At 42.0% G+C, this 60,948-nt stretch overlaps 2 protein-coding genes across 2 annotated transcripts; one reads left to right on the forward strand and one right to left on the reverse strand.

Annotated features, from left to right (window-relative positions):
• The first annotated feature begins 11,775 nt into the window (after nt 1–11,775).
• AGR2 (anterior gradient 2, protein disulphide isomerase family member) lies at nt 11,776–21,413 on the forward strand. Its single transcript, XM_075557588.1, has 7 exons — nt 11,776–11,918; nt 12,146–12,209; nt 12,329–12,381; nt 13,520–13,593; nt 15,741–15,804; nt 19,441–19,524; nt 21,200–21,413. The coding sequence occupies exons 1-7, from the start codon at nt 11,780–11,782 to the stop codon at nt 21,247–21,249; spliced, it is 528 nt and encodes a 175-aa protein (XP_075413703.1). The 5' UTR covers nt 11,776–11,779; the 3' UTR covers nt 21,250–21,413.
• A 7,868-nt stretch (nt 21,414–29,281) lies between these two features.
• Nucleotides 29,282–57,648, reverse strand: TSPAN13 (tetraspanin 13). The gene is made up of 6 exons (XM_075558335.1): nt 57,340–57,648; nt 39,909–40,076; nt 39,251–39,331; nt 38,579–38,692; nt 35,250–35,363; nt 29,282–30,325 (listed from the first exon to the last, which is right to left on the reverse strand). The coding sequence occupies exons 1-6, from the start codon at nt 57,400–57,402 to the stop codon at nt 30,251–30,253; spliced, it is 615 nt and encodes a 204-aa protein (XP_075414450.1). The 5' UTR covers nt 57,403–57,648; the 3' UTR covers nt 29,282–30,250.
• Nucleotides 57,649–60,948: the final 3,300 nt, after the last annotated feature.

Below are 60,948 nucleotides of genomic sequence, written 5' to 3' on the forward strand. Positions count from 1 at the left end.
TTTCCAAAATGTTATACTGAGTTCCACAGCTGAACTACTTTATTTCCTTCTCCATTGTAATTAGGGGAGTCACTCATCTGTGTTTTAAAAATGAATCTGGCCTGTAAATGATACATATATTGAAGAGGCCACCTTGCTCCTGTAAGCATTGCAAAGAAATATTTTTTGTTTTTGTTGAAGGGAGCCTAAGAAGAACGAGTGAAAAAATAATCCGGGAATAACTTTCAAACCATAAATAAATTCCTATGTATTTTTACGTGTTCAAAGCCCCCAAACCATGCTGGTGTTGATTCTAGTATTTTAAACCAAGTAGCCTTAGTGATTCAATATGGAAATCTGTGGGCATCTATATTTTAATCCCTGGATAAATTCAGACACCCCCCACCCAAGCCATCGTTGCAGTCTCAATGAATTCACCAAATCCATCAAATGATTTCACATTACAATAATTAGTGGTAGATTTACTTATACTTAGCCAAAGTCTGTCATATGGCAATCCAATAAAAAATAGGAATAACCGAAAACTGGTTTAACTGTAATTAAGATACACTTCTAAAATTACATCCTCCTGATTCATTGAATTGGAAATCATTTTTCCTTTATCATGCAGCACCTAAAAACCTACACACAATAGACAAATGTGCTCTTTTACTATAAGCACAGGGTAGAGAAAATGCAATGTGTTGAACAGAGTGAAGCTTAGTCTTCAAATGATGACGAGGTCTTAAAGAAATCAGGAAGAAAATCAATGTGACAACTTTCTCCTTTGTTTGCTTTCTGGGCTGGCCCATTGCTGAAGACTATGAGAATAAAGTTATTACAGAATGAGTCAGATAGAAACATATGCAAACAGAAGAATATTGAGCACATAAGTATGTGTTATTCTGTCATTGGTACTTAACTCTAAGCAGTGAACAAAAAAATTTATTTAAAAAATTGTCCTACAAGATCGATCTATGAAAGCAATAAATAATTGCATTTATTTAATAGCATTAATTGCAATTTTTTAAAAATTGAAAACTCAGGTGTATGTGTATGTTTTAACTCAAGTTCTGATTTTTGAAACCAGAGAAACAATATGACAAAATCAATTGATATAAAAATCGCACACAAGCAGACTCTTTAAAGGCTACTTTGGAATCATAGATCTCAGAAAGGATAGCCTGATATCCCAAGAACTTTATTTGTGTGCATAAAAATTGAAATCTTGGAAAACTACTTATTATTTTACAGATTAAAAATTATAAACAGTATACTACTTTCCTGTTGAGTCTAGTTTGTGCATAGCAAAATGTGGGGGACTTGCTGTGGATTCAAAGATGAAACATGGAAAAGGTTCTGATTCTTTTTAATGCACTAAGGCTAACTAAGAACTGCTGTGCGCTTGCTCTGACTTACCTATGAGTTATTAAAGACACAGTAAAGAATTGATCCCGTTCCTAACTGGGGGACTGCCTGTGTTGATCTATATCTGTATTCATAGTACACTGCTATTCAGTTATCATTTTCTTTCCTACAAAACACATGCCATTTCTTTAAATACTTTTATTGGGGGCTCTTACATCTCTTAACACAATCCATACATTCCTCCAGTGTGTCAAGCACATTTGCACATATGCCGCCATCATCATTTTCAAAGCATTTTCTTCCCACTTGGGCCCCTGAAATCAGCTCCCCATTTCTTCCCCCCTCCTTCCCCCGCACACCCTTCCTCAAGAAACCCTTGATAAGTTATGGATTATTTTTTTCCATATCTTACTTTGTCCTCCATCACCCCTCACCCACTTTCCCATTGTCCGTCATATGACTAGATATTAAGATAGAAACCGCTAGTCATGACCACGCTGCCATCTATTCACTTTTAGCAGGAAAGAGTGATCTAAATAAGGTCCCCGGTGCCATAGTGGTTACATGGTAGGCTGCGAACCTCCAGGTCAGCAGTTCAAAACCAGCAGCCCCTCCACAGGAGAAAGATAAGATTTTCTACTACCTTAAAGATTTACTATCTTATTTAAAAAAAAAATTTTAAAGAATACACAGCTAAAAGAATGAAGCTAACTCTTCTTGACATGATTGAACATGGATGAAGTGCCAATAAAACTTTTTAAAAAGGGAAAAGAATGAAAAAGAGTTAAAGTCTTGGAAACCCACAGGGGCAAAAGGTGCAAAAATGAAAAAAATTATCAGGAAAAATTTCCTTAAAAAATAAAGAAAGAAATTTCCTAGAATTTAAGTCAAAATAAAACTATCTCAGAAGATAGAGTTAAGCTCTGGAAAACCAGGCCTCCCCTGATGGCGTCTCTGCTTGTTCAGAGCCCCACCCCAAGAGTGGCTGAGTCATCTTACAATATTGACTCTAGGGTCATACTCCAGCTGCTAAGGACACGTTTCCTTAACGCCTGTGAAACCTATGTTCATATGTGGCTACAGTACTTAATAAACCCAGATTTCTTTTAGTGACCCCATTCATTAGTCACACATTACTTCGATGGGAAGCTTTAATTATGTCCTCAGACTGTCCACTTCAAATTAAAAAATTGATGTTTTGTTTATAAATGCCCAACTCACAGTGGCCCTATAGGAGAGGTAGAAGTGCCCCTGTGAGCTTCCGAGACTGTAACTTTATTTTTTCCTAAACCATTTTATTAGGAGCTAATCCAGAGATCATATCATTCCATAGTTTCATCACATCAAACAGGATTGTACAATTGCTACCAAAAACAAGAGACTGTGACTTTCTATAGGAGCAGAAAGCACCATCTTTCTCCCACTGGTGTTTTCGAACTACGTGCCTTGCGGTTCAGGATCTCCTCGATGGCCGTGAGAATTAGAAATGCCCATCTTCAAAAAGATAAGGATTCATAGAGAAACTGCCTTGGACTTATGACTTTATTGACTCCTTATTCCTCTGTCCCAATAGTTCCCTATTTTAAACTTCAGGAAGATCTAAGTTTTCAATTTAATACACTAGTTTTCAACAAAGAAGCTAGAAAAAAATTTTTTTTCTACAAACAGAAGTCCTTCTGGAACATTCAGCAAAAACTAAATGGAAATAAACTCTTCCTACATGTTACAGCTCCTGGTTTTACTGAAAGTTTATCGAACAATTCAGCTCTCCATTCAGCAACCTACGCGTTATGTGCTTCATGATATTAATTATCAAAAAAGTCAAACTCACTGCCATTGACTCCATGTAGACCCATATCCTATAGGGCAGGGTAGAATGCCCCTGAGTTTTGGGAGTGGAAACGCCATCTTTCGCCCACAGAGCTGCTCGTGTAAGCACGACGGGACCACAATGCTCTGTTTTCTGTGATTCCCTGTTTCCATTCCTCCTCCCTCCCTGCCTTTTCCTGCCTCTGAGCTTTGTTTTGGAGCAATCCCAACTCTCTTAAAGGTGCCTTGGTGGTGTAGTGGGTACGTGTTGGGCGGCCACCCTCAGAGTCAGTCGTTTCGACCCACCAGCAGCTCTGTGGCAAAGAGACCGGGCTTCCTACTCCGTACATAGGTACCATTTTGGAAAGGCCTATCAGTCAGCATTGACTCGTTTGGCAGTGAGACAACTCTCTTGGTCTCATCAGGTTGACTGGTATAAGGATTACCTTTCGTATGGTGTTATTGTTTGCTTTGCCGCTCTAGGATTTGGCTGAAAGCGGATTCTTGAAAGCTGGTTCCGTTTCAGGTTTGAAGCGTCTGTATAAGGGCCATAGCCTGGATGGTTCCAGCAGGTACTATCAGACCAGCTAGTCTGGTCTTTTCTGTGACTTTGAATTTTTTTAACATTTTATTGGGGACTTATACAACTCTTACCACAATCCATACACATACATACATCAATTGTATAAAGCTCTCTAGGACCTTCTATTGTGGCCCAGTGAGAGTGGGTGGTTGTGGTACCCGGACATCACCGGGTTCTGGTCTCAGGCAAGTAGAGGCTTTGTTTCACCTGATCCATTGGCCTTTGGAATGAATTCGTTCCTTGAAGTTCCTGATTTTCTGCACTCTTCTCCACTTTGGGTGGGGTGCAGGGGGGCCTATTTTTGCATCTGTTCTCTGAAAATTGGGATCTGATGCCTGTACCACTTGCCTGTCTGTTGTGGCAATCTATTCTCAAGTGGAAGGTCATTTTCATAGGACTGCTTCTTAGTGCTTCCCTCCAACAGCAAGTAGCTGTATGACAGGGGTAGGGCCTGAACTAGTTTCAATTTATGTATATGGTTATCTCAAGAAATGGCCGTGTCTCTTTTTATCTGTATGCCTTTAAATCTATGTTTTGTATCATTTGCTACAAAAATGTAAATGCAAGTAAAAAATAAAAGTATTTCTACTAGCATCTCAGTTCATAGTTGTACAGGCTTATGCCTTACAAAACATGTTTAAATATGTTGCTAGGATCCATGAATGGTTTCAGTTCTCCCGGTAATATGCTTGTCTTACTCTTGTGAAGATCTCTTAAAAGCCAACAACAACAGAAAAAAACAGTGGCTTCTGAGAAGATCTGCTCAGCCAGTTCCCTTCAAGGGAGAGAAGCAGACTCGGAAGCTTCTGGCAATTGCTTGGGGAGATTTAGTTCTCGGGGGTGGGGGGAAGGGGTGTCTTGAAAGACTTTCATGAAGACAGAGGTCAGTCCTGGGCGCGCTTTGACGAAATCTGAAAACCGAATTGGTGAGAAAGAGACCAGGAAACTTGAACTAATCCCTTTTCCCCACCCCAACAATGCACCTGCGCATTCTAAGAGGTGCGTTCCTTTGGAAGAGCTCATCTCCCACCCACTCTGACCTCGCCCACTTCATAGTTGCTGTTGGTGTCGTCCCCCAACTCAAACCACATTGTAAAAGAACACACTCTGAATTCCTCAAGGATGCCAACGCTGCCGTTGGGGCATGGTGTATAAATCACAGACAGAATTCTCTGATTAGGAAACCAGGAACATCACCTACAGAGCAGGTGTAGAGACTTAGATGAAGAATGTGTTGGAAAAGCTTCATGTTTGGATATTCTTGTTTGAAGATCTCTATGATTTTATAGCAATACATTTTTACTTACCCCTGCAGGTTGGACAAATATTTGATGGAGAAGTTTATTTTATATATTTGAGGATTTAGTCAAGTTCGTCAAGTTCTTAGTGTATATGGGTTGCCCGATAAGTACTAATTATTAAGTCATCAACTTGTACACAAAAATAGAAAATAAAATGCTTTAAAATATGGTTGAATAAAAATTTTCAACACAAAAAAGTGACAAAAATGCCTAAAATAAAAGAAAAAATCTTTAAAATTAACTTCATCTAGTAGGACCACTGTTATGCTCATTCATATCAAGTTTAGTTTTGTTAATCAAGCATTATTTTATGAATCACCAGATGAAGTTCAACTCAAAGGATAGGGTATCTGTCTAATTGCAACCCATTCTTACAAAGGCAGGCAAATCCCAAACAACACACACATGGCTGAAAGCAGGAAAGTTTGATAACACGTTAGAAAAAGCCCTCACCCATGTATCTCAAGGCTCATTCATATCATCTACAAAACCCTAGTTGCCTCACACTAAGATTACAGTATTGAAGCCCTTATGCCGTCACCATCTGTGGCCAATGAGTTCCGTAATGACTGCCTTTTTGCTGTGAGTTAGTGACTCTGATCCAAACTGGGATTGTATGGACACGAGATTAGGTCACTCACTCACTCACTGCCATCAAATCAATGTGCATAGGGACCCTATAGGACAAGGAAGAACTGCCCCTGTGAGTGTCTGATGAAGATCAAAGATTGCAGCCTTCAGTATGGATTAAAAATCAATGTAAAACAGACCAAATCCCGACAACTCGACCAATCGGTAACATAGATGGAGAAAAGGTTGAAGTGGTCAAGGATTTTGTCTGACTTGGATCCACAGTCAATGCCCATGGAAGCAGTAGGCCTAAGATCAATAGATGAGTTGCATGAGGTACATCTGCTCCACAGACCTTTGTAGAGTATTGAAAAGCAAGGATGTTACTTTGAGGACTAAGGTGCGCCTGACCCAAGCCATGGTGACTTCAATTGTCTCTGATGCATGTGAAAGTTAGACACTGAATAAGGAAGACTGGAGAAGAAGCCATGCATTTGAAGTGTGGAGGTGAAGGAGAATTTCAAAAGTACCGTGCCTGGACTGCTGAAAGTATAAATAAAAAATAGATAAATAAAGGGACAAAGTGATCTGTCATGGAAGAAGTACAGCCAGAGTGGAGGTAAAGATGGCAAAACTTCATCTTACATACTTTGGACATGTTGCCAGGGACATCAGTGCCAGAAGGACATTATGTTTGGTTGAGTGGAAGGGGAGCCAAAAAGAGGAAGGTTCTCAAGAAGATGGATGGACACAGTGGCTGCATCAATGGGTTCAGGAATAGAAACAATTTTAAGGATGGCACAGGACCAGGCATGGGGTCATCATGGGTTCTAGCTGACTGGATGGTACCTAACAACAACAATTCATCAAAGGAATCCTGACGGCGCTGTCAAGTAAACATTGCAAATTCCAAGACTGGCAGTTCCAATCAACCAGTTGCTCCACAGAAGAAAATTGAAGTTACTTATTCCCATGAAGATTTACAGCTTCAGTAATCCTATCTGGGGTCTCTCTGAGACAGAGTTGGCTCAGTGGTTAATGGATGGAAAGATCATCTATGAGAGAATGCTGGTAAAAGGACGGAGACTGGAAATCTAGTCTCAAATCCTACCCATGTTCCACTCTGAACACAGTGACCAGAGGGTTCCCCCTCTCCCACAAAGTAGTTATGAGACCTTCTTCAAGCCATTAATTTTTTTCAATATCTTTATTTGCTCATGGACAAAGCAAAAGGTTTGAATTGAATCATAAGGGCTGAATAAGGAGCCCTGGTGGCGTCCTTGTTACAGATTGGGCTTTGATCCACACAGTTTGAAACCACCAGCCACTGTGAGGGAGAAAGACTGGGCTTTCTACTCCTGTCAACAGTTACAGTCTCAGAAACCCACTGGGGTGGGGCTGGGGGTTCTCTATGAGTCAGCAATGGCTTGCTGGCAGTGCTTTGGTTTGAGAAGAGCTAAGTCGACTAAAGGATCATACACAGACCTCTCTAGGTTTAAAGGAGCCCGAGTGTGTGCAGGACTGCTCATCGGAAGGGTTCAGGTCTACCAACTGCTCCGTGGGAGAAAGATGCAACAGTCTGTCTGTGTCGATAGTGACAGCCCCAGGAACCACCGAGAACAGGGCTGCTCTAGCCTATGGGGTCAGAAAGGCTTCCACAGCAGTTGGATTGGTTTTGTTTCCATTTTAAGAGTTTAACTCAATCATTATTTTCAGTCAAAGTTGAAAAAAAATCATTATTTGGGGAGTCACTAATTTGTCCATAGAATTTAAGACTCAACAACAAACAGCAAAACTCCCCAATATCAAATACTTCAAAACATTGTGAAATATAATGATCCTAACTAATTTTCAAAAATCACATCTATAGGACTTGCATCTCCTGTCAAACTTCTTTGCTCTGGAGCCTGTCGTCCCGGGTGTTTCCAGATTCCCGACAGCCCCATGAGCTTAAAGACCATCATGATTATTGCAAACTTTATTGATGAAAAAATTATAGGCCTTCCTGTCTAGATCTGAAAACCAGCTAGATGCCTTCCTGCACACCAAACAGGGACATTTTCCATGACATGAGAAAATCACTGTGATATGTTTCTGAACTCTTAGGGAGGACGTTGCTGTGTACATCCAATGGCCATGATTATAAGCTCGTGGCGTTCAGATGTCCCTTTTTAATAACTTCCTCAGCTTTGAAATATTGTGGGGAGATAGATTTTTTCTTTAAAATGCCTATCATGAACATACATTTTTTGGCAGAAAGAAGGATACCATGGAAAATAATGCATACAGGCTTTGTCATTCTAAGGATTAGAATTCTGAATCAACTTGTGTGTGCTTTCAATGAATAAATGCAGGCTGCCCAAGGAGGAGGGGAAGGGAAAAAACTTACAAACCACAAACCCCAGCCAATCAGGGAGAGACAGATCAGCCTTCAGGCAAATCAAATTTCTTCATTTCAAGCTTACCTGGAGTTGGCATTCTGCCCATCTTTTTCAAGTCTCTTTGCAATATACTTTCACAAACAGTCAAAAGCAGGCATACAGAAAAGCATCCCTTTTGAAAGACAATTCTGAAAGCAAAGAACTCTTTCGCCCCCGGAAGTCAACCATTGGGAAAAGGGGAGGCGAGCGTCCAAGTTCGCAACAGGTAAATACAGGTCTAGTGGGTGGGATTGGGGTGTGCTCTGGGGCATAAATAGAGGCTCAGACTTCACTGACACAGTCTGAAGGTTGGACCGTATCCTGGCCGGCGTGCACAAGTCAGGTGGGTGTGGAAATCCAGGTAAGACTCCTGAAAGCAGCTCGGGACAGGCACCTGCTACAATGAGCTCTGGCCTCTGGCTGCTTTGAAAAGTTTCGGGCAAGGATCTCTGGGAGGAGAATGTGGTAGCTCTCCCGGCAATGAAGTAGCAGGTAGAGAGGGCAATCAGGAATTTCCACCCAAGGGTTTCTTGGGCTTCTTTTGCAGGAAGTGGGCAAGAGGGATCCGGATTCAAGCTGACAAAATGCTACTTTCCTGACCTGGTTTCTCTTTGGGGCAAAAGGAGGCTTAAGGGAGTGAACTCTAAGAGTTTGCAAGCCTGAGAGAGTGCCAGTCCATCCAGTCGCCATCAGACCGCTGCTGCTCTCCCCCCCATCCTCCCCTTCCCACCCCCACCCCACCCCCGCTCCTGAAATGGATAGACAGCGGCTCAGATTGCCCACTTGAAATGTATTATTACCAACGAGAAAACAGTGCTTTTGCTCTGTCTGATGTAAAAATGGGCTCGAAGCTCCAGGAGTAGTGTATTAGAGGAGAGAGCTGGCAGCTTCCCTGCAGCGTTGATAAACAGACACCCAAACCTGCTGCTAGTTCCTTTCTTGTTAGAGACCAAGGAAAAAGCGCCAGCAAAAGGCTGGTTTCACAAGGCGTGTCTCTCCAAATCAAGAGCGTCCAGCCTGTTAGCATCCTGTTTTGAGCGGGTTCAGGGGATTAAGCAAGAAGTTTACAGAGCAGAGTCTACCCGGATTATGAAAACGTGGTAGGCAGAATCTCAGAAAGTTAGCCCAGAGCAGGATGTTTGTACAGCCGCGTTACATTAGCCTCCTTGAGTGATCCGCCCTAGAACCTGAGTGTATGATTTCAATTGTTCTCATCTGAAAGCTGCGGGGTGATTTTGAGAGGTTCTAATAGCCGCTTGCAAAGCAAGATCTGCCAGTGGACTGAATAAGTAGAATCCTTCACCATCAATTTGCTATTACATTTTCAAATGTTTATTTTCTACAGATGCTGCTGTTATAAATAAAACACAAGATCCAATGTCGATCAATACTGATTGATATATTCAGTTATTTGCATTTCTGGTTGAGTTAATAATCCAAAAGTAGAATTATTCTCACCGAGAAGTTCTTGGTTTGGGATTTCCTCTTTTCCATTGATAAGAAATCTTCACGCAGAAGGCCGGGAAGTGCTGGCCAACAGTGGGCTTGGGTTGTTTCTGCGGAATTTGTGGTTAGGTGCTATCCAGGGCATTTCAGCTCAGCGTGACCCCCGGTGACCACGCAGCACTGCCTCGTGGGACTTCTAGGCTGTCCTTTTAATGCGAGCAGATTGCCAGCTCTTTTCTTCTGAGGCAAGGCTGGGGGTACGCGTCTGGACAACCAGCCTTCCAGTTAGCAACCAAGTGCTTAACCTTTGGGCTACTAGGGACCCTCGTAGAATGCTAGGAACTATTTCCTCCCACTTTTATTGTGAAGTGGGTGAAGGTTCACAGAGCAGATTACTGTCTCATTCAGCAATTCTTATCTATTGTGTTTGAAACAAACTCGTGTGCGTGTGTGTGTGTGTGTGTGTGTGTGTGTGTGTCATTTCTGCCTCTTTAGAGATGTACTCAATACACAAAGTATTTCTCGGCTTCTTGCTTTCCTGTTTTCATAGGCAAGATGGTTTGCGGTTACAAACAATGGCTTGGGAAATAATTGGTTAGTTCAATACTGGGCGCCAGTGGAATTTGATATTTTAGCAAGGACTTTTAAAAAATCAGTGTTTGGTAAAGATCCCTGGTAAACCTATGGGACCATGAGAAGCATTCTCCCTGAGAAAGTCTAAGGAGTGGTAAGCCATTGGGCTTCCTTTGCAGAGTTTATTTGATCACATAAGAATTAAGTGTAGGTACTGGAAAGGAAAAAGGAATGAACAGTCACAGTGGGGTTTGTTTTTCTGTTTCGTGAGTCACATCGAATATTTTTGTACATAAAGTACATGCCCACAGCCACCTCTCCTGGCAGCCCCAGGCAGAGAGTCACTGAAAGGAACTCACGTGGTCCATTCTGTTGGAGCTAATAGAGTGTCTGTATACATGTCAGACCGAAGAAGAGAATTAGAGGATACGAGTCATCAATTAAGTGACAAAGCTGGCAGGTTCTAAATAAAGTAAGCAATTGTTTTACTCCACTCTCATTTCTTAATGCAATGTTCCCATGTTAACTGAAGGTTGAAGAACTGTGTATGTTTAGGATGAGAACATGGGAACCACACAGCAAAACAGTCAACGCTCTCTCTCTCTCTCTCTCTCTCTCTCTGTTTGAGTTTCTTACTTAGACAGGGAGGCATTGGGGAAGTGAAAAAAAGCAGAGAATGCATAAGGTGCCTCCAAGTACAATATCATTTTAAACACAATGTTTCAATAGAAGATGCATAAGTGCCTTGGGTATGGCGCCCTGGTGGTTAATAATTAAACACCGGGCTGCTAAATGCAAGGTCAGCAGTTCAAGCCCACCAACAGTTCACAGGAGAAAGATGAGGCTTTCTAGTCCTTGAAGTCTCAGAATCCTACAGGGCAGTTCTCCCCTGTCCTATCGGATCACCATGAGTCATTGACTCTGTGACAGTGAGCTTGTTTGTTTTTCACTTTTTAGATACTGGATATGTAATATATGCCGAGTGAAACCTGTAAGAGCCAGAATTTTACGACACTGCCTTGTTTTCTTGGGTCTTGAAAGCTTTGTTCCTTTGATGGCGTGTCCTTTTACCACTTTTCTGCTGTTCATTTCAGTGGAAGATATTTTAATTTTCCTTCTCTAAAGGGTTTCTCTCTTATACAGGTTCCAGCTTTTGCAGGTTTCACTGTGTATATTATTTATTTTGTTAGACTATATATTTATATATTATATTTATTCTACTACATATTTAAAATTCATCTATATTACCAGTTAAGATCGATTATCTCTATATGTCTTTATACAGAGATTTCTATATAGATTTCTATCTCTATATGAATCTACACCTTTATACCTATAGCATATAGACCTATCTAGAGACGGGAGAGACAGACGCTTGCACATACCACATTTTCTTAGAATAATCTTGTGGTAGATAGCCCTTCGTGATGATCGCATGTGCTCAGTCATAGCAGAACCTCGGTTTCTGCTGTATCCCACTGTTGGGGTGCCATCTGAAGACACTCCAAGCCAAACTCACTGCCATCGAGTCAATGCTGACTCATAGTGACCCCGGTGAGTTTCTGAGACTAACGGGTAACCAGAGTAGAAAGCCTAGTCTTTCTCCCAAGGAGCTGCTGGTGGTTTCGAACTGCCCACCAGGCAGATCACAGCCCAACACATAACCACTACACTGACAAGGGCTAATTCAGCCTTGCTTCACTAACTTTGTTTCCCTTATCAGCTCTGTCATGGAGAAGATATTGGTGTCAGCAGTCTTGCTCCTTGTGGCCCTCTCGTATACCCTAGCCAAGGATACAACAGTGAAACCTGGAGCTAAGAAGGACACAAAAGACCCCCGGCCCAAACTACCTCAGACCCTGTCCAGAGGTAGGAGGCAACTTCTTGTTAGTTTCCAGTCTTTGCTGTGACTTGTGTGAAGACTGTATTTTGATATGTGTCCTAGATTTGACACAATTTGTATCTGTTTCTATTTTCTCTGGGGACTTTTCTTCTCTAGTATGGTGTGTATCTTTATTGCAGTTTTTCCATTGTTTGTCAACAGATTTGGGTCTGAATCCATATTGCTTTATGTTGACTGGTTCCTTTTGTTCTAGGTTGGGGTGATCAACTCATCTGGACCCAGACATATGAAGAAGCTTTGTATAAATCCAAGACTAGGTAAAAAACAAGACTCCAAAGAACTCTTGCCAGTGCTCTCAAGAGCGCCCTCTAGTGATCTTGAACAATACATGAAATCCTACTCATTAACATGTATTCCATCTTCTTGTTTCTTAAAGCAACAAGCCCTTGATGATTATCCATCACTTGGATGAATGTCCTCACAGTCAAGGTAATTTCTTCTTCAAAATATAATCTTGATGCGTTTTTAGCTTTAGGGGCAGAGTTAAAACTAGTCATCTTTTTAGCCTTAAGAGTTAGCTCAGTTGAGTGAAAAATACTATTTTATGTTGAATTTTTAGATATTGTCACATATCATTTAACCATGTCTTTATAATTTGAAAAAACAGACTATCATAATTTCAGGGCCAATGAAGATTCTCTAAGGCCCCACACTTTAATGGTTTGCTGTCCTGGCTTTGGAAATTACTAATTTTTTTTCACAACTGCCTTGTATTTTCTTTTCGTCTTAGGTACTGTAGTTAGTGTGTCTGTACTTTACCAACCCCATGTCTTATCTCGAATAATGGTGACCTGAGTAGGCTCCCTACAGTCATATTCTCCACCCAGAATCCGAAGCATAAATCGAGGCTTCTAAATCCTGTTTCCAAGTTGTTTTCATCAGAGGTGAAATTAAATCCAAATTCCTAGCCACAGCCTACAAGGCTGCATATGAACAGGCCTTAGGCTGTCCACCAATCCCTATCCATCTCCCCTTGCGATCTCCACTCCACGCAGCCTGCTTCTGCTCCATTCCTCAGGCATCACAGCTCACTCTCCTTTCAGGGCTCTGGCTCTGCAGTTCCCGCTACATAATGTGACCGACCCCCAGATCTTAGAATTGATCACCCTTCCAATGTCCCCTCATAAGGAAAATCGTCCCCTGGCCTTTTCATAGCTTCTAGACCCCTCGTTTTGTTGTCTTTTTCTTCAGAGTACACATCTTCCACCTGAAACTGATGTGTATGTATTTGTTCACTTGCTTATGGTCTTTCTCCCACCCAAGGGTTTCAGTCCTATGCAAAAAGTCCAATGTGGTTTTGTTTGTTTTTCACTTGAACCTGAGTTCAGAGAACAGTGCCCACCACATAATAGTCATTGAGTAAAGAGGGACTGAAAAAAAAACTAAGTAGTTGAATAGATGAATGTGGGATTGTAAAAAAAAAGGCAGAGTCAATCTAGAGGTACCATGTCACTGAAAGGGAAACATAGAATTGTGTATGAAAATAGAGTTCAACTTAAAATAAGACAGAGACAAATGGTTTTAAATGATGGCGCTGGAGTGTGTGATGCCTTTCATTTTCTCATAGCTTTAAAGAAAGTGTTTGCTGAAAATAAAGAAATCCAAAAGTTGGCGGAGCAGTTTGTCCTTCTAAACCTAGTGGTAAGTTTGCTGCTCATAATCACCGACATTTGCCCATGCGTCACTGTCGAAATGGAGGGGTCTGTTCATCTCCGCCTGTGTCTTCACCTTTGTCACACTGCATCAACTGGGGTGGGTCGCTTCCAAATATTCCAGCTCAGAAATTGGAAACAGAAAGGCTATTGTATGTTTTTAATCTACCTTGCATGCCTACACTTTTATTTGGTAATTAATCATTTTAGGGTCTCTGAAACGTATTCCCCTGTGATCAGAATTCTCTCTGTTGCTGTAATAATTGGAAAATGTGTAGATACCACGCCTCATGCACACATGTCCTTTGCTCCTCCTACAGTGCTCGGTCGCTCCAAGCCCACTCTAACGCCTGGTCTCCTCTTTCCAAAGAAGGGACAGTTCTCCGGCTGTCTGCATCTAACTATAACTAACTTTAAAGCCCCTTTTTTTTGGCATGCCTTTTTCCTACTCTGCATAAAACCAGGGTTAACTTTCCTCCCCAAAGGCTAAAGCCATAAAAGAAGTAAATGCATTAACCTTATGCTCTCTTCCCCCTCCAGCTCCTCCTCTCTGTTCCTGCCTCTTCCTCTACAGTTGGCAGTTCGTCCTCATTTCCCATCCGCTGGCTTCTCTTTCTCTTCCCTCCCTGCAATGTTATTGACTTGGTGAAGCTGTCCTTGATGTGCTTCTCTCTTTATAATTTATGCTCTATCTAGCCAGCCTGATGCACACCCACGGTGACTCAATACAAACACACTGATAACTTCCGTCTCTTACCCAAACACTCAACCCCAGCTCGGCTGTGTGCCCCCATGCTCCAGAGACCCATCAGTAGCTTAAACCCAACATGCTCAACACTGAAGGCATTCCCTTGCTCCAGGCTTTTCAAATGGCTCGGCTTTCACAATCCCCCTTTCTCACTAAAAGTGACCCCATTTTACACTAGCCTCCTGGCCAACCACAGTGGCCAACCAGTCAAGAAGCCCTTTGCTTCTAAATTCTGGACATGCCTGCTATTAGTCACTTCCTTGTAGGCTCAGAACCACTATTTTCATGTTATGCATTTTCACTTTAGCCTAGTTTACTGCAGTATTACTGAACGGTTTCATTTCTATGAGACAAACCCCACAGAATCCCCGCAAAGACAGAGCAGGAATCATTGTCTCTTCTGAAGTCTCCCTGGCAGTGCTCATCTGCGTCTGAGCGCATGGAAACCCTGTGTGCAAGGCATTCCTGGAAGCAGCTTTCCATACCGTACCTTCTCCCACCACTGTCTTCATCACACGCCCTGCACTGCAGTCCTTCTGAGCACTTGGTCCTATCAGAAAGTGCTCAGCTTGTTCTCCCGGTGCCTCGGGGCATGCTCTTTTCCTGCCTGCAGTAGGTTTCTTCCATTCCATGTAGCTGATGCCTATTGCTTTTTTATTAACCCAACTTTACCCACTTCAGAAATTCTTACTGCAACCTGCAGACTGGGTCCCAGGCCCTGTTCTTGTGGCCCACTGCACTGGCATCTACTTTATTCTATCTCACCCATGGAGCCTCGATGTTAACTTTTCTGCATGGATCTTCTAATAGACTGCATTCATTAAACATCAAACTGTATCTTGCCAAGTATATATTTAAAATGCTAAAGGAAGAATGGATAGAGAGATGTTCAAGGCAATCCTATTATTGGAATTTGTCCATACCTGATATTTCCTTTTTTTAAATTAATTGATCTCGTTTCTACTTTATTCATGATATCTTCCTCACACTATAAACAAAACCCTGTCCATTCTGAGTCCATTCTGATTCACAGGACTGTCTCATAAAGTGCCCGAGGCTGTCATACTGATTTATGTATTTAAGACATGCTTCAGGGCGCCGTCCCTCTCAGAAGGTGGGTTTGAACAGCTGACATTGCGCATTACACAAGAGTGCACCCAGGCCCCTCCTGAAAGGTTTTGTTCTTTAGCACATACATTCAGCTCTTCTGCACATTCTACTTTTCCATCTATAGTAAAAAATCTTTGTGGATAAAATGTGCCTTATGGTACCTTGAGGTTCCTGACCCAACGCTTGATGGTTTTCTGAACTAACAAGTTTTAAAATAAGTAACGTGTAAATGCATGAAAAAAATGACTTTTTTTTCCTTTCTTTTTTTTAAATCTTAGTATGAAACCACTGACAAGCACCTTTCCCCTGATGGTCAGTATGTGCCCAGGATTATGTTCATTGGTAAGTGGAAGTGACAATGAGATGAAACACGTGCTAAAGAAACAAGCAACACCCTATCCCTCCTCTGTCCTTCTCCTCTCACCCACTGCCCCACCTTGACCAATGTAACTGAGCTCTGGTAAGAGTATACCATTTCTTTAAATCTCACAACTTATTTATATTCTACTACCTTTTTCCATGGATGCCTTTGTTCCCCCTCAACTGCTAGTTTCTTTCACTTGCTGCCACATTTAAGAAAGCTCTCCATCATGAAGCTAATTCGGACACACGGCCAGCGTCCAGGACAGAGTAGCACTGCCCTTTTTGGGTTTCAACAGCAGACAGCCTCATATTTCTCCCAAGGAGCAGCTGGTGGGTTAGAACCACTGACCTTGTGGTTAGTAACTCAATGGAACCTTGTTAACGCCCTGAATGTGTTCATCGTTTTTCCTGAACACATCTCATCTGAAAGTATGAATGAATTCTTAATCAAGCCAAGTTTCAACTCATACATTGGAATTTCTTCCTTGACGTTTTTAATATGTTTTTTGTTAAAGTGAAGAATATGAGCTGGGAGGTAAAAAATACAAAGGTGAAGGAGCCGTCCCATGCTCCCTCTGGCCTCCAGTACTTCCCATGGGGTTCCTTCTGCTGGGCAGCTTTTCCTGCTTGTCTCTGTCCCTCCAAGCTGAGTGGTTAACTCCTCGCTCCTCACTGTCACTCACTCACTGGGTCAATGCCCCACTGCATGCTCTGGGAACCCCATGTTCTTACACTGGTAGCACATTCCTCGTGTATCAGGTTGCATTTATTGAGCAATTCATAAATATTTGAAATGTGCTTATCTTCCATGACCATCTAAGTTCAGGAACCATATCTTTTTCTGCTCACCATGCTATTCCCACCATGACATTGTGCTAAGTAGCCTCTCCATACACACGTGTGGAATGGCGTGATGAATGACTTGAGCTTGGCTTTGATAGACGTCACAATAATTTTTCAGGACAATCAATAATTTAATCAATCGCATAGCGGAACTCATACTAGTCAAGTAGTTCACCTGTTTAATTCATGTGCTTAATTATATGTGTAATATGGGAAAGAAAAACAAGTGAAAGGGGGAAAGACGGCTTATCAAAAGCACTAATTTAATCGTGCTTTCTGTTATTAAATATTAATCTATTATTTAGTAATGCTAAATCATAGACAGGTTTGTTAGGCTTTAGACCATTTAGCCAGTAACCAGGAGGTGTTGAGCCTCCTCAGCCTTGGGAAGAGTAGAGCTGTGAATCATAAGGTTTGCAATGGCTGACTTGGACATCCAGGCCTTTCCTCCAAGGTGCCTCTGAGTGGGCCTGAACCTCCAACCTGAGCAGCTTAGCATATTGATCATACATACGTGTTCTTAAATTAAAAGGACTTTCCATTTAAGAGATCATCTGGTCACATCCTGTGCAGGAACTCTTTGTATAGTACAGTAGAAACCCAGACCTTGACACGAATCCGGTCTAGAAGGAGCATCAAGATCTGATGCAGTCGAGTTCCCAATCCATTTCCCCACAAGAAATCACTGAAATGGATTAATCCATTCTCGATCACCAAGTTGCTATCCCACCCTTGCCTATTTATACAAAACATGACACCGAAATGTCTAAGTAAATAAATTCAGAGTTAAATGATATTATTTAAATATGAAACACATTTAAAAAGTTTTTAACAACTAGAGTCTGGCCCATACCTTGAGACTGATGAGGATCTGGATCTGTGGACACGGATGTGGAGAGGAGATAAGGAGAGTCATTGTTTGGAAGAGGAAGTCCCTTCCATAAAATCCACTGGGAGCTGGTTTTAGGAGTTTTTCCCTTCTTTGCCTTTTATCAATAGGACCTGGCTGGCTTTCTCTTAAAAACAAAAAAATCTGTCTAATGTGGTCTGCTGTTGGTGTCACTTTACCTGTTTTCTAAAAGGGTTTACTAAATTAGCATCAATATTGACAACACAGTTAACCAGTTCTTTATCCTGATGATTCTTTTCAAAAAATTCTTTCTCAGGACCCATATTTTATCCAAAAACAAAGCACAAAAACTAAGAAAGTTATAGCAAAACGCTTGGAACACAGCTGCAAAAGGTTTAAACAACACGTACTAACCACGCCAACTAACGCTGACTGACCGAAACTGCTTTCGTTTGCAAAAAATCACGTGCATCGGGTCAGATTCTGATGTTCAGTTCAAGCTCCAATGCAAAAACATTCTCGACATTTCACGTCGAAATCCAATTATGTCAAGTACTGGTGCGGTCGAGTCCCCGGCTCTCCAGTATCCCTGTCTGAGAAGCTTGTAACTCACACCCCAGGCCTTCAGTCCTCAGAACTGGCTTTGAGGCAGCCTGCCCTAACTCAGCAGTTCTCCATTCAGCTTGTACATCAGAATCACCTGCAGGGCTATTTCTTAAATGCTAACACCCACCAGGGCATGTTTCAGACCAGTCAGACTAGAAAAGCAGGGGAAAGAGGACGGGGCCCAAGGTTTAGGATTTTGAAGTGTCTCCAGGTTCTTCCCATGGGCAGCTAGGTTTGTGAATCACTGGGTGGGTAGCAAAGCCTTGTGTTGATTCATTACAAAGATCCAATCGGGTCATTGTATCCACGGCACCCACAGAAGCCTCCTTGTAGGCCTTAGGTCTAAGTGCTGGTGCTGAGGCACCCAAAGCAGGCTTATCAAAGGTGGCTCTCTGGGTCCTCATCCAACCTTCCTCACGCATCACATCGCTCTTCCAGGGTACATGGTCTTATTAGACTTCTTCAAGCATTTCTCTCAAAAGGAAACATTTGTAAACACTCCTCCAGTGTGATACTTCTCTGAGACTCCTCCTTTAGTGCACCTTATTTTTAATACACTTTCTAAACAGGCAGTCACATATGCATATGCATACACATATACATACCGATACATGTACCTTAAATCATTTTATTGGGGGCTCTTACAGCTCTTATAGCATGTACCTTATTTTTAACCCCCCTCCTCTCAATAATTTGATAACTTAAACATAAACATAAAAATAGATTTTAAGTTAGAGAAATCTATGCCCATGCAAAGGCAGTCTCTATTTTAAATGTAGCCCATTAACAATTAAAAAAATAGAGGGACAAAACATGGCTATTTGGTCTTTGCTATTCTTAAGGGATTGTATTCTTTAACTCACTAAAAGCCCTTTTATTTTAAAGACCAGCATTGGATGTGTGTTCCTAATCATCTAGGTTGCTCTTGGTAGTACATCTCAACTATAGTGTAGTCACTTAAGAGTTTAAAATAATCCTGAAGTAGAGAATGCCAAGATTTTCACCAAAAAAAAACAAAAAAAACAACCATCCAACCAAGCTCCCTAGCTCCCAATCCAAATTTTTCTGGTGTCGGGTTGCTATAGAGAGGAGAACAGTAGGTCTCAAAATGTTCTTCACGAATAGCACCATGCAGCTGTGACTGTTCTCGGCATGCTTTAGCCACCAGGGGGGTGGCGGCAGGGGGGCAGAAGGAATGGAGCAGTCTGCACCGAAGGGACACAGCGTGCTCCCCCTGGACCAGGGGAGGGAAGCTGCGCTGTGTGCGAGGGGCGGCTTGGAAACAAAGCCCCTCATTCCTGTTGCGCTCTTTGCAGATCCATCCCTGACTGTGAGAGCGGACATCACTGGAAGATACTCAAATCGTCTCTATGCTTATGAGCCTTCCGATGCAGCACTCTGTAAGTGTCTCCTTTCAGCAGCCCCATTTCGGCAGTCATGGAAGTAAGAGGCAAATCAGACAGGTTAGAAAAAACTGCTCTGGGACACCAGAGACGCCATTTGAACCCTCACTAGCCTATGTCCTTGGGCAAGTCACACTGGCCCTCCACCAAAGACGAATGACTTCGATTAGGCAGCTTCTTCTTTAAAGGACTTCTATGACCTTACATAAGCACAGCCGCTTTTCAAGCTGTCTCTCAGGCAAAGCAGCAGAGATCCTACCCAGTAATGAGTGCAAACGGTGTTGTGGTCTACATACAATTTACTTCAACTTTCTGAAGTTTAAGTTTAGAAATCAATGGGAATAGTTGGCCACCCGCTTTCCATGATATACCCAATACCTGTTGCCATCAGTTCCAAAGTAAACCCACCGCCATGGACTTGATGACTCTGCTACCCTCTAGGACCGAGTAGAGTGGAGCTGTAACATTCAGAGGCTGTAAAGTCTTTATAGAAGCAAACACATCTTTCTCCTGAGAAGGGTTTGAACCATCAACCTTTCAGCTAGCAGCTGAGTTCCTAACCAGCTGGAGATTTAAGGCAGAGAAGGTACCCAACGTGGCATCTGATGAGTCCCCCTGGGAAGAACATTTGGTTTCATCCTAGGAAGCAATTGAGATCATTTTAATAGTGATGGTGTCCACCTTGAACTGTGCTGTCTAATTTGGCAGCCATTGGTAACATGTGCCTGTTGAAAATCCCTTGGTCACATGAGCCACATGTGAAGGGCTCACCAGCCTACACTGATGATTTTCATCGTCCCTAAAATTTCTGTTGGGCAGCAGACTCAGAACCTTGTGTTGGGCAGCAGGGTGAGGTTGTGTCAGGCAACAGAACCTTCTGTCTACTAGCAATATTCATTAGCAATGTCTACAAGAGATGCTGGGAGGATTAGGGTCCCTCACCTTCCAAGTAGTAGCCATTCTCCAGATAGTAGCAAACGTCTTAATAAAACTCCAGACTCCTTAAAATCAGCTGCCTTGCCCAGGTATTATCATAGTGCCTGGTAGAATGCATGTATAACAAGTGGAAGGAATAAACCATGGGCAGCTCATCTTAATAATCCTATGGATCGTTTTAATTAAATGCCCCAGACAGCACAGTCATCAGTAGTTTGGACACTGCAGCAGCAGTAGCTCCACCACTTATTAGCAGTGGTGTCTGGAGCAAGCGTCCCTGTATCTATTTCATCATTTCTGATACATAGACTATTGATCGTTTTGTGAGGACTCAATGAAGTTATATGTGTAAAGCACTTGGTTTGCTATCACTTATAACTGTGTCACCTACTTCCAAAATACGTGGTATTCATTACTGACAGTGAGCCGATGTTTTATGACTTAAAATTTACTCTTCAGATCATCAAAATTATTTTCTGCTAGTGGAGTTGTTAAGGGAGCTGTTCTAGAGTAAGGGGCGTGGAATAAGGGGAATGAATGAGAAAGGCAAACTGTATACAACAAAATCTATTTTGAATAATGTTAGGGGGGAGATGACTACCAACTGTTCATCCTATGAGAAAAACAAAATCAAAACACATTAAACCATGAACAAAGCACCCAGGTTTGAAGAGTGACTAACACTGCCAAAATAGTCACTGATGACATACTGATTCTTAATTTTTCCTTCTATTAGTGAGTGACAACATGAAGAAAGCTCTCAAGTTGCTGAAGACTGAACTGTAAAGAAAATTAAAAGCTGCAAGCTCTTCCCACATCAGGCCTTAAAATTTGTGAACCAGAGGATTTTAGCAGCACGTAGAGAAAGCAGTAGCACTGGTTGGCATCTGATTATAGTTTAATTTAGTAACAGCTATTTTATTTGTTGTTTTGTTTTTAATTTGGTTTTCAGTATGTGTACATGAAAACAATATATACTACCATGAGTTATAATTTTTAAAAAAATAAATCCTTTTTTGGGGTGTTCAAACTCAGCATTTTCTTTTGTTCCAGCTTGGTCTCTTACAGAAAGGTTATTTTTCTATTTTCTATTCATCAAATATGACTATTGGACACATGAAGGCTGTTCTAGGAAGGCATGAAGCAAAGCTAGCTCCATCAGGGAAAATTAAAATCTCACCACACTCCAACTTCTCATTGTTCCACTACAGGTAGACCAGCTTTGAAAATGGGAGGTGGAGGTGGGGGGTGGCATGAGATAGACATGAGCCAAACAACAAAATGCTTTAGATAAGACTATGGAGAAAGGCATGTGGAGAATCCCAAGTACCTCCTTGGAGATAACCCTTCTCCACTCTAGCCAGACACTCCATCTCACGCTAACTAGGAATGCAATTTTCAATTAGATTTTGCCCAACAACACACTTAACGCTCTCAGGTAGCCTCTGGCTGGCAGCCTACTTCAGTAGACTGACCAACCAATGGTGGGAGAGTCGGCCCAGTAACATCTGCACCCAAACCACTGAGAATCTGCCTTAGAACAGATGCAGCCTCTCAAAGCTCTACGGTGCCAACAAGGAATCAACTCCATTCGGCTGGAAGACAGGGAGGGTCTCAGTGCTCCCGTCGTCCATGTCAATATGTGACAGGCTGAATGTCAGTGTTGCCATGGTGATAAGGCAGATCTCACAGGTCACTACTTAGATTTAGGAAAGTTCAAAAGGTTGTGGTCTAGAAAGCATAAAACTGTTTGTAGCTACTTCTAATGATCTATCGTGCCTAACAAAACAATGTGTGTTCTTTCTGCACCGTGTATGTCGCCTCAGTTCCATGGGGCTCTATCACAGCCCCACTGACGTCCTCGGCCCCCGAGGGCTGTCGCGTCCATTTGTCGGCTGGAGTGTTGCTCCTCATGTGCTTGTCTTTGCTTTCTTTGGTTCGACCCTTTCCGAATACACCCACTGACATCAGGACCTATTCCAGGGAGGACGGTATGTCTTCAGTGTCCTTGTAGCTCTCACTGCGGACTGTCCACAAGGTACGCGTTCACAGATGCTATTTTTAACTGAATGACAAATCCACAGTGAATTATCATCAGAGGAAATCCACTCCCTTTTCTGAAGTAGATAACCTGTAACTGCTAAAAAAAGGCAAGAGACTGCACTTAGGACACGATGGCGGCTTAGAGGCAGAAAAATGAGGCTTTCTCTCTGTGCGCATACATTTAGAATAACCTCTACATAAACACAACAACACTGATTATTTTTAATAGGTTTGATGTGAGAGAAAAAATGCCAAGCCTTTAAAACATATTCAATGACACAATGTTATTTTAACACCACCTAGACTTTTGAAATCTAAATAAATCTTGGGGGAAATCGAATGTTCAAGTGGCAAGGGAAACGTGTTTCCCCTGAAAACTGTGAAAACAACACAGAACAAGCATCACCGGTGTGGACCGACTCTGACCCAGCTCCTACTTTAGCCAAAGGAAAGCATCAACAATCCTCCATGAGGATCACAATGACCACACTGAAATGTCATTTTTTAAAAATCGGTAGCCTCCAGATATAATAGTCAGAGAGCATAAGAACAAAAAGTCCAACGTGTTGTCAACACAATGGTAGTGTTTATGGAGAAAGTGTCCCCCAAACCAATCCATGCTACGTCACAAATGCATACAAACATGGAACTCGGCAGGTTGGAAATCAAAAAATACAAGAACATAAACAGTTGCTTTAAGCCTGTTCAACAAAATCTCTTTATTGTCCTCTGACAAGCTTACATTGTTTAAATAAACTTGAAGTAAAAACATTCCTTGGCTTTTTTTTTTTAAATCATTGTATTAAGGGCTCGTACAGTTCATCACAATCCATATATCTATCCACTGTGTAAAGCACATTTGTACATTTATTGCCATCATCATTCTCAAAACATATTTTCCATCTGAGCCCCTGGTATAAGCTCCTCATTCTTTCCCCCCTCCCTCCCTGCCCCTCCTCCCACACTTACCCTTGATAATTTATAAATTATTTTGTCATATCTTACACTGTCCAACATCTCCCTTCACCCAATCAGTTCCCCCTTTCTACCCCACCTTCCTAGTATCACCATTCTCACCACTGGTCTTAAAGGGTTCATCTGTCCTGGATTCCGTTTCTGGTTCCTATCTATACCAGTGTACATCCTCTGGTCTAGCCATATTTGTAAGGTAGAATTGGGATCATGATAGTGGGGGGGAAGCACTTACCAACTAGAGGAAAGTTGTATGTATCATCATTGCTACATTGCACCCTGACTGGCTTGTCTCTTCCCTAGACCCTTCTGTAAAGGGGTGTCCAGTTGCCTACAGATGGGCTTTGGGTCACCACTCCGTACTCCCCCTTATTCACAATGACATGATTTTGTTGTTGTTTGATGCCTGACACCTGATCCCTTCGACATCTCATGATCACACCAGATGTGTGCTTTGTTGCTTCTAAGCTAAATGGCTGCTTGTTTACCTTCAAGACTTTAAGATCTCTGATGCCATGTCTTTTGATAGCAGGATACCATCAGCTTTCTTCACTATATTTGCTTATGCACCCATTTGTCTTCAGCAATCATTTCGGGAAGGTGAGCATCATTCAATGCGAGGTTTACTAATAGAACTAAGTATTCTTGCATTGAGGGATTACTTGAGTGGAGGCCCAATGTCCATCTGCTACCATAATATTAAATGTATAAAAATATACACATAGATCTATTTCCCCATTATCATATAAAAATATATCTACATCTGTATATGCCTGTATTTAGACCTCGATAAATGCCCTTTGCTTCCTAGCTCTATTTATTTTCACTTTCCTCTTGTCCCACGATCATGCTCAGTCTCTATTTGGGTTTCAGCAATTCCTCTTGATTACATTGCCCTTGATCAAGCCATACCAGGCTTCTTACATCCTCCTCACCACTGATTTTGGATCACTTGTTCCCTTGTCCTTGGGTTTGTTAATATCACATCCTTTCCTCTACTTCCCCCTCTTCCATGCCCACCCCCTACCACCCCCCCACCCCCACCACCCCAGAACCATCAATCCCATTGATTTCCCCTCCAGATTGTTTACCAGCCTATCTTACCTAGATAGACCTGCAGAGATAATATGCACAAAAACAAGACAGAGAAAAACAAAGCAACAACAAAAAACCAATGACAAAAAAAAAAAAAAAAAGAAAAGCCTGTAAATAGTTCAAAGTCTGTTGACCTTTTGGAGTGTATCTGATGGGGTGCCATGCCCTGGACCCAGAGTCTATTTTTGGTACTCCCTCAGGACTTCATTGTTCTGCTCCCCTTGCTGTTCTGTTGCACACCCTTGGTATGGTGGGGTCAGATCAGATGCAATTTCCACACTGTGTCTCCAGTGTTGTCCCCTGTAGGGCTATGAAGGATGTCATGCCTCATAGTGGAGGCGGCCATGTGGTCCTCGCTGTGCATTGGCTATGCTGAGCAGAGATACCTTCCTCAAGGCTTGGTAAGCCAGGATGTGCTCCACTCTCTCTTCCTCCCCCTTCAGTTGCAAACTGTGCTCTGATCAGACATGTCCCTCTCCCTGAGCTGTAGCTTCAGTGCTGTCCTCTGAAGTAAATTCTTCTGGGGAGAAGGACAGTTGTACATATAGTTGGGACTGGGGCTGGCCCCTCAGACCTCTCTACTGGTTCCCTGCTTAATGCTGGTATGTTGCATTCACATCTTGGATCACCGGGTTGAAGTCTGGTTCCTCTTTCCTTGTGGAGATATAAAAATACGCTCCCCTTGGGTGGGTTAGTTCCTTCTTCCACAGCTACCTATTTCTTTTTTATTTTTGATCTTACAACAGAAAAGTGGAAGAGAACTAGAACACTATTAGTTGCTATATAATTAATCAATTCCAACTTATGGACCCATGGCTGCAGAACAGAACTGATCGCCTTGTAGGGTTTTCTATGCTGTGGCATTTCAAAGTCGATTGCCAACCCTGTTTTCCACGGCATCTCTGGGTGAGTTTGAACCTCCAACCTTTTGACAAGTAGCCAAGCACTCAACCATTTCCACCACTGAGGACTCTTGTTGGGAAGGTTAGAATGGAATGTTTCAAACAGCTGGACAGAAATGTTGATAACATCAACCACAACATAATTTACAGAGATAATGTGTATGCTTGATAAAAACAATGTTCAACCTATTTTAGATGTGCAATCACCTTTAAATAACCATTTACTACTGTCCCTCTTCTTTTTTTTTTTACAGTCAGTAACATTGAATGCCTTTTGAGGCCTCTTTCTGTCCCCCATGAAAATGAAGTTAGAGGAACAGAAAAACTCTAAGGGAAGAGTAGAACTTTGCTTCAACAGGAGCCAGATATCAAAGTCCAAATAAATTTAGCCAAATGTATTAAGGGGAGCCCTGGTGGCACAGGGAGTTAAGCACTGGATCACCTAGTCTAAGGGTCAGCAGTTCAAACCCACCAGTTGGCTTGGCAGGAGAAGATCTGGCAACCTGCACCCATTAAAAAGTCACTGTCGCAGAAACCCTAGTGAGCTGGTAATGGGTACTCTTCTTAAAAGGTCACTCAACACATTGTAACCTTAACTATCTATATTAAGCAAGATCTTAAAAGCAGAAAAAGTGGCTGCACCTTTAAGTGAGGTCAGTTATTTGATATGTGTATTTTAATTCTTCAAGTCATCTGAAGATGAATTCCAAAGCTGGTTTTTCTCCAGAAAGTAGATGAGAAGAGGCAAGAACAATGCATGGTTGCGAAATTGGATTTTTTTTTTTCTGGTCTTACTGTCCCAGGAGATATATTTCAGTGGCTACAATTGTCCTGTTGTCATCTGACATTCAAGAAGTTCAGCACTAAGAATTCTATTGTCTGCTCCATCTCCATCCCTCCCTCCTCTTCCTTCTACTCCTGGTAGAGCTGAGGTACAGACTGAAGGGAAGTGCTATTTCCCTGTGAGTTTTTGAGAAAACATTTACCAATACCACACAGTCTAATTACATTTGGATCCAGGTATAATAGTTCCCAAACACCAAGTACAAGCCAACTTCACACAAATCCCCTCAATTATCCAGAAACCGGGAAGAGCTGACCTTCCACTTTCTGACCATCTCTAATAAAGAATACAGTCGACGTGTGAGTGATTACATTTTCCAGTCACAATACCGGGGCTCTCTTTTCTCCTGTGACACACTATATAGAAATGCCACTTTAACTTTATTTAGCACCAGCTACAGGGTAAAGCGGTTTCCAGGGTTTATTCAGTTTATTTTCAAAAGAATAAACATAAACTGTAAACAAATCTTAAGAGGAATTGAGGTTTTTGTGTGTTTTTTTGCTGAAGAAAACTTAAAACTAAAAGCCACACTTTCCCTTCCTTCTCTGAGAGGTTCCATCCAGCACCTTGTTGAACATGCAGAACTGGCTTCCGTTCCAAAGGCCGGGTGGCGTCTATAACAAAGTATCTGCAATGAATTTCATCAAAAGGCGCTGAGACTTTGTAAGTTACAGCCTGCCAAATTTTTCCCATTTTGTATTAACATTTTATTTGCTAGCTAAAATACCACCCTTAGCAACGAGACTGACAGAGCAAATGTTCTCAAACATTCTTCTAAATGTAGTAAGTAGCTTAGTTCCCTTTTAAAAGAAGTGCTAGGCTTAAGAGCAGTGGATTATGGGAATGGCCTTCCAACCCCGTGCTGGAATTCCAGGGCAGACCTTGATCCCCCTCAGCACGTTTCTGGGCAGAACCTCTGCCCTCAGATCAGCTACTCAAGCGATCCATTTAGGATTCCGGAAGAACCCGTGCAGTCTTTCCAGCAGGGGTTACGATACATGGTGAAATCGAGCCATTTGCACCTCTGTTCGCAGACACAAAGACCTCCTCGCAGGGCTGGGGAATCTGCCCTCTTCAGACACCTCAGAGGAGTGACAGTCCAGGTGAGCTTGACAAGGCTGCCCAAGGGCTTGAAATATGTTTTCAGTGGCTACTCGTCAGTTATTACCCATTCTTATACTCCAGTTATTTCCGTCGGCCGGAAGATCCACCCTTTGCAGACTTTGCTTTTGAACTTGGCTGACCTCATTAGGTAAGGCCATGGAAACTGGAGCACACAATCCAAGGCTATGCTTCTCTCTGGAGAACAGATTAAATTACAATCTTTTGGCCTTCAAGTTATTATAAAAAAAATAATCAAACTGGCTCCATTTTGAAGGCTGGAGGTACATGCTACGCGTGAGAAGGTTTTGTGAGACGGCAGAATAAAGCCCACTGCACAGACCCTGGCTTCTATCGGGAAAGGTGTCCTAGGAAGACAACCCAGCCTCTCGTGAGAACTTCGAAACACAGAACGATGGATGCAATCAGTGCAGAAGTGCATCCTGCTGACATGGCAAATGCTTTGTTTTGTAAAGTTGACCCTCGAGCTACCAGGCCTCCAGCTCCCCCCATACAACTGAAAATCAGTGTGTAACTTTTGACTCCCTCAAAACTTAACTACCAACAGGTCTGCCCTTAGCTAAAAGCCTTCCCATTGATCAATACATATTTTGTATTTTACACGTGGTAAACACTGTGCCCACACAAAAGCAGCAGTTTCATTATGGAGGAAATAGGTACTTTGCAAAAAGGGTAAGGTTTTCTTTCACACGTCCCGGTACAGCTGACTCCTGGCGACCCCACAGAGCAGGGCAGATCTGTCCCCGGGTGGGCTCCCGAGACTGCACCACCTCGGGAGTAGAGGCTGTGTCTTAAACTGCTGAGCTAGCAGTGAGCGGCCTGACGCATAACCAGTGCACCACCGGGGCGCTCACAGTTCACTCTTCACAACAGTCCTTCAGCTACATTGGTGGGCAATTTCCATGTACAATACACACCAAGCGATCTTTCTTGACCCGTCCTGGCTCCTCTCTGTTTCTGGGAGGATGTCCAGCATCGCTAGGAGCACAGTGAATGACAGTGGAGAACCACTCCAAAGCCAGACCACCCGCTGCCATCGAGTTGCAAAAGACTCATAAGGAAGCACGAAAGGGGCCACTTGTTACCGCTGCACACGATTTACTGTACTGCTCACGTGGAGATGATTAATCTAGGTGTAACTGGACCTGTGCAGTTCAGCCTCGGTTGTTTACAGGTCCAGTATATCCTCACCACGCATTTTAGAAAAAATAAAAGTAACAAACAGGTGAAATAGAGAATGTCTAAGTGAAAGACAAAATTCAAAAACCTTCCTTCCTTCATCTGATACCTGTAATCATTTTATAGTGTAAGTGGAAATACTCTTAAGGCGGCCCAGAGCTCAAAATAACATCGCAATAATACACAGTTTGGGAGATTATGCTAACACTTAGCTAGTATTGCAAAAAAATCACAGGAATGATACTTCCCTAAAATGTCCCAAAATTCTATAGATCAACCGCTCACCTGCTTTGTCTAAAATCTATCAAGAATAGTACCAACAACATCATGCACTGCACAAAATGCAAGATGATAAATTAGTAATTTTTGATGACAAACTTACATATTTTCCACACATAAATACAAATAACTTCCCTTTCAGAGATTCTTTCTCAGCACAGTAATGAAATTTAAAATTAACTTCATGAAAGGATGTATGAGTGACTAGCAATAGACTTTGGTGCTGGAAGTTTAGTCCCATACTGATTACACATTAAAATGAAAACATCCACCTCTAAGCCAATATGAACTCAAATCAGAAAGGGGAAAAAAAATCCATTTCACTGAATTCACTTACCACCTTTCATCATCTTCTTTTAAGTCAACAGCCATAAACATAAAGAAGGGTTCTATTCTTTAATTGTTAAACTTAATATACAACACTATTTCAAATTATGAACAGTCACATTCAAATATGCTCATATCTGACATATCGTTGTTACAATACTGAGAAAATTCATGAAAAGGGTATTTAACCATTTGTTAGAATCAAATATCTTTTTGCTACATGGGCCCACATAGTCATAGTAACATGTTTAAAAATACAGTCATTTGGACTTCAAATTATTATAAAAGAATAATCAGGGTTACATATGCTTTCTGAAGTATGCACGCATAATCCGTTTTGAAGGGTGAGGGTAAATGTTACACATTAGAGAATGTTTCAAGAGATTCTTCTTTGTTGCATTGACTTGTTAAAGACACAATGGAAGCCAACGCTTTTCTAAAAGACACAGCTAACTTCTATACCACAACAGTGTAATCATAAAAGATACCAGAACTAAAGTATCACTTTCAGACTAACCAATTTCACCACAACACACCTTGCCTAGGAGACCAGAAAAAAAAACCCAGGGAATTTGGATTTCCCTTACGGAATTTAACATAATGGAATTTCAAACATTCTGGTTTTAAAACACTTCAATTCTTTTCCGGCAGGATCTATCTACACAGCACAGAGCTACAGAAAATTATTCCAGTGAAATAGGTATCTAGAGACAACACATGATTAACACAATGGTGCCACACAAAGGTTTTCCGCAGGTAAAAATGCTAAGAAAGGCCACAGTGGACAGTGCAGACACTGTGAATCCAGCAGGTTTCAGGTACAACGAAGAATCAGAGAGACCACAAGTTTCTTTTCTTTCAGCAATGGAAACAGAAACAGAAAAAAAAAATTGAGACACCTAAGAGTCAAAATAATATGATCCCACTGTCAGTAATGTAGTTTCCAGGCATCATTTCAATTAAACAGGCTAATTAACTTAAAAGTTACGAGATCTGAAAATGACCGATTCTCCTTATTTTCTTATCAAAGGAATGCGCTAGGATTAGCACGGGGGTCTTTCTGGTTCCTGTATCTGTAGGTCAGCCAGACGCCCAGGATCTGAAACGGAAAGAAGGTGGGGAATGAATAGAGAAAATAGCAAGAGGGTCATTTATTCAGTACGACATCACTTATCAGGAAGATAATCTGAAGCACTTTGCATCATTTGTTCGAGGAGAGAGGTTTATTTTTCCTTTCTGGAATGCAGTAAACAGACCATATGAGAGGACTGAGGAAATAAATTAATATGAACACCGTGTGAGGCTGAATTTTGACACACCCTCCCAAAATAAAATACCCACGTTCTAATCTCCAGAACCTACAAATGTTGCATTGCAAAAGGGACTTTGCAGATCTGATTAAGTTAAGGGTGTTGTGATGGGGAAAGCAGGTTAACTAATCCAGGTGAGACCAGTGATAGAACAAGAAGAGGAAGGAGGGTCAAAGTCAGTAACAGCAAGCCAGTGATGTGGAGATGGAAGGTGAGCGAGCCTAAGAGAGAAGATACTATGCTGCTGCCGTTGAAGATGAAGAAAATGGTCATGAACTGAAGCACGGAAGTGGACTCTAGACACCGGAAAAGACCAGGGAAATAGGTTCCTTTTAGGGTCTTTGGAAGAAACACACCTTGAAAGACTTGATTTCTAGAAAGATAAAAAATAATTGTCATGCTTTGAGTTATAAACTTTACAGTAGCATTAGGAAATTAATAAAAAACCTGAATGGTCTGGGTAGTTAAACTATCACATATTTGGGAAATTCAGAAACAAACTGTGATCACAAAATTTATGCAGCAGTAAAGACACTACTAAATCAATTTGCCAACACAAACAATTTAAAATGTTATAGTTCCATGCCCCTCTAAAGGCATAAAACTCGATAACAAAAAAGACAAGTTGTTATTGTACCATTTCCCTAGTGGGTTTATGAGGAAAAGTTAATCAATATAGCCTAAGTTTTCAGAGACGTGTTCTTCCTGCTATTGCTATTTTAAAGGTGCCTTTTAAAATAAGAAATTCTAAATTTGTAGAAAAAGGTACAAAATTCTAATGGCACAAAATTATTTTCGTGTGATTTTTCTACTCTAGATATGTGTGGTGTGTTCATCTGAATTTTGTTCATTTGATTTCTTTGCCACCACTAGCCATTTAATTACTTGTAAAAAATTTAGAGTAAGTCATAACTTTCTCCAATGACCATGGCAATAACTGACAATATTTATAGCAAACACGCACATTGACAAAAACTGTGGTTTGAGAGTCAAATTACAAACAGTAAGCCTAATTTGAAGTCAGCCTAATTTTAGGAAGGAGAAATCTTCTTTGCAAGCCCATGTGCAGGGAAGGAAAGGGGATTCATTTAACCAAGACTTACACTGTACAGTGTGACAGGCAATATACAAGATCTGCCCCTGTGGGTTTCTGAGATTATAAATTTTTACAGGAGCAAAAGCCTCATCTTTCTCCTGTGGACTACCTGGTGCATTTGAACCAATGACTTTGTGAGTTAGCAGGCGTATATGTGACCACCAGAGCTCCATCTGGCTCATATTTAAAATAGTGTGTGAGTTGTAGATTAAAATGTGAACTTAATCCTAATGACTTTTGTCTATATTCTCGTGTGTGATAATTCGATGTGTCACTGGCTGGTGTCATGCTGACATTCAACCATCCCCTCCGTCCTGGTGATTCACTGGTACCATACTGAACTCCACACATGCTGTTACACAGGTACTTCTGTAAGCCATCCCCTGTCCACCCTCAGATCCCCACCAACTGCTCAGGAGTCATTTCCTGAACTTCCCTTCAGAAATGCTGCAACATACAAAGCTTCAAGTTAGAACTCTGCACGTCAACTATTATCCCTCTATAGTGTACATGTACATTAATGTCAATGTACATATAAATCATAAGGAAATCAAGCGTTTAGGTAAATTAAATACTCATAATCTACAGTGATATATTACCAATATAGAATTATTTAAATTAAGCTGTAAATGACAAAAAGAGAAAAATCATTATCTAACTCTTCCCTCACAACGAAAATGTAAAACAAAAACATCAGGCAATTACAACATTTTAATATTACAAAGAGACTCAAGACTTAGAAGATTTTCATGAAGAGCTCACTGAGGATAGGGGTGCGACAGTGAGGTGTGATGAAGAGGATGGTACCCAGTTATCACAAAGAATAGCATCTTGGGTCTTAAAGGATGATCTCCAAACACGCAGTCATCAAAGTGAGGCATCAACTAAGTCTGGGCATGGTAGATGGAAGGATCATAAATAATAAAAGCCCAAGAAAGAAATATTACAGTATGAGTTGCCAATTTGCAGCTAGCAATGGGGCGGGGGGGGGGGGGCAATGGGAGCCCAAACTCAACGATCGGGGCCCTACATGGACTAAAGTTCTGGTGAATCCCCACTGACCACGGTCCAGGGGCGTGAGTAACCTTGCTGTCACAAAGAAAGCATTGTCAACTTGACTGTGGGAGATAGAATATCTGAGCATTTGGTCTCCTTTTTGATCCACTTGAAATTTGTTCCAGTTTTTTATATTTCTTGTTGTTTTTTTCTTGATTGTGGATTTTTTTCCCCTCTGCTTATTTTAATATTGTTGTTAGTAATATATATATTTGATGTTTCCATTTTTCTGGTATGCTTTCCAATATATGAAATCCAGGATATAGACAAATCTATAGAGAGAGTTAAGGCTTATTGGGGATACAGGAGGGGAGGCTGGAGGGAATGAATACAGGAAGGAAAATATAACTAGGGAAAAAAAGATGTAGGGTTTTAAACTCTGACTAGACATAAACAGAAATTATCTGTTGGTTCCAGAAGCTTAAGCCCAATGTGCAGCAGGTCAAGAGAGTATAATTCATAACTCAGAAATGTTAATGTAGTGAAATGTTAAGTCTGTGTTAAGTAAGGAAAAAAACAAAAGAAAATATGTCAAAATAGAAATCATGGTTCTTCCTGAGAAAAGTACAGAAAGAAAAGTACATGGTTTTTTTAAGTACAGAAAGAATACATAGCACTCTTTGGAAGAATTCTCTTAGAACACAAATCAGTGCACTACATCCAACTCACAAAGTAAGTTATCATTTCCTAATTATATAGTAAATGAAAAATGTCAAAGTAGGAAGAGAAGTCAGGGGGAAAAAAAGAGGAATTAGAATAAAATATAATGCATATGTGTATGTATGTAATACATTATAATATGTATTATAGAATACATACTATTATATTCTAGAATATAATAGTATATATTCATTACATTATATCAGATGTCGATATGAAGAGGCTTCAAAAACTTAGTAAAAAATTGTCATTACTTAATACCGTGAAGTTTCTGAAGTTGCCTTGTATGTATGTATGTGTTTGTGTGTGTGTGTGCGTGCGTGTGTGCATACACACACTGGGATGAGACTGGGCTTCCTAAACATAAAATAAACAACATAGTACAAAAACCAGTAGCTGGAAAGTAAGATCTTTTCTAAATTAGAGAGAGCGATATGGAAGCAGTGCAAAGAACGGGAGTGCAGCAAAGCTGAAGAAGGTAGAGAGTGGGAGGGGACAGATGGAGAGAGAAGATGACGTGAAGAGAACAAGGAAGGAGCGCCACAGGGAGGGGCCGGGGTATGAGCCTGCCCCTCTCACGCCCAGCCTGTGCTGTGCTTCCTGCGTGTATCCCCCCTAAGCTACTCGATGGTGTCCTGACAAGAAATGTACGCATGTGCAGCGTCATGCAACTCCGACTCACGGTGACCCTGTGCCGCAGGGTTTCCAAAGCCGTCCAACTTTACCAAAGCAGACTGACTGTCACATCCTTCTCCAGGTAGCGCCTGGTAGGACTGAAACACTGACCCTTCTGTTATGTTTGTGTATGTGTTCTGTCTAGTAACAAATGGAAGTATTACACAAAGTAAGTAATATGAATGTCCCACCTAGTCTAAAATTAAATTGTAAATGTTTAATTTAGAAAAATACCCGTTATGCTGTGGAGCTGATGGTGCCTCAATGCAACCCTACCAGCGAGACTAGAATAGACTAGGCCCACAGTTTCCAAAATTGTAATCTGTACAGGAACAGGCTGACATTAATCTTTCTTCCCTCAGAGTGGCTGGTGGTTTTGATCAACCACCAACCTTCTGGCTGGCAGCCAAGTGCTTAAACACTTGGGTTCCCACCCAGCATGAGCTAAACCATCATTTACCAGAAAACTAGAAGAGATCTAAAAAATAATCCAGTCCAACTTCCTCATTGTATTTTACAAAAAGGGGAATTGATAAAGCATTACATATTACATATTGTTACAAAGTTCATGTGAATTCTCAATGGAAGTATCTATCGATACATTCCACTGCTTGAGTGCGTGGTAGCTATATCACTGTCAATTTGAGAGGATTATGAAGGAAGGGATGGAGTCTAGTTTGTCAATCGGATCATAGCCAATGAGGCTTCTTTGTGGGCATGGCCTTCTCTTAAGAATTCTGGGAAATCTGGTACTTGCTGCTTGGAGGTGGAAGACATCTCTCTCTCTCTGTCATGCCCTGGAAGACATAGCAGCTAACAAGACACATGGACCCCCCCCCCCCCCCGATTCAGCCCTGGCTGCTGGAGAAGCCATGCAGAGACCCCTGTCAGCACTGAGATGTTTCCAATGACACTGGTCCAAAGACTTTCTACCCACTGGCCTGTGAGCTTCTACATTCAGCATCATTGCCGGTGTTTTGTGAGTCTGAAGATGACATATGGGCTAATTTCTGGCTTATTGACTTGGTCTGGACTGGACTGGGATGTTTTCTCATTGTTCAATTGCTCTTGTATATAAATATCTTTCTTATACACATGTGTGTCCATGGAGTTGTTTCTCTAGGCTGCCCAGATGAACACAAGTGCCTTGCTGTGTGAGACATCATGCCCTATGTAAACAGGGATCCTATCCCGAAGGTGGGCAAATAGCCGTCGGTCTGACCTACCTCTGTAAAACTGAAGAAGAGGCCAATGCCACCAACGAATCGCAAAACTTCCCCAGCATATGCCTCTATTATTGGAGCACACGGTGAGCAGGGATGGCCACTTTCCACACAGTTCTGTAGCAAATAAAGAAGAGGATTTCTATTTCAATACACATTTATGACAAGCATATAAAAACTAAAGAACTTTTATTAATTTTAATAGGGTCTGGAGGTATTAATTCCAATCTGGGACCTAAGTTCTTTGTTCTGCCCTGAGGGTCCTGTGGTAAGCAGCACTCTAAGACCGTCCTCAAGCTCCTGTCTCAGCCCCACTAGAAACAAAACACAACCCATTGCCGTTAAGTCAATTCCGACCCATAGTGACCCTAGATAGGGTTTCCAAAGCAGTCAATCCTTACAGGCACAGATAGCCTCTTCATTCTACCAGGCAGCAGTGGGTGGATTTGAACTGCTAACCTTGTGGTTTATAGTCCAATGTTTAGCCAGCGTTTTCTTTGGAACTTCTATAATGCTTCACTTGCATGCAGGTAAGTCTCGTGACTGATGGAATAATCTCTCCTGATTTCATGGCACCTTCTCCGACTCCATGCTAGCAGACTGGGGAGGGATGCTCATGTTGGATCTAAGAGGGCCCTGCAGTTAGGAACTGAAAGCAGCCTCTGGAAGCTGAGACAGCAGTTCTACACACACATGAACTGAGTTCTACCAGCAAGCAGTGAGTGTGGAAGGAGGTCCTCCGTCTCAGAGGTCACTGCAGTCCCACAGTCAGCAACTGGATTTCAAGCTGGTGAGACCCTGAGCAGAGAGAGGCACTAGCTACCGCATAACTGGACTCAGGGTCCCCGGGAACCATGAGAAAATAAACAAATACTTTAAGCCACTGTTTGTGTTACACAGGTGGTACACTTGGTTACAAAGCCAGAGAAAACCAAGACGGGCCTCTATACCAAGAAGAAAAAGAGCCCTGGTGGCACAGGGGGTTAAGCATTGGGCTACTAACTTCAAGATACGGTGGTTCAAGTCCATCAGCCATCCCACAGGACCACCATCAGCCTGTCTGCGCCTACAAAAATGCAGTCTTAGAAACTCTGGAGGCAGCAGTTCTAGTGTGCCTTCTGGGTCACTATGAGTCAAATCAACTTGAGGATGGCGGGTTAGATTTTCAGTATCAACACAAAGAGAGAAAGATAGAAATGCCACAAAAGCAGCTTCACTGAGGGAATTTCCAGTGGAGCTTCCGAAAGCTACTCACTGGACCTTCCTCAAACTCTAAACCTGTGAGAACTTCCCGAAAGGGCCAAGCCCCGGGGTCATCCTCCCATGTCGTGGTGAGAACTGGGAGTTCAGAGCCTGATAAAGATTCCTGTAACTGATATTACATCTAGGTTAGCTCCCAAAGAGTAAAGATAGGAGGTTGTGTGTGACCAGGTGTGCTGTGAAATACTTAATATAGCCTTCCTAACCCTATTCTTCCGGAGCCCTGGTAGGGTATGGGTTGGGTTATGAGTCACAAGGTCAGCAGTTCAAGTACCCTAGGTGCTCAACAGAAGAAAGATGAGGCTCTCTGTTCCCATAAAGATTTACAGCTTCAGAAGCACAAGGAACAATTCTACCCTGTCCTATAAGGTCACTATGAACCTGCATTAACTCAATGGCACTGAGTGGAACAAAACTCTGTGACTCCTTCACAATGACTGGGTAGAGTCACACAAATGTGGTGTTCATGGCCAACAAAGGGAACTGAACAGCCCTAGGAATGCAAATAAGGTATATGAAATCCCTGTGGAGGTGGGGCCATGTAAATAAGGTGTACCAAACTCTACCGAGGAAATCAATCTGTTTCCCTATCCCCTATGCTTAAAAAAAGAAAGTCAATTTTGGGGGTGGGAGGAACACCTCACTACTGTAAGGAGAGAAGAGCAATGAGTGCCCTTTAGACCCAGGATCCTGAACCCAGAACCTGAGAGATACGGGAGAGGGAGAAAGAGCTGTAACTGACCAACTATGATGCATGATGGTGAGACTCAGCAACAGCATGTACAACACAAAACCTTCAGTAGCAGAACCAGAAGATCCACAAGAGAGAGTGCAGTGGATTTCCTAGTCCACAAAGCTAGAAAGCTGAGCACCTTTGGGCAGAAGGCTTGCTTTCAGAGTGGAGTGTGTCTGGGCAATTGATAGAGCTAGGCCTTCTAACCCATGATTACAAGAGTTGAGTACCTGGGCGCCAAAGCTTACAGCCAGAGAAGAGTGCCTTTGGGCCCTTATCAGTAATTAAAGAACTTTGAATATGCGCTGGAGTGGGGCAGAAGTCAACCCAGCAGGGCACCCAGGGAGGACCTAGAGACCAAGGGCCAGGGAGAGGACTGCCTGTGGGTATAAACAAAATGCTGTCCTGGCTGAAGAACTGTATCCCGAGTCATTCCTAATCCTGAGTTGTAACCTGGTACTTCTGTAAAACCCCGTAACTGTGAGTGTGGCCACTGCACCAATTTCAGCAATTATCAAATTCAGCAGAGAATAGAGTCATGAAAGAGACAGCTGGTGTCAGAAGGGGTAAAAGGTTGGTGAGCTCTGGGCTGACACTGGCAGTGACTCATCTCCCTCCTTATGAAGTTAGAGCATGTCAGTGTTCCACCAAGTCATTTTTACAGGGTGGGCGAGAGTCTTGCTTATCCTGCACACTGGGTTAAGAAGCCCAGCTTGGTATAAATCATTCTCTTCCTATCATCTCGATATGGCTTGAACCAAGATACTTAGACACCTTCTCTGAATCACTAAGGCTGATGTGCGGCTATTTCTCTTGTACAGCTTATTCTAAGAGTTAGGGTAAACTTGGAAGAAGCCAGGAGCAATAATTTAATAATCAGAAACATCTGTATATATCGGGATCCTAAAATATCTAGCATTCTTGGGAGTAGATCTCTGGTGCTCAATTGTGTACATGGAAATAGAGTGCAATTCAGCGTTAGAAAGTCCATTTTGAATGTACGGATGTGTTTTATACAATTGATGTATGTATATGTGTGGATTCTGATAAGAGTTGTATGAGCCCCTAATAAAATGTAAAAAAAAGAAAATGATTAAGGCAAAGAATGTACAGAAGTGCTTTATACAATTGATGTATGTATATGTATGGATTGTGATAAGAGTTATATGAGCCCCTAATAAAATGTTTAAAATAAATTAAAAAAAAATAAAATCAGATTTTAAGAAAAAAAAATAAAGCATCGATTCACCAAAAAAAAAGAAAGTCCATTTCTCCCAAGTTAATCATTATCCACTTATCTACAATGCATGTCTAATAATTATTTTATACTTTGACTTACAGCCAAACAGGTGTCATTTCGGTTATAACTTCGGAACCCGCAGCAGTTTAAATTTCTTTGGATGTCATTTCGAGCACTTGCTGTATTATTCCAACCAACTTCCAGAAGCTGACCCTGTACAAGGCATTTATGATTCACATTAAAATATGTCATCCTATATGAAGTACATAAAGTTAGAGCTCCTGATTTTTTAAGAAAGGAGTAGACTTAAAATAAATATTCTTTATAAGACCACTAAATCTTTTCAAAAGTTTATTACTCATCCTTCAATGAAAATGAAGGCACTGCTTCTATCTCAAGAATGAAAAAGTCTCCATTGTTAAATGCAATTTAAAAGAAGAACTTGGTTCAGAAACAAAGTCTCAAGAATATGAGAAGATAAAATTCTATTGCTCCAGGATAAAAGTTCAAATTTCTCACAAATTATGTACCTTGAAATTGTTACTTGTTAAAATGGAACCGGAGACCTTGCTGGAGCAAACACTGTATTGTGTGGTGGTGGGAGAAGCCTGGGGCACATCTTTTAAGAGACCAAAAAGGGAACCCCATCCTTTGAGTGAGCATGGCATTCTGAACGATGGGAAATGACTTGCTATTGCAATCATTCTGCCTCCGGTTCCTCTGCTCATACTATGCGGCGTCAGACAGTAGAAGGAAAATGTCTTTTCTTACCTGTTGGTCTTGGTTCAGGGTCAAACAAGCACAGGACACAGATAATTGAACAATGAATACAAGCAAGAGAATTATCATGTACTGAGAATGAAAAGTTAAGGATATACGAAGTACTTTTAAAATTACATCAAGCAGAGGCACTGATAACTTTCCAAATAAATACATCTGCTTATTACTTTGCTAATGCAGTATACATACAACTACATATATAAAAATACAAATTATAATCACTTATCTAACAGCAGATCGTTCAAATTTTATTTAGAATGAGTAAAATAGGAAGTACATACAGATAAATATATGTAAGCTTTCTTAAGATTAAACCCAAAATCCATGATAAAATCTTCAATCAACTGTTAATCCTTAGCCAAGGTGCCAATGGTCAATGAAGCAATTCAATGGTATTCTGAATTTGCGTGCATAAATTGGTCTATTGAACTTGGAGAATATAATCTTTCAAGGCCAAACAAATGAACGAAAAAAGATGATGTAAACCCACAGCAGCCTGACTCTCAGAGACCTTTCTATGTTGAACCCATGACAAGGCTTGCCAGGAGTTCCTAATCATGATTTTAAACTAATAGTAGCTATTTAAATGGAAATTAACAGCCAATAAGAGCTCAAGCCCAGGGCTGTCAATCCTATATCACAAGGATACAAAAAACAGCAACACCTGGTGGTGCTTTACGGCTCCAATCAGCCCCACCAAAGCAATCAGGAACAGGAAGATGCCCACTGCGATGACCACGCCGACCACTCGGAGGCTGGAAATCAGCCCGAAGCCAATGCCCCATGCAGCAATTCCAATGAGCAGCAGACTAACAAGCTGTAAAACACAAGGGAAAACACTGTTAATTAGTTTTTTTCAAGAACATTTTTCAGGTGCCCACTTAGTATCTTTCAAATGATAGATAATACTAAACACTGGAATAAACACAAAAACTCGCCATATGTAGTATTAACAAATTACATGAATCCTTATCCTGCTTTGCTTTCTCCAAAGCTAACAGTACGATACACAACAGCGGGCCTCCAAGAACATTCGACTCCGTATGCATAAGCACATGCAGCCCAAGCTTCTGAAACAGCAGCATGTTCACAGCTGCCAGGCGCTGTAACATCCCAGTCCCATATAATGGTCTCCTCCCTCCTCTCACCTTCCGGGTCCGGCTGGACCGCAACCCACTTACTGCAATGCCTGCCTCCCCTGGACGCCAATGAATAGGCAGAAGTAAGCCTTCTCTGAACAACTTCTCTTCCTTGAGTAGAATTCCACTCCTACACATTCACCTTCTGTTATCTAGCTCGGCTCTCCTAGGAGACTCTGAGCAGTTTGGGCTTACGGACCCACATCTTTTCACTTAGCTGTCCCACGAGAGGACACACTGGTTTGCTAACCACAAGGTAACCGCCTCGAACCCATCAGCTGTGCCTAAGGTGATGATTCTACTCCCATAAAGGGTGACAGCCTTGGAGACCGACAGGGGCAGCCCTACCCTGGCCTGTGGGCTCACTAGAGTGGGAAGTGACTCCATGGCAGAGTTTGGTCATTTGGATGTCACCAGAACCTTTCACATGACCAGGAGCCTAGGGGAGACTCCAAAGTTGCTCACTGAATTATTGCTAAAAGGAACCACTTTAGATGTCCTTATCTGTCTTATTCATTTAGATGTCAATGTGAATGCAAATTATATTAGTAATATCAATGACATTCATGTCATTATCCTCATAGGAAATATATACCATATATTGTTGTGCAAAAAACACCTTCTATGTTGTTTGCCAACTGCTTCCTTCCCCGGAGGTGTTTTTGTAAACAAAGAAAAATAATTTTCTGTACGTACCTCCAATAAAATGGTTTTTAAAAAAAGAGCTAGAAATTTTTTAAAAAGATAATTTTCTTTATCTCCCAATTTTTTTTTTAAACTGGTACAGTAGTGATTACACTGGGGATGGGGCTGCAATTGGTAACTACATGTAGAAAGTGTATGCTATGTTAAAAAAATACAGGATGTATATATTGAAAACTTTTAGCCAGGTAAAAAAGAGCACAAAACATTTTAGCTATTTCAAATGTGTTGGCATTTTTAGTATACACACTTTTATATATACGTATATATGCACACACGTGTACATATACATACAGAAAAGTATATACACTAGAAGCTGTAACTTAAACAGGTAGCAATCAGATTCAATTCCATGGCAACTATTGTTTTTTATTTTGTTTTCTTGAGGTTTGTTTGTTTTTTAACTCTTTCTAAAGGACAGTCTTAGGAACAGAGTTAAGGAGTAAGAGGAAAACATCTTGAATTGCAGTCCAATCATGTAATGGGGCAACAGGACACTATAAAAACCAATTAGAGTACATAAAATAATACAACATTTTGCAAGGATCACTTAAAGGTTTGATAACTTTGCTTATAGCTATAAATATGAAAAAATATTTTCCTGCTCAAATATGTCACATCCATAACACATTAGGCACACATTTTAAATGTATTCTGTATCTAAAAGTCATTACATATGTTGAAATGCAAGATGACTAAAAAGTGATACTCATATACTTGAGTAGAAGCTAACCCAAATATCAACCTAGGTACCTAATTTTACTACAAGAACTGCATTAAAAGTGTGCTGAAAAGCTTGGTTTATATAGAAGTATACATGGTGTATGTAACATTTATTAGTTTCATTTAATAAAAAGCAGCAACACTTGAGAATAAAAGATACCACTATTAGCAAAAGAGAACCAAGCTGTGGCATTCTTCCCCCCCCCCCACTGTCAGTTTGCTCTAATGTGGTGGCCCGTGTGTTGTTGTGATGCCGGAAACCATGCCACTAGTATTTCAGTACTAGCATGGTTGTCACGAGTGGACAAGTTTCAATAGAGCACCCAGAGTGAGAGTCCAGGAAGAAAGGCCTGGCAATCTACATCTGAAAACTAGTCCATGAACGCTGGCTACCTCACCATAGGACACTGTCAAACTCACTTGCTTTAGACATGCTAATATGAGGGATCAACCACTAGAGGTGAGCACTGCATCTGGTTAAATTGAAGACCCAAGAAGGTCAGAGGGCCTCTGTGGGATGGATTGGAATAATGATGGACTCAGCAAGACTGGGCAACACTGGGTTCTGTAACACATAAGGACTCAATGAGTCTAAGTCAGCGTAGAGGTAGCTAAGCCTCCACACGAGGCATACAAACATCTATTTACAGTATCCTCGGGACATTGCTATTCCGCACTACAGATGGTGCACACAAAAACCTTTTCTCTTCATATTGGGTTAAAGAAAAGGGGGGGGGGGGAACTCTCACAAATTTTGCAACCCAGAAAAAGAAAGCTGATGGTGCCCAGCTATCAAAAGATATAGCATCTGGGGTCTTAAAGGCTTGAAGGTAAACAAGCGGCCATCTAGCTCAGAAGCAACAAAGCCCACATGGAAGAAGCACACCAGCCTGTGCGATCACGAGGTATCGAAGGGATCAGGTATCAGGCATCATCAGAACAAAAAATCATATCATAGTGAATGAAGGGAGGGGTGTAGAATGGAGACCCAAAGCCCATTTGTAGGCTACTGGAGATCCCCTTACAGAAGGGTCTCGGGGAGGAGACAAGCCAGTCAGGGTGTGATGTAGCAACGATGGAAAATACAACTTTCCTCTAGTTCCTAAATGCTTCCTCCCCCGCCCCCACTATCATGATCCCAATTCTACCTTAAAAATATTACTGGACCAGAGGATGTATACTGGTATAGATAGGAACTGGAAACACAGGGAATCCAGGGCAGATGATCCCTTCAGGACCAGTAGTGTGAGTGGCAATACTGGGAGGCTGGAGGGAGGCTGGGTTGGAAAGGGGGAACCGATTACCCGGATCTACATGTGACCTCCTCCCTGGGGGATGGACAACAGAAAAGTGGGTAAAGGGAGACATTGGACAAGGCAAGATATGACAAAATAATAATTTATAAATTATCAAGAGTTCCTGAGGGAGGGGGGAGCGGGGAGGGAAGGGAAAAATGAGGAGCTGATGCCAGGGGCTTAGGTGGAGAGCAAATGTTTTGAGAATGATGAGGGCAATGAATGTACAAATGTGCTTTACACAATTGATTTTTGTATAGATAGTGATGAGTTGTATGAGCCCCTAATAAAATAATTAAAAGAATACAATAAAAAAGTAATCCAATTGAAAAAAGAAACCCCCCCAAAAATTTGCCACCCAGAAATGTCTAGTCTCTCAATTTCTCAAGTGTTCCTTTATCAGCCAGTCTATTTGCATCCATTTCCATTTTAATACTTTCACTCACAACTTTTTTAACAACTTCAAGCTATTTTGGTTAAGAAAAAGCCTCTGCTCCTTCACAAGGTAGGAGCTGTCTGACCCTGTGATGGCCACAGATTACACATTTTCTTTCACAAGGGGACGCAGCTGAGGGAGGTGTGCAGGAAGGAGGCCTGGGCGACATGTTCAGGAGCCGCCGCTCCATCTCAAAGTGAGAGCACGACATTTAGCATCATCCTGGTACCAAATACTGAGATTATTCCATATGTCAAACACATCTGAGTAATTGACCAAGTCCTAAAGAGTGATTATGGTTTCCCTGGTCAATTAAATTCAAAGGAAGGGCATCATTACAGAATTGTTTTGGGACTCATATGACATCCTGACTAGATGGCTAGAATTCTTACTGTAATAAAAATATGCATGTACTTATGTCCTACAACAAGAAATCCCCACAGATGAGAACTGGCAAAAATGCGTCTTCAAGCGCCCGACAGTCAGTCTGTTGGGTCTGTGGCCCCGAGTCAACACTGCTGGGGTGGCTCCAGGCAGTGACAGCAGCGGCAAGGCTGAGCTCCGCAACACAGGCCTTGTGAACACTGAGATTTCAATGTCAGGTTACTTCCACGTACCACAAGAGTTCACTTTAACCATTTAACAACGTCAAGCCCCCTTAGAGAGGGGGCGCGGGGAGGAGACGAGCCAGTCGGCGTGCAGTGTAGCAACGATGAAACATACTACTTTCCTCTAGTTCCTAAATGCTTCCTCCCGCACTATCATGATCCCAAGTCTACCTTACAAATCCAGCCAGACCCGAGGATGTACACTGTGTCAATCCATCTCGTCAAGGACCTTCCTCTTTTCCTTGCCCTTTGATGTCCTCCTACAGGGACTGTTTTCTCCTCACAAGATATCCAAAATATGTAAGACGAAGTCTCACTGTAAGGTGCACTCTGGCCTTACTTCTTCCAATATGGATGGGCCAGTCCATGGCACTTTCAGCAGTCTTCACCAGCACCACGATCCAAATGCATCTACTCTTCTCCGGTCTTCCTTCTCCAGTGCCCAACGTTCACATGCAGATGAAGCAATGGAGACTGCCATGGCTTGGGTCAGGCACACCTTAGTCCTCAAAGTATCATACTTGCTTTCCAACACTTCAAAGAAGTCTTGTGCAGCAGATTTACCTAATACATACAAGGTGTGGTTTAACTTTCGACTGGTGCTTCCATGAGCACTGATTGTGGATCCAAGCATGATAAAATGCTCAACAACTTCAACCATTTCCCTATTTATCATGACGTTTATTGGTCCAGCTGGTCACACCAAGTAGAGGACATGAAGTGTTCAGGTGTCTTTGTCAGTACCCTCCCAGAAAACCAAATCCTAAGCCAACATCAGTTTCAGCAAACTGAGAATTCCTCCCTGCCCACTCAGCTGCCCTGGGTTCTTTAGTCATGAGAAGCATGTCTCCTTTAGGAAATAATGTCTACCATTGGAGAGGTCAAATAAAACATACTCTCACTTTTCTAAAACGTTCTAGTTCTCAGACTGGGCAGGATGCTCTTTGCGAAAGTACCATGGGCTGCAGAGGGAGCCCTGGCACAGGAGCTACAAGGGGCTGCTGACCACGAGATCGACAGTTTGAAACCCGGAGCCACTCTGCAGGAGAAAGATAAGGCTTTCTACTCCCCAAAGAATTGCAGTCTCAGAAACCCACAAGGACAGCTCGAGATCCATCCTACAGGGTTACTATGAGTAGGAATCAACTCCATGGCGGAGCATTTGTATTGAATTGTATGCCCAGATGTGTTAAGTCCTTAACTTCAGTACCTGTGAATGAGGCCTTGCCTGGACACAGCACCGCTGCGAATGTCATGTGTTAAGTTAACATGGGGGCAGAGTGGAGGGGCGTGGGCCCCAACACAACCAATATAACTCACAGCCCTATGAAGCTGGAGTAAGATTGTGCTGCCAGCAACCAAGAAATGCTCGGAGAGACCAGAGACAGGAGGTTTTCCCTCAACAGTAGCTTTCTTGATAATTCGCTGTAACTCTGCTACAATGTTCTCTCTATCCCCATTACTACGATCAGGAAGCCCTTGTTGAATTTCAGAGGGTTTATCTGTCCCCCGTAACTGCTGTGACAAGGTGTTGCTCTTGTGGCTAGGTGCCATCCAGCTGGCTCTGGTACAACAGAATGAAATGCTGTTCAGTCTTGCGTCATTCTCACAATTGGTATGGAACGAAGTTCCACAAATTAATTTTCTTACAGTTCCGGAGGGCAGAAATCCAAGACTGGTCTCACAAAGCTAAAATCAAGTTATCAGCCCAGTGATATTCATTCAGGAGAGCAGGGGAACATCCTCTTCCTTGCATTCCCAAATTCCAGAGCCATTTTCTTCCTTGTAAATTGGTAATCTAGCTTTTTACTAGAATTTTATAAGTAGTAAAATTCCTTGGCTTGTGGGCTCTTCCTTCCTCTTCAAAGCCAGCACGTAGCACCACCTTCACATCTGTTCTCACTATAACTCTTGCTTCCATCAGTCTACCTCCTTTTCTGACTCTGACTCTCCTGCTCCCTTGTATAAGGATTACCCAGGTTACCCAGGGATATGTTGCTACCTCAAGATTCTTAATATCATCATATCGCCGGGCAATACATTCAGATTCCAGGGATTAGCACACTGGGGGACCATTGTGAAGCCTGTCACCGAAGTTTCTGAAAACATGGGCAACCAAGTTACCATAGAATACTTCCTGCTACAAATACTTAAGAACGTTGCAGAATGTTGTAACGTTGTATTTAAATCTATGTCTGAGCACAGAGAAAATGTTCCAAAATCCCCAGGGGCATGAGTATTAAACCAGGCAAAATCACAAGTGGAATTGAGATTCTTGCATAAGTAGGAGCAATAAAAAGCTAGATTACCAATTTCCGATTAAAGAATCCCCACAGATCTATTCTAAAAGGGGGGGGGAAAAGCACAACTGAAAAATGACCACATGATAGAATAAAAAAGGACCAGTAACATCTGAAAGGTATTAAACTACTCTTTAAAAGCCAGGAACACAAAAACTTACAACAAAGAGTTACCATCTCAAATCCACTATGAGATGGGCAAAAATAAAGCCAATAGACACCAAAGATGTGAGGCATCTAGAACTATAGGATTTTGACAATACTTTGTAAAATTCCAAATGTGTGTTTATTACTCACCCAATAATTCTGCCTCCAGATTAATACCTGAGAGAACACCTATGTCCCAAGAATTCTGTCACAGGCTTATTAATGACACACAAAAAACGGTGTACTGAGCCTCACAAAGCATCAGAGGGAATCCATAGTGTAACGAGATCACAGTGCAGCACGTACGGCTGAGATCCGTGTGTATGTACTCGATCTACAATTTTCCAAATCAGGGTACAGGATAAAGCACAGTATTCAAAGAAAAGGGCTTGATATTTATGAACATTTAAAAGTGCTAAAGTAATATGGATCCCTGGTAACATAGTGGTTACACACTGGGCTGTGATCCACACTTTCCAAACCGCCAGCAGCTTTATGGGGGAAAGACTGGGCTTTCTACTCCAGTAAAGGGTTAAAGTCCCAGAAATCCACAGGGGGTGTCACCATGTATCAGCATTGATTCAACAGCAGTAAGTTTTTGTTTGTTTGTTTGTTTGAAATAATGCCATACATAACTCTAAAACCATAGCATATATTTTATGGATGATTAATCCATGGCATTGTCATAAATTTATAACATTGCATGGGAATGACAGATTGGGACAATGAGTACTTTTGAGAGGGGATGGAGGGAAGGGGGTTGTCCTGTACACCTAAGGCAGAGAGACAGTGTAACACCGGCCTTTGTTAAGTCTAGACAATGGTGCACAGACATCTGCCATAGCCTTTGCTGTGCATATAAGCGATCTCTTCATTAAAAACTTGCCATAAAGTGTTGACTTCCCTCTTGTCACTAGGACCATGGCCATCAAATCAATCCTGACCCATTTCAAGCCTATAGGACAAGGCAGAACTCCCCTTGTGGTTCCTGAGACTGTTACTCTTCACAGCCTCTCTCTCCCCTGGAGTGGCTGGTGGTTGCAAACTGCTGATCTTGCAGTTAGCAGCCCAGCCCTTAATCACTCCGCTACCAGGGTTCTCTTTTGTTCGTTTCCACCAGGATATTAATTCTAACTGCTTTCACTTTACTTCCCGCCCTAGTTGGTCTGGCTTTCCTTATCCTACCTTAGTTCCTACTATTTTTCAAACAACTACTAAAAATCAGAACCACCTACCTGTTCATCTTTCAAATGGTCCGTATTAATTCCCATCTGTGCAACTTCAGGTGCTGGCCACCCTCTCTCCTCTGCTAGGCCCCCATTTAGAACGGAAAAGGACTATCCAGCAAAAAGGGGTGTGCACCCGGGAGCAGAAGGTAACTGTCCGATCCCACGCAAATGCTGCATCTATTAGTACAACAGTGAAACTGAACAAACTTAAACTCAGTTGCGGAACAAATTCCCCAAAAATATCATTTAGGGGTTTAACTAAAAACAATGCATTTGAATGGTTCAGTTATGTGACAGGTGTTTTAAACACAGTATTGTCACAAGTCCCTCAAATATTCATAATGAACTTTTCTTATTAACAATCTTTTAATGTCAACTAGATAGAAGTTCCCATTTCAGATGACCAATTAGTTTAAACTACTAATCAAACTACCTGACAGTCTAGCTTCATCCCCTCCTTAACCTCATTCCTGCTTGGGGACCGGACCATGAGCGTCCATTTCACCTCTGTTAGCGCTGTCAAGAGTCTGGTCCAGGAGACAGCAAATCTTGAGCTGGAAGAGCCACGCTTGTCCCTCACAATAATTTAAAAATTATTCGAGAGCCAAAAATTTATTTTAGGAACAAACAAATGAAATCACCATGAGCTGAAAAAATAGCCTTTACATTTTTTTCACTGTTCCTTCAGTGCCACGTGTACATACCGAAAGAGCTGTCCGTGGCTCTCAAGCTGTGGTATGCGGACTCTTGCTCTACTCTCTCTTTTACCCTCCCCTTGGCAAACTCTAAAGCCTTTCCCTTTGATATGAAAACCCCTTATTTTGCCCCACCCACACCCTTTTCTAACAGTGGTCTCATATAACATTTGTCTTTTGGTGACAGGTTACACATTTTAACTTTGAGAAACAAACTTTTAAGAACAAAGAAATTCAGATTTATTTTAATATGCCTTCAATTAGATTTCATTGCCAATGTTTGCGTTAACTTTTAACAACAACAAAAAGAGCCTTTTAAAAGAGATAATTAAATACAATTTATTTCCAAGTCATGATTAATTGTGTTATAGATGATTTGTTATTTTCAAGAGAATGGAATTAGATGAAATCTTCTAAACTAGTAATCTAAAAATTGATTCAAGTAAAATGAATTCTAATAGCATAATTTAAAAGCCTACACTGGCAGACAAAGGAACTGCGGGAATTCTTTGTTCCATTATAATAACAATACACTCCCGTATGAAAGCAATTGTAATAGAAAGTAAATTTAGACCTATGACAAATAGTTTCCTTCCTTCAGGAGACAGGAGGCTGATAAAAACAGGTTGTGGATCGGTTAACTCATTAACAACAATGTTTTTATGAGCCAGGAAACTCAACCTTTCCTGTTTTCTCTTTAAAACACAGAAAAGCAAATCGCCTATGCATTATGATTAAAACAGCACACCAAGAAAGACAAAAAAGCACACCAAATCAAGATTAGAGCAGTGTCTGCTTCTGGTAGGCTTCCTTAATTCAGTCCCAAAGGGAGGCAGTAGCACTGCCGGCTCGCACAGGAGCAGCACCTGATGAGCATGGAGAGAAGGTTGCTAGGTTAGGGGACAATGGGATCTCAACTACAGCTGATCTTTTTTTCCCTTTTCTTTAACTTATCCCAGAAATTTTGTCATGTACAGCTACAACATACACAAGCACACAGAGTATTGCCTTGAGCTGAGTAGCAAGAATTCTACTTGCAAAATAGCGTGTGTATGTACTTTTGGACGGATATATGCAGCATTACTCATCTTGTTGCTGCGTATACTAATGTCCCTTTACAGCGTAGCGCAGTGAGTGTTGAACTGTCAAACCCAAGCTTTTCAAATGATAAAGGAAATGCTGGAAGATCAAACAAGAATTGAGGCATTTGAATGACAGTGCTGGCAAAGAATATTGGAAGTCCGATGGACTGACAAAAGAACAAACATCTGTCATGGAAGAAGTACAGTCAGAATACTCCTTAGAGGCAAAGATGCCAAGACTTCGACTCGCATGCTCTGGCCATTTGTCCCTGTACAAGAACACCACGCTTGGTACAGTGGCGGGGCAGTGAGCAAAAGGAAGACCTCCTGCAAGATGGGGTGACACAGCAGACGCAGCCATGGGCACCAACGTAAGAACAAGTGTGAGGATGGCATGGAAGCGGACAGTGTTTCATTCTGTAGTACGTAGGGTTGATGAGTCAGAGATGACTCGACAGCACCTAGCAACAATAATGACTCCTAAAATTCAGAATTAGCATCCCTCTGCTACCCAGAGGGTGAATGATACACACGGGGGCTTTTAAAAGTTCATGGAAAAATACATTCCCTTTTAATTCCATCTTTCTGTGAATGCCCCAAAGTTCCAATGTACATTGCTTTTGGAACCCACCAGCAGTGTTTCTTGACAGACTCTTAATGAGAGTGCCCCTCTGCCCACTTCTACCCACCAGCAGCACACACACAAAACTCAAGTTGACTAATGGCTGCCAGCAGGGTCTCTAACGCTGATACAGGGGTCATGAGAAGGGGCGTCTCTTTGGCACAGCAAGCTATAACATTTGACTAATGAAAGAGGAATCCAGGTTGAAAATGCTAGGTTGGAGATAGAATTTTTCAAATGCTAGGTTTTTTGAAAGCACTAGCACAAGAATGATGGTAGCAGAGCCCAACCATCTACAGGAAAAAAGAAACAAACAAACCCAAGGCCATCAAGCTGATGCCAACACTCACAAACCTATCGAGGGTTTCCCCAGACTGTGAATCTGTACAGGAGCAGACAGCCTCAGCTTTCTCCCGTGGAAGAGCAGCTGGTGGACTTGAACTGCAGACCTTGCAGTTAGCAGCCCAATGTCTAAGTCACCAAAATATAATACAGCATCCCGAGGTGGCTGGAAAAGAACAAAGATGCCAAATTATCTTCCTCTTAATCCTGTCTCCTAACTGGCCTGCCTTTCTCTAAACACTTTGACATTTGTCATGAAGAACTACGCCTGAACACTCAACTCTCTTGAACTTTGACATGAAGTAGAAATCTGAAGAACAGTTCCGAGATGAATCATCATGTGTTTCAATGATGCCAAGCATCTGGATAGAAAAGGTTAAATTCCATAAACAATCTAGATATTGCTAAATATCCAGACAGTTAACAAGTTAATGTTGTAACGAAAATCTCAGTTCTATTACTCTCATTCTCCAAATGACAAAAGGACGTCTCAAGTGCTCTGGACAAATATTTCCCTTTTCCACAGTAACAAGCAGATTTCTTTTATACTTATCTAGACACAAAATTTATAGAATAGACTCTCACTTGGCAAGAAATTATGCAAGGGAATCAAATGTAAGGGACCCTGACCTGTCATTTCCAAGTGGCATGCACAGCCAAACAAAGTTCCAATCCACACCTACGCCTTCCTTCTCCGGGGCAGTTCTGGGAGACAAGCAGTAAGCCAGCGGCAGCATCTGACTCCTTCGGTCAATGAATTAAATGCATCATTGATCAGATGTCAATGTCGCTGGCACTGAGGGAGTCAGGAAAACTGGGACACTGTCCTCACTGTTAGAGGCTTATAGTCTGCCCCAAGAAAACCAAAATGGTGACTGCTTTCCCAATGACGCCTACAAGGCTCAGCTTTCTCATTCGAACCACTTGATCCTGAGGTCCAAGCCCTTCACCTTACAGGACATCTACCCGTAGTTCCGATTTTCCTCCGAAGTGACAAGTCACTTCTTCTGAGGCGCCTTTAATGGTTCTTCCGTGTCTGCCAGTCTTCTAGCAGGAGCTCGGCTTGCTCAATCTACACGTCACCACTCGGGGATTTTATTGGTTCTAACTCTTCAAGTGCCTTTCCACAAGGCAGCGGCTCCCTGAATTCCAACTCCAGCAGGCCCTCCCCCTGAACTCCAGTGTGCTTACTGGACTTGCTATAGGGAGCCTATTTTCATGGGGATAGCTAGAGAAAGCCTCCTAAGAATTTAAAAGTTGCGGGAGGGGGGAGACAAAAAAAAAAGAATTTAAAAGTTATACATTATGAAACATGAAACCAAAATCACTGAGTAAAGGGTAATAGAAACAATGAAATAGAAACCTATATTGCTATGCTGTCACCAAAATAAAATATTATATAGTAAAAGTAGTAAAAAAAAAACAACTGTACATAAATGAAGTCAAGTCCCTGAGATGTTCTGATCATGGTTTTCAAGCAGCGACTCTCAACCTGTGGGTTGTGACCCCTTTGGTGGTCGAACGACCCTTTCACAGGGGTCACCCAATTCATAACAGTAGCAAAATTATAGTTATAAAGTAGTAAAAATAATGTTATGGTTGGGGTTGGTCACTACAACATGAGGGACTGTATTAAAGGGTCACGGCATTAGGAAGGTTGAGAACCACTGCTTTAGAACCTAGTTTCTTGGATAACTGAAGGAAAAACAGCATTACTCAAGATGTCAATGTGAAAATCTTTACACTTTTTATTTGTACATATACACGGGTGCTTCAAAGATTTCTGAGGAAGGTTGAAAACCACTGTTTAAAGTATGGAATAAAGGACATTCATTACTAAAAAATTTTCCCCAAAATCCACTACTTCTCCCTTTGGAAATGCTTTTTCTATTTTCTATGCTGTTAAACTTTGTGAACATTAATAAGCTAACTCCAGGTGAGAAATAATATGAAGTGACACATTTTTGCAAGCATATTTTTAAATCAAAAGTTGAAAGATCTTTTTCTTTAAAGAACATTTATCAAGTCTTAAAAGAAATGAAGACACAGTTGCATCATCTAGAAATTGAAAAATCTTAAGAATACAATTATCACTAAAGGAGAATAAAGATATCAGCATTGCAGAATCATGTGAAAACACAAAGTTCTGTAACTACTGAATAGGTCTCAATTCAATATTCAGCAGCCACTTAAATATTTTAAATTCACTCAGTAGTTTGAACTAGGCCAGAAAAATACAAGTGTAATCATACATTAAACTACTAAATCTTAATAATTTGAAAAATTATGATCCAAATTTTGAAAAAGGGTAATTGCAATAATCTGAAAAATTCCTGTTAAATGATTTTCCTTTGGCTGAAATAATAGTTTTTACTTATCCCTTGGAATTGAGACATCCGGGGCGGGGGTGGGGGATCAGTTTCCCAGCACTTCCATGACCAGATTAGAACAATAACACAGGTAAATTATTCCAAACTTACACTTATCAGACCACAATCATTTTTCCTACAAGTATTAAATTTTCTTTTTTAGCGGAAAAAAAGGAAAAGCTTGCTGACGCTATAGAAGTGGGTGTTAGAAATGCAATAGGCTCAAAACATTAACATTATAATGTGCAGTTTTGTAATTCAGAGGTTTAAAATACAACTTTTTCCACTTGATGCTTCAACAATTTAACTTTTCATTGTAGTGGATCCAATGCATTGATACCGACTGTTTTGTTTCATCTGCATTACAGTCCCATGAGGAAAGAGGGAAAACTACCATTACTAATGTATATATGAAGACACTGGTTGAAACTCTGATAATTTGACAGGTGGGTCCAAAGCTAAATCTCAAGACCCTGGGGGGCACACTTTCTGGCTGAACTACAATCTAAAAGGCTGGGAGTTCAAACCCAACCAAGAGTGGAAGACAAACCAGGTGATTTGCTTCCAAAAGGTATTCCATATTTCCTAAAATCACTAAGAAAAAAATGTTTAAGTTGTTTTTCATTATTTGTCAATATATTTTCTATCTAAATTATTTATTGCAGAGAAACATGGGCAGATATCCTAAAATAGTTTTAATTCATAATTCTCATAGTAGCTGATATTAAAGACTCATATTTCTGCATTTCCTGAATTCAGTCATTCCTCCTTTATTCCTTCAACTTCTGTTACTTATAAACAGAATACCTGTCCCAGTTCAAAATTCTTATAGCACTTGCAGTCAGTTCTTTCCTGATATAGCACTTAGCTTTCCCACCTCAGGTCTGCCAAGCAGATGCTGGCTTCACAGGGCACGCATTTGGCTTGACACATTTTAACTTTCCTTACAGTTTTCTGTAAAGTGCATGTCAAGTGCTTATTAGCTAAATCAGGCTCATGCTTCATTAAGGCATACTGATTTTAAAACTATCTCTGGTTCATTCTCAGAACCAAGTTCCTTGTAACTTAGGCACTCAATAGTCTTTATCTACAGGTGCGGTGGTTGTGGCTTGGACTTCTAAACTCAAGGTCAGCTGCTTGAAACCACCAGCCGTCCTGCAGCTGCAGGAGAAAGACCAGGCTCTCTGCTCCTGTAAAGAATTACAGTCTGGGAAACTCACAGGGGCAGTTCTCCCCTGTCCTAGAGACTCACTGTGAGTCAGAACTGACTCAGTGGCAGTGAGGTCTGGTTGGTTTTGGTTTCGTCTGGGGCAAATCCCTCTTTATTCTAGCACATGAAGGTGGACAAAGAGTCTGTTGCTGCCCATATTGAAAATGGTTTGTTGGGGGGGGGGGGGAAGAGGTTTGTGTATTCTACATTAATTTAAAGACTATACAGTTCTGAAATTCCTCCTGATAAAACAGCCAAATGTTCAAACAACAACAAATAAATCAACTGTTAAACTTTGGCCTAGTGATAATGCTCATGACAAGTTTGATGATGTTCCTTCCAACCTGTTTCAGCAACATGCTTCCTGGACAGATGTAAATCTAGTGGTAATATGCAGTTCATTGGGAAGGCCACTTGACTTTGAAGTTAAACTGGTGAAAACTTTCATTTCTCAGGAAAATACTCCAATAGAACAGTAAAGATCTTTAAGCAAAGGCCCAGCCTCTACATATATCACTTCCAAATACAATCCTTATCCTTGTTTTACGTAACCTTTTAGCAATAATGGCACATGCCTAAGGCCCCAGAGCACCCTTTAGAGACAGTGCCAAAAGTAGGACAGGTATTTTTAACAAGTCCTCCTGTTCATACCTTAAAAAGAAATGACACCTCTGTCCAGAGCTTCAATACTGTCTGCAACCATCTCACCACAATTCCCATCTTGAAACGGGAAACGAGTGGCCAAAGAAGACAGAAGTCCATTTTCATGTATGGTAATAGTCATGGTATATTTTCAGCATATGTAAGATCTGATCCATCTTTCACCTGAAATGTGCCTCCAAATTTAAACTGCTGAGTCTGTTCCTATTTGTCTGTTCACGATGTACAATAAGCAAGTAGGCACTGTGACAGGCTTAGGGTCTAAAAAAATCTAGGATTTGAAGGATACCATTTTAAAGGTCCATGAATCTTAATTGTTTAACTGCAGAACTGTTAAAAATCAATAGGATACACTTTGAAGAACAATAATTTATAATATATTATGAATTATTCCTAATATGTCCTATTAGAATCACTTTTCCCTCTCCTCCTTCTGAAGCATAGTAAATACATCTAGAAATGATGCCTTGAAGGCAGTAGAACCCAATTTCTAAAATAACTTGCTTTAAGTATCTATGCATGTGTATATATACCTATACACATACATATATGTACATATACATGAAAAACACATATATGGTGAAGATTCAAAACCAAACTCACTGCCATGGAGGCAATCTTGACTCATGCGACACTAAAGGTCAGGGCAGAACTGTCTCTGTGGGTTTCCAAGAGTAGAAAGCTCTTTAAAAGAGTAGAAAGCTTCATCTTTCTCCCATGGAGCAGCTGGTGTTTCAAACTGCTGACCTCTTTGTTAGCAGCCCAGTGGGTAACCACTACACCACGAAGGCGATATATATATATATATATATATATTCATTCTATAGCGATCTGTAGATTATAGACATTAATTGTTTATTGTTTATGTTAGTCACATAAAGCAGCAAAGCAGAACATTTAACTGTGTGAGCAGACACTACCATGAAGTGTCTAGTGAAACACCACCAGAGAGTCGATTCTAACTCATATGAAGTGCCTGGTCAAAGGGTGATGAAATCATTGATGGAGGAGAGGGGGTGGCTCCATAGGGAATGTGACGTTCTAACCAGGCCATTCATGCTAATAAAAGAGAATGGTCAGCATGTACTTAATCAATGTGATAAGTGTACCTCAATGAAATAAAGGTGGATTTGAATCTGAAATGTGATAGAGCTCGCCAATTACAAAGTATCACCCAGTGCTCCAGAAATACATTTTTTAGCACACTCTGTCATTAGTGACCCTGTGGAATAGATTCCTGCTAAGTGCCTACCTAGCTTCAAAGCTTTGCCAGCAGGCTCCCATACGAGGGCACAGTAATGGTAAAATGAACCATTTTACCTTTCCCCCCACACTGCCTCCACCCTCCCATGCCGCGCGCGCGCGCACGCATACCCCCCCACCCCCGCCCCCTTGTTGACCACAAGCTGCCTCTCCATTCCATGGGATGTAACCTAAGCTTACACAGACGGCTCAGGTCTCTGCTAATGCAGGAGAGCTTGGTTTGTTTTCAGGGTGGGTGTCTGCAGAGGCCAGGTGTATTTATAGAAGGGAGCAAGGCATGGAGGGAAGTTTCTTCCGTGCCCTGTAGAATGATCTGGATTCCGAAGTCTGGGTTCTACTCCTGGCTTGCCACCTACCAGCTACGTAAACTTAATTTAAATCCCTTTAGATTTGGTGCCTTGTATATATATAATTTAGATCATGCGCCTTCCCTCAAACGGTTGTCAGAATGACAACCTCAAATCATGTATGAAAAACCTGGGGCGTGAAAGAAAATCCGTGAATGTCAACTGGTCCTCCCCACCCTCCTGTTCACCCAGATCCGCGCCTGCGAAGCCACAAAGCCAGCCGGCGGCGTCAAAATTAAGAGCAGCAAGTAGGCAGGGAGTTGAAGAAAGGACTTGGGTGGAGGCTGCTTGCTTATTTACTGGGCTTAGCTTAAAAAGAGTTAAGGTACTGCTAAGGGGTGGGGGGCAGTACAACACATGGAGAAAGCATCAAATAGGAGCAGAACTATGGGGGGTGAAATATATGTATTTAATATATATATTATATTTTAAGTATATGCATATATTTAAAATATCCCTTTCTGTAAGCACGAAACAAACTAAAGGAAGCACCGGAAATCCTGTGAACCTATTCGGTGGCTTCAATTAAAATCACAAGGGCGCGTAGAAGCTAACGAACCCAGGCCCACACCAACCACATGCCGCCGGGTGGGTTTCAGACCCGGCTATTCTGCACGTCGGTCACCCAACACCCGGCGGCCCGCAGCCCCCAGCAAGCCCTGCCAGGGTTTGGATCAGCGCGTAGAAGCAGCGAAGGGCCGGGTGGCGAGCGAGCGACAGTCCGGGCTAACCCCCGAACCGCCGGGCCAGGGGCGAGGGGGCGGGGCGGAGCAGAATGCGACAAGCGGCGGCTCCCGGTCCCGGGGGCGCGGGGCGTGGGCGGCGGGCGCGGGGCGCGGGGCTCGGGAGGCCAGGGCCCTCCAGCAGGTGCAAAGGCTCCGGGCGGGGCAGCGGCGGGCCCCGGTACTCACGGTGTACAGCAGGTTGAGGGCGCACAGGCAGTTCTTGGAACACGCGAAGCCCCCGCAAACCATGGTGGCGGCTGGGGTCCCAGGCAGCTGCAGGTAAATTCGGCAATGGCGCGGAGCTCGCGGGCAGCCTCTTTGTCTTTGCTCGGGGCCTGGCGCGGCGAGGCGGCAGTGCGGCGCGGGTGTGGGCGTGGGGCTGGAGCGCGGTTGCCCGGGCTGCAGTGCGCGGCGCGCCGGCCGCGGCTCGGACCACTCCGGAACCTGCGACCGCCGCAGCCGGAGCCGGAGCCGGAGCCGGAGCCCGAGCCGGAGCCGGAGCCGGAGACCGAGCCCCGCCCAGCACGCCAGTGTCGATGCCCGGGCGCTGATTGGCTGTCGGTAGGGAACAAAGGTAGGAATATGCAAATAATTCTGCCTAGCCAACCAGGATTCGGGAGGGGCGGGGCGACCCTGGGGCCAGAGGGAGGGGACCAGAGCGAGGGGACCAGAGGGAGGGGACCTGAGGGAGGCCTGTGTGTTTGTCAGCGCCCTGGGCGCTGCCTCCCAGGGTGCAGGTGAGGAGGAAAAGGGCGGAGCTCCTCCTGGATCCACGCTGGCAGGGAGAAATGTGACAACACCTCTTGGTTCTTGCCCCCGGCAGAAGACGTGGCACCGTTTTGAATGACGTTTTAAAAGGCCGCACCCAGTCTTGCTTGATGAATGAATGAATGACCAAACGAAGGAAGGCATGAACGAAGAAAAAGAAACTGAAAGATTTAAAAGAAGGAGTGCAATAAGGGAAAACATTACAGAAAAGAAATATGTCAAAGAGTAAAGGGAGAGAATAAAATATTCTCATCTCAGGAAACAGGTACTACAGTTGGGAATCTTGTCAAGTCAGAAAGACATTATTATTACAGGAAGAGCATATAAATAAACGTTGTAAGTACATGCATGCTAAATAATACGCAAGCCAAGGTTTTTCTTCCAGCCTTGAATTTCAATTTATAAACCTTTATTTCTCCATAAGTAAAAACTGTATTTACAGGGTAAATGGCATTACCTTCCCCTCTGCTAATTCAATGTAACTTTATTGTGTACGGTAGAAATGCATCTTTGTTGATGCCAACATATGTACCTAATACTATTCAGTATTAATACTAAGTGTGCCTAGTACAATTGAATGATGGATTTTTATAAGATTTGTAAGAGCCCCCAGTAAAATGATTAATGTTTTTTTAAAAAGAAATGGATCTTGTTGATTGGTGTAAATAGTTTATAAAGACACACTTGTTTGGTGATTACCATCTAAGGTCTTAAAGGCTGTGCATCTATAACAAAGGAAAGGAGGAATCCAAAGACTCCAGGAATGAACTTGTCTGCTAAGACTAATTAATGGATTAATGGAAGCAGATCAACCAGAATGGAAATAATTAGAATTGTATAGAAATGGAATAATATGTACAGAAATTGTTCAATGGAAGCATAATTTGCTATGTAAATCTCCAAAATCACCATAAACTTTTTTTAATGAAAATGACAATTGCATGCTTAGATTCCTCAGAGATCAAGCTAATAACAGTACATTAAGTGTTTTGCACGGTGTCTGACAAAGATACAAGCTCAATAAATGTTAGTTTGTGGTGCTGCGGTGACTTGCATTTTGCTAAATCCTGGAAGGACTGCCTCAGGTGTTCCAAGAACAAGAAGGGGCAAACCTGTTGAGCAGGTTTCATGGTAGCTTCCAGACTAGGAAGGAGGAATAATCTATCCACTTCTGAGGGATTGGTCACTGAAAATCTGAAGGACAGCAGCAGAATGTTGTCTGATGTAGTACCTAAAGGATCTTTCAGGTGGGAAAACCAAAGCAAACTCACTGCCTTCGAGTCAATGACAGCCTATAGCAACCCTGTAGGACAGGGCAGAACTGCCCCCTGTGAGTTTCTGAGACTTTAACTCTTTATGGGAGTAGAAAGCCTCATCTTTTCCCCATGGAACAGCTGCTGTTTCAAACTGCTGATCTTAGGGATCACAGCCCAACACATAACCACTATATCACCAGGACTCCTTCCAGGTCAAAAGGGAATCAAAATAAAACTGGAGAAGAGCTGCGTCCTCCAAATAGAGTGGGCCTTCATGACACAAATGGAGCAAAACTTTCAGGACATTCATTTGCTAATGTTCTGCTAAGATACAACTCAAAATAAGAAAAGAAGCGTTTTGGTCCGGGTAGACTAGAGAAACAAATTTATAGGCACTCATATATGTGTAAGAAAGAGCTTTATTTACAAGAGCAATTGAATATTCAGAAAACATCCCAGTCCTGTTCAGATCAAGTCCATAAGTCCAATATGAGCCCATACAGCCGATACCAATGTATAAATTCCTCTTCAGACTCATGCAACACATCCAATGATGCTGAATTCAGGAAGATCACAGGCCAGTGGGTGGAAAGTCTTGTGGATCCAGTGGCAGTGGAAGCATCTCAGCACTGGCAGGGGTCTCCATGAGGATCTTTCAACTCTAGGGCTCTAGTGTAGCTCTATGTGTCTAGGTGGCAGGAATGTCTCACAGGGAGTGAGCCTGTGTCCTACCTCCAGCCACCTATTTATCTCCATGGTGCCTCCAAATGTGGTCATCAAGCTGAGACCTGATTGACAGGCTAGATTCCACCACCCCTTCACTTTTAAGTCTCAAATTGACAACAGATTATGTAACTACCACTAAAGGGTTGCAAACATCTATTAATAATTAAAATCTATAATATTCAAAGTATGAAGCTAGGAAAATTGGAAGTTGTAAAAAATTAAATAGAATACATAAAGATCAATATCCTAGGCATGAGTGAAGGCACATGAACTTAGTATTGGCCGTATTGTATCAGCCGTTAGATGATCTGCAATGATAGGGATGACCAATTCAAGAGGAATAACATCACATTCATGATCAAAATGAACACTTCAAGATCTATCTTGAAACACAGTCCTGTATGTGATAGAACAGCATCCATGCTCCTACATTAGTATAACTATATGTCTATTGGGTTTGCAAGACTGTAACTCTTTACAAGAGTAAATAGTCTCCTCTTTTCCCAAAGGAGCAAATAGTGGGTTTAAATTACAGACCTTGCAGTCCAATGCTCCTGACAGCCCTGCTAGGACTCTTGATTAAAAAAAAAAAAAAAAGATGGGGGGGGGCACACTGGAAGCACTCACTAGTCCATGCCAATAAACTTGTGCAATGGGCTGGAATAGATTCTTATTTGTGACCCAAAAAAAGTGATGCAACAGTCACCAAACAATAGCTATCATTTGGCTCCTTTCCCTAACAATGTTATCGATATCACATGCAGTAAAGTTCTGCTGATGACAATTCAAAAGTGATTATAGCAGAACATTGACAGGTGGGAGTGGGGGCGGGGGTGGTGGGGGCTAGGTGCCATCCACTCAAGAATGAAATCCTGCCCCGTCCTGCCCTATTCTCACAACTGTTCTTGTGTTTGAGCCCATTGTTGGAGCCATGGCGTCACTCCTTCTGGGTGAGGGCCTTCCTCCTTGTTGGTGCCCCGCTTCTTTATCAAGCACGATATCTTCGGGAGCTAGTTTCTCTTGACAATATGTCCAAGGTAGCTGC

This window comes from Tenrec ecaudatus, chromosome 9, assembly GCF_050624435.1.
Source record: "Tenrec ecaudatus isolate mTenEca1 chromosome 9, mTenEca1.hap1, whole genome shotgun sequence".
Classification (NCBI taxonomy): domain Eukaryota; kingdom Metazoa; phylum Chordata; class Mammalia; order Afrosoricida; family Tenrecidae; genus Tenrec; species Tenrec ecaudatus.

Excerpts from the sequence above, each read along its gene's own strand:
- AGR2 (XM_075557588.1), top strand. The coding sequence starts at position 11,780 with ATGGAGAAGATATTGGTGTCAGCAGTCTTGCTCCTTGTGGCCCTCTCG. Across the intron at positions 12,210-12,328 it reads TTGTATAAATCCAAGACTAG|CAACAAGCCCTTGATGATTA; the intron begins GTAAAAAACAAG and ends TGTTTCTTAAAG. Across the intron at positions 19,525-21,199 it reads GCCTTCCGATGCAGCACTCT|TGAGTGACAACATGAAGAAA; the intron begins GTAAGTGTCTCC and ends TCCTTCTATTAG.
- TSPAN13 (XM_075558335.1), bottom strand. The coding sequence starts at position 57,402 with ATGGTTTGCGGGGGCTTCGCGTGTTCCAAGAACTGCCTGTGCGCCCTC. Across the intron at positions 39,332-39,908 it reads ACCAGGTGTTGCTGTTTTTT|TACATGATAATTCTCTTGCT; the intron begins GTATCCTTGTGA and ends TTTCATTCTCAG. Across the intron at positions 38,693-39,250 it reads CCCTGAACCAAGACCAACAG|GGTCAGCTTCTGGAAGTTGG; the intron begins GTAAGAAAAGAC and ends TGCCTTGTACAG.